At 35.2% G+C, this 72,089-nt stretch overlaps 2 protein-coding genes across 2 annotated transcripts; one reads left to right on the top strand and one right to left on the bottom strand.

The window, feature by feature from the left end:
* Positions 1-29,646: 29,646 nt before the first annotated feature.
* Positions 29,647-32,503, top strand: LOC133830268 (kinetochore protein SPC25 homolog). Its single transcript, XM_062260202.1, has 8 exons — positions 29,647-29,921; positions 30,087-30,152; positions 30,388-30,534; positions 30,728-30,826; positions 30,924-31,013; positions 31,118-31,240; positions 31,454-31,680; positions 32,089-32,503. The coding sequence occupies exons 1-8, from the start codon at positions 29,768-29,770 to the stop codon at positions 32,098-32,100; spliced, it is 918 nt and encodes a 305-aa protein (XP_062116186.1). The 5' UTR covers positions 29,647-29,767; the 3' UTR covers positions 32,101-32,503.
* A 699-nt stretch (positions 32,504-33,202) lies between these two features.
* Positions 33,203-36,935, bottom strand: LOC133830267 (short-chain dehydrogenase TIC 32 B, chloroplastic). The gene is made up of 8 exons (XM_062260201.1): positions 36,725-36,935; positions 35,498-35,729; positions 35,323-35,402; positions 34,223-34,376; positions 34,070-34,148; positions 33,891-33,978; positions 33,726-33,772; positions 33,203-33,618 (listed from the first exon to the last, which is right to left on the bottom strand). Exons 1-8 carry the CDS (start codon positions 36,846-36,848, stop codon positions 33,436-33,438), a joined length of 987 nt encoding a protein of 328 aa, XP_062116185.1. The 5' UTR covers positions 36,849-36,935; the 3' UTR covers positions 33,203-33,435.
* Between the last annotated feature and the right edge of the window lie 35,154 nt (positions 36,936-72,089).

Raw genomic sequence — 72,089 nt, 5'->3', positions numbered from 1 at the left:
CACTCTAATGAGAGTTTCGATCTCATCCTTCAACTGTCGACAGTCATCAGTGTTATGACCGATATCATTATGAAATCGGCAGAACTTCGAAGGATCTCTCTTTGTTCTTTGGTTTTTCAACAGTTCTGGCTTCTTCCATGGAAGGCGAGTAGAATTCGCCAGGAAGATGTGCTCCCTAGTATCCGTGAGGTCAGTATAAGTGGCATAAACAGGCTTGAATTTCTCCCTAGACTTATTTTTCTTTGTTCCACTCTGGTCGCCCTCACCATTTCCCTTCCTTTTGTTACTCCCCCCTTGGTTATTCTGGGTAACAGTTTGAGACGTAGTTGCAACGTCCGTTATCGCTCCAACAGGTTGGACAGGGATCTAGTTGGTTCTTGTGACGGAAGCTCACGCCTCTTCCAGGTTAATCCATCTTTGAGCTCATGCCAAGAACTCATCCACGCTATTAACTCCTTTTCTCTATAACTCTTGCCACAGTTCTCCCCCAACAAGGATTCCCGTCCTCATTGCCATTAGCTTGGAGTTGTCATTGGCATCCCTAGCTCGTGTAGCGACATTGGAAAATCTACTTAGATATGCCTTCAACGCTACTTAGATATGCCTTCAACATTTCGCCAGGTTGCTGCTTTACATTGGCTAATGAATCAGCCTTAACCAGAGCTATCTGGGAAGCCCAAAATGCTTTTTTGAAGTTAGAAGAAAACTTTTTCCACGAACTTATAGAATGCCTCTTGTATTGCTTAAACCACTGCCTGGCTGGCCCGATCAGAGTTGAAGGGAATAAAATGCACCTTAGATCGAGTCCGACATTGTGGGCCATCATCATGGTGTTAAACATCCTGAGGTGGTCTGACGGATCTCCATCTCCATCAAACTTTGACAAGTGTGGCATTCTGAAGCCTAACGGATATGTGGCCGCTACAATATTTGGAGTGAAAGGCTTAAGCTCATCCTATGATTCGCAATCGTCTTTATCTTTTCCAGATAAAAGCCTCTTCATTTGCTCTTCCATTAGAGCTAGCCTCTCGAGGGTTTTGTCTCTGGTCCCTAGGTTATCTGGGGGCTGTTCAACAGCTCCCATCCTATCGTACACGTTTGATGGGTTATTGTCCCTCTAAGCTAGAGCTTGGTTTGGTGGGGCATTCCCATTATCACGTACTATGGAAGGACCTCCCTCTAGCCGAGTATAACTAACATCTTCATTTTGAGCTGGATTTCTTCTCTGCGAATTCAGACGATCATGCAAATCGGGTTGTGAATCGTACCGAGGGCTTTGTGCCGAACTCAGCTGATTTCTCAGATCGCCCTCGGACCTACCACTTCAATGACTTTCGATCCAGTAACTCCTGTTTGTGAAGCTTACAGCTCGTGGTTGGGGTCGAGGATCTGGGTTTTCAACACAGTCCGTGGGACGTAGGTATTGGCAGATGGAGGAGGATTTCTCCTGCTGTCTCCATAAGCTGGAATGTCTCGTGTAGGATGAGGTGGCGTTGGATGTCTTATAGGTGACGGGGGATGTCTTATTGGCGAGGCAATCCTTGTCCCATCAAGACGAACTATATTAGCCCGCCTTTGTTCTGCCCCATTATTTCTAGCTCTCTGCGCCTGACGATCTGATCGTGACGAAGGGCTTGCTGGAAAATTTTGTCTCTATGAGCCTGTCCCAGCGCCTCCTCGTGGGTTGCCATGGGCATTCCTAGGTGCTTGTGAAGGAGGCACCGAACTTGGGGTTATGATTCTAACCAATCAACTGATATGCATCCCTATGAGGGCCACTAGGATAAGCATTCTGGCGATCTCGCCTTGTAGGCACAGACCTTGGGGTGGCAGTTCTGATTGAAAGACTTGGTTTGGATCGATTATGCCTGTGGGACTTGTGAGACCCACTTTGCCTTTTTCCGACATTAAAGTCGGTTGCGAGAGGGGGTAACCGAGCCAAAACCTCTTCAATTTGCCTGTTTTCCTTAGCGAGATGGCTTCTTAATTTCATATTTTCCATCTCAACTGCAGTTAAGTAGTCTGGGTTTGGATTCGGTGGCAATGACGTCGAACTCCCAGTGTCACCATGACCCGTCGGTTGTTTTCCCAAACGTTGCTGGACTTCAGGGCCATGCTCGTTCGAAACAGCGGTATGATGGGCCTTCTGCCCACCAAGCTGTTCTATCTCATTGTCGTGCATTGAGCGAGTGAGAACCACGATGAAATTCAACTGGGATTTTGATGAAGCACTAATTTCCCTCTCAACGAAAGCACCAAACTGTTGACGTGGTTTTTCGCCAACAGTGTATTAAGAAATAATAAGGTAGATTAGTGCTTAGTAATAAACTGTAATGAAAAATGAAATGAATTCACAAGAACAAAAATCTTTTACATGGTTCAGTGGTTAAAATCGACCTAGTCCACGAGTCTATATTATTGTTATTTCTCTCTCTATTTTGGCAGAGTTTCAGTATTACAGAATGATGGTCCCCTTCCCTCTCCTACATTCCCAGTATTTATAAGGGAATTCCATAGACAGGTTTTGGTAACCGCGTGAGTCAATCACGCATTTACATATTTATTACATTTAATACATATATTTCTCATTTATAACGGGATATGATTTGATCATATAGTAAATGTTCTCCTAATATCTGGGACATTAAATATGACAGCCTGTTCATAAATAAATGCATAAAAGGACCCGAGTATCTAGGGATCCGCGGGTGTGCAATATATTCGAACTACCACGAGCTGAATATCTCCTCCAAGCTCATACTTCAGCTGCCGTTTGAATATTATGAGCTCGCGCTTCACAACCTTCGTGTCTGTAGCTCAGGTTAAACCCAAGACGCCTAATACCACACATGTCCACATGAAACTGGAGTTGTTTACGTGGATAATAAGCTTAATGTATCCGAACTGAGTGAATGAACTCGAGCTAAATTAGGGTACAACAAATATATAATACTATTTCAAGCTTAATGTATATATAACTTTATTATTACATTTTATTAAAAAAAAATGATTTGTTATATATATATATATATATATATGAAAGAATGACTTATTTCAAATATAATTAAAATATTGTAAAAATAAATACGGGGTCATAATGTAATTAATATAAGAATAATATTTTTTTTAATAACATAAAAATGATATAATAATGTAAAGGATGGAATGGAATAGATTTTTCACCCAATTTTGAGTGTAAAAACAATTCCATCAAAATGTGTAATGACAATTCAATTAGAAAACCATTTCCTATTTGAATTTACCAACCAAACATTGGAATGGAATAAAAAGGCATTTCATTCCATTTCATTATTTTCCCTCAAACCAAACACTACCTGTGACTTAGAGAATGTCTTTTATAAGCCTCAGTAGAAGCATGTTACACACGACTCCATGTGGCCCATCAATAGTTTTCTTCCCCTCTTATGGGGGAAGAGGGATGCACATTTTCCCCATGGAGACAGGGCCCTGCGGGGATTCGTCCCTAATGAGGCGGGGAATCCCCGTTTAAATGGGGAACGGGGCAGGGACAGGGATAATTTTTAATCTCTAAATGTTAAATGGGGCGGGGTTGGGGATGGCACTCCCCGCTTCGACGGGGCCCTGTCTAAAGTTTTATATATTTATTTACGTGTTATTTAGTATAGTAATAACTTTTTTTAATATTTTAAATTTTAATTTAATTTTTTTTTAAATAAATGAGTTTTCGTGAGGATTCCCCACCCCGCCCCCAACGGGGAATAACACAAGGATGGGGTGGGACAGAGATTAAAAATATAAATGGAGACGGGGACGAGGACGAGGGGGACACTCCCCGCCAATTCCCTACCCCATGTGCATCACTAGGGAAGACATCTATCTTCGTGGTAGGCTTGACTAACCATTCTAAGTCTATTGAATGATTGACTTGGTCTTGGATGCGGCCCGAATCCTTGATGACTTACTGTCAGGTTGTGAGCCTTGCTAGTATGCCCGTCTAAGAGATTTTTACACAACTCATTATAGTAATATTTTATATTACTATATTAATACTGATAATACTAATTTCATTTTTATATACAAATCTTAATAATTTTTAGTTTTAATTAATAAGATCCTTTTTCATTTTATATATTTTTTTAATAGCATTTATTTTAAACCGTAAATAATGGGATATGTAATCGTAACTTCACATTCTACTATCTTTTTCACAATGTATTCATTTAAAAAAATCAAATAATATCTTCAAAAAAAATAAATCAATAACAATCATAAAATAATATTAAAAAATAATATGTATATATATGAAGATACATCATACAAAATAAAATAATTTGCCTAGGTATATGCGTGTTATGGAGCAGTATGATTTGATAATTAAAAAAATATAATATTAATTATTTTTATAAAAAAATCTTAACTTTCTTAGTTGTAGCGTTTAACATTTGCCACATAATAAGTTGAAAAATAAGTAATAAGCATAACAATAAAGTTTATAAATATCTGATTATTTAATACAAACACTAAACCAAAAATAAACAACCAATCTATAAAAAGGAAAAAAAATAAACATTATAAAAATATCACAAATTATGTAAAAAATAAACATTTATTTTACAAAAAGAAATCAAGTAAAGGACTTTGAGAAACTAAGGGTCTGATTACTATCAGGTTAGGAATCAATTTTATGTTTCCAAATATTAAAAGTATGTAGGACCCACAATAATTATGTGATTGGTTAGTCATTTTTTAAAACAAAATCTAAATCTGATTTTAAAATATTGCCTATACATTTGAAAACGATAAAACATCGTTTTATGTTTTATCTGTATATGTTTTCTCTATTTTCTAATTTTTTTAGTAAGACTTGACTCTACTGTTCGAGTATATATATATATTTATATATATATATAAATATATGAGTAATATTAACTATTGAATTAAAATCAAAGGTTCATATTTATAGTTGTTAATTAATATTTCTAAAAATAAATTTTGATTTTTTCAAATTTTTGGAAGGTTTACCTAATGAAAAACGTGTATTTATTATAAAAATATAATATTGTAAACTTTTCATTTTTCAAATGCATGTCAATTTCTAAATATAGTTAGTATCTCTCATCAGTTGGAAACAACATTAATTATTACAAAAAATAACTAAATTCGAAATTAATATAGAAAAAAAATATTTACATATTAGTGACTTGTTATACCAAGTCACTGTGTTGTCACATCATCATAATTGTTAGTACTCTTCTATGGGTAGTAACCATTGAGAAATCTTCTATATATATATGCACTTAAGCAATAAAGCACTTATATACTGAAGCAATTTTATGAATATAATTAATGCACTATTATTAAATTTTACTTAATTAAATCTATTGAAAAATTTAAAACCATACAACCTATGTATATAGAATATATAAAATTAAAATAATATTCAGATTCACTTGAACCAATCACAGATTCAATTTTTTAAAACTCAAAAACAGTTTACAGACATTGAACCAATCACATTTTCAGAAACATGTTTTTAGTCACTAAATTCATATTTTCATTTCAGAATCTCACTTTTAAAAAATATAGTTTTCTAATCGCGAACCAATCAGACCCTAAACAATTTGAAGAATATAAAAAAGAAACATAATAAAAATATCACATTTAAGGTAAAAGATAAATATTTATTTTTAAAAAATAAATATTAAGGACTCTGAGAAGCTAAACAATTTGGAGAATAAAAAAATAAACATTATAAAAATATCACATATCAAGTGAAAAATAAGCATTTACTTAACAAATTAAATCAAGTTAAGGAATTTAAGAAACTAAATAACTTGGATAATAGAAAAAAAAAAAACATATTCAATCCACATCCTAAAAGTACTGAAAACAACAATTAAAAATTTAAGATGCATATAAAATAAACATTATCACTCACGAAACCATTAGGAGTTACCAAAAAAATAAAACAAGTTTAGTGAGTTAGAGCATGACTTCCAATCACAAAAGCACGACATAGTCAGTTAGTGTTCTAGACAATAGTGCTATTATTAAACACCGTTGTCATTTTTTTTTCTCATGTTATAGTAAAATAAACAAAAATATTTAAGTTAGACAGGTATGTTATAATTCTACATTGTTTGAATAATTTTATGTTTATATTTTTAATATAATTGTTTTTTTTTTCTTTATAATAGTTTGTCTAATTAAACAATTTTATTTATACAATTTATTTTATTTTTTGTTTAATTGGTCATATAAGTTCATATAATTATTTTTAACAATGCTCCAAAACACATAATCAGTTTTCCATGTAAACGTTTATCAAAACAAACAATTTTATTTAGTTTTTTAACAACGTACATTAAAAATATATTCTTATGTGTTAGCCAGACCAATAATTATTCAAAAGATTTCAGTTTTAAACTTAGTGAATTTTCTTCCAAAAGCACATAATTATATGTTTTGCATATCAACTTGATAAATCAAACATAGATGTATATTCATGCCAAAATGAGGATATAAGCAATGAGAAAAACTTACCTTAACGGAAAAAATTGTGTATCAATAACTGCTTTAATACTAGATATACATCAATTTGGAAAGATGCATTTTTTAAATGATAAATATATTTATTTTCATCACTAATAAACCTATTATTTTTTTATTTTATTCACCACATATGCCACCAATATCAAATTATATGTAGATGGTGATTCAATTTTTTTTAAATGCCGACTATTTTGTTGTGTATTTTCATTTAATATGAGATAATATTTTGTATATTATATAATTGCTATTTTATCTATTAATTTAATTCCTATAACATTGAATATGGTAAGTTATATATATATATATATATGTTTAATAGTAGATTATATTATATGTTTAATATGATATTATTATAATAAGTGAGTTTAAGTTTAATTAAATTTAACTTATTTTATAAAACATATGATTTTATTATTTTTAAATAACTATCATTGAAAAATATCTAAAAAATATGTTATTTTAATTTGTTTAATTATTTATTATTTTTAAATAATTATCATGGTAAAATATCTCAAAAATATCATATTTTAATTTGTTTAATTATTTATTATTTTTAAATAATTATCATTGTAAAATATCTCAAAAATATCTTATTTTAATTTTTTTAATTATTTATTTTATTTTATTTAAGTTTAAGTGATGTTTACAAACTACCGTTAAATATAGGAATATTTTAATATTCCATTAAAGTTAACATTAAAAAAAATAAAAAACCGTTAAAACAAAAAAATTATGTTATCTATACACTTTTTATATAGAATATATATAAAACAAATAAAAAAAAGTAGCTGAATTCGTGGGATTATGTTTTTATAATTTCATTTATTAAAATGATATCTATTGTATATAATTGTGTAAAATAGTATATGTGATATTATTTTAGTAAATTTTTTTTTTTGTTGTATGTAAGTAAAAATTGCCCTGTCTAACTTGACATTATCATTTTGGGCCTAGACGGGCTTGGACTTGTGGACATACTAGTGAGCTCAGTTAGATAAACCAATTTGACTTTCTTTGAGAAATCATGGCCATAACGTATGTGATTCGATATTGGGCATAAGCCCAATTTTGGCCTCTACAATAGGGATAACTTGAAAAATACACAGTTTTAAGATTAGTTAACTAAAAATAGCTACTAATAATATTTAGTTGAATATTGCCCACTTTTTTTAAGCACATTTCTCATATTACCCTTAAAACACTACTAGAAGCCCAATGTAAAAATCTCAATTTTTGCCTCTGTCGTGTCATTTACTTCCCTTTTTAAATAATATTACATTGTTAGTTCCACTAGACCACTGAATAATGGGTAGAGTCATTAATAGTTTGGCTATTAATCTCAGAGTTTTAAAAAATAAGTAAAAATTAAAGAGATTAACTTAAATTGGGTACTAGGTGTAATTTTCACTCTACAATAATAATGACAGCAACTAGACAATTTGCAGGCAAAATCTTCCAATAGGCCATGTTGTCCAACTTATTGGTTTATTTGGGATTAAATAAATAGTGAAATTATTAATCGTGTAGAACAACGCATAACATATTTATTGCATATCTCATTAGCTATTTATTCAAATAATTAAATAAGAGTTAATGTTCGAAAAAAAGGGATTTTTTTGTATATTCGAAATTCAAATGTATTTATGGCTCTCAATAAATAGAAGGACAGAAGGTCATTACATTTTTTTAGTGCACAAAGAGAGAATTCTATTAATTGTATCTTAAGTTCTCCTAAGTTGAAAACTTAATTGATTCTAGTTCATTTGATTCTTCCGATTTTAAAATTAGGGTTAGGTTTCTCTTCATTTGAGGATGAGTTTGATGAAGATGAAAATACAACTATACAAGGGCATACTAAAAGATTATATTTTATAAAGTCTCATATAAAAGATTAAAACTTCTATATTTAAAAAAAAATCTTAATCTTTTCTAATAAAAAATAAATCTCATAATTTCAAGTGGAAATTAAATTTTTTTTCGAATTTTATTAACAATTTTACAAAAATATGGCTTTTTTTTTTTAAAAAAAATATTACTTCATGGCTATTTTTTTTAAAGAATTCTGAATTTCATTAGTTTATTTTCCTTTTTTTTTTGTACAAATACTTGTTTATGCCATAATTTTACTCTTAATCAAGTTTTGTCAAATTGGAAGGGTATTTTTGTACTTTGTGTAATTCTGTTTTTAGTAATTACCAAACTAATTAAACTATGTAAATTAATTAAAGTGCGGAATGGTAATTAAATGTTTAAACAAATGTCCGTTCTGTCGGGATAGAATCCAAACTTGTCAGGACAGATTCTGAACACAATAAAAAGACAGTGCAAAAACAATTAAAGAACACAACAAATTTTTACAAGGTTCAGAAACCATTTCGGATAACCTACTCATTGGGGCCATGCCCAGAGAATAAAATAAATTAATAAAGAATCACAAGTACAAAATATTGACTTATACAAAACAAGACTCCATCTTGAGATTTGCCACAACTTTGTTGTACTTCTCTTCACCAATCTGATTTTGATTGAAACGCTCAACCACTTGAACCCCCTTCAATGGCCAGCGAGTGCTTGCATTCTCCCGACGCAAGGCTTGTAAAAATCATCTCCCGAAGATTATAAAAGTTATGTTCAAATTACAAAGTGTATTCACTCATGAACGTGGTATAAACTCACCATAAATATTAAACACTCATTTTTTCACAAGATCATGTGAATACTATAATCTTGAATACAAAGAAGGAACTCTCACAAATATTATAATGCACTCACAAATTGTGCATCTAAGAGTTCACTTTTTCTCAATGCTTTTAGAGACCTATTTATAGAGTCCATTTCATGCTCATAAAGGTTGAGAAAGAATCTCCTATTAAAGGCAACAATATTTGAAGATATTCTTGATTGATGAAGAATTGTCTTTTTTAGAAGATGTTGATCCGACAGATACGATCTTGGTGGGGACAGCTAATACTTGTGTCATATCAAAATTCTCAAGATGGAAATAATGATTAATTATATCAAAGATTGAGTTTCCAAAATTTTAATATCTTGAGCTGCACGAAAATTTAATGTCAAATATTCCAGAAACAATTTTGAGTAAGTACAGAATATTTGCTTTAAATAAACAAGATACATCTTCCCTTTAAAATCATATTTTGATAAAATCAAACTAAATAAGGAATCTAAATATTCCGAAAATCACAAGAATGGGAAAGTGATAATTCGAAAATCACAAGAAAGGGAAAGTGATATTCCGAAAATTACAAGAAAGGGAAAGTAAAAATGATCTTTTAATTAAAAAGATATTTTTATAAAATATGCCAATTTTAGGATTTACAATCTCCCCCTTTGGAAATTTTATAGACAAGGCATATCTATTTCTTAAAAGTTCCCTGCATGAAACAAGTGAGTGCTTAATTCACAAGAGTCACAAAATGACTCCCCCTGCCAAAAATAACCAAAGCACAAGACAAAAAATGTTAACAAAAACCAATGAGAAACTGTAGGTCAACCAACATAATCAAAGTACCAAAAATAGAAAAAAAAAAATAGAGTTACTCTCTCTCCCCCTCATTGTCTTAGAAAATGTCAAAGAAAACGAAACCAAAAAAAGAAAGACACATCTAGTGTTCTTTTACATTTATCAAGAGCAAATAAAAATAGATCGAAAGGAACGGTAACTGTCATGGAGCAGGAGTGGTAAATGCATTGATAATGGCCAACGAAGCAAGAATTTGGCGCTGAGTATCCTCCATGTGAGTGAACCGCTTGGAGAGACTTATAATTCCTGTCTGGAAAGAAGCGAGAGCAGTTGAGACAGCAGGAGTGTCAGGCGTGACATTTCCAGACCCAGATTGAGCCAGATTAATGCCTTTGACCTTTTCGAGCTGTGGACAGAGCATGGTCATCTTTAACAATGTAGGTAGGACCAACCAAAGTAGAAGTCAAGGTCTCGTGGGACTTCTTCAAAGGACGCTGAAAGTCCAAAAGTTTGTAAATGACTTGCGGAAACATCAAGTGTTGAACCTTGCATTTGGCACCACTCAAGGACATGATTTGATAAAAAATAACAACAGTAAGACCGATGGTGACACCAGTCCCAATTTTGAACAATAGAAAAGTCATATCTTGAGTGATGGAAGAGGAATGAGTGGTAGGCATCCAGTTAAACATTGCGAATTTGAAGAGAGCACCATAATAGTGAGTAAGATCCGAGACTCGTAGAGAGGCGCTTGGTTCCCACACCATAGCTTGACCAACCAATTAAAACAAGACTTGATCCTTTGCAAACTCAATAGAATCATCAATCTCGACAAGAACGAGATTAAGGGCCTTAGCAATTTCAGTAAGACTAAACCTATACCAATGACCCCTAACATACACTTTATGAAACATAAAAGAAGTCCGATCTACCAACTTATCATTCAAATTTGCATAAAATTCCTTAACAACCCGAGGCACAAATCCATCAAAGCCAGACAATGATCATAACCAACCCCTTTCCTCTAAAGTAAGTAAGACCCCAAAAATACGATGAGGAGCAAAAAGGAAATTACGCTCACTAATAAAGTGAGGATGCTCATAAAATTGCATATTTTGCTCATTATTATTAAAATAGAAAGTAAGAGAATGAGCTTTGAAAGAACCTGAGGTACGGACAGGGGCACCTTTTGTTGGGTTTTATGCCCTTATAAAACCATGTCGGACATGTAGCACGATTTCATATTATCAATAAAAGTAGTGAAAATCATTTAGTTTGAAAACTGTGTTGCTTGCTTGTTTTATTACATGATTATTGAAATAATACAAACATTTATAAAATCCCGAACATATGGATAGTTACAATTATAGTGATTAGGTCACAGTGGATTATAGTTGTAATTATATGTTCAAAAGAACGAGTCCTAAGATTAGACCAGTGCATTGGATTTTCACTGATTAGGCAATCTACGATATGATCTACTTACACATTCAGGGTGTGATGTCTTGTCCAAGGCATCGACCAAGTAGATAAGATCGGATGTATTTAGTTACATCGGACTAGAACTGATATTGATTATTGATTGATAAATAAGTATCGTTGTAATCGAATCTAATCAATGTCACAACGTTGACCATAGGTTAAGTCGATCTTAATTTTGAGTGATAATATTCTGCTAATTATATTATTTAAATCTTTTGACTTGTTCGTTACTAGCTTACCCTACGGTCTAGCCCATACTTACATCTTGGAGATTTATTAGTGTAATTGAGTGGGAGTATTATTCATAGATATGAAATCTATAACTTCTGTATGAGAAGTGAAAAGATGATTTCCTTAATTGCTTTGTTCAAAAGGTTAAATGATTGAGATCTCATTTCTGTGATTAAGTTCACGAAAATATCATTTATAAGGAACTTAGTGGGAGTTAAGGATAAAATACTGATGAGGGATAAAACGGTAATTTGCACCCAGCTCGTTAGTAAGTCATCGATAGAGGATTGACTAATTGTAATGGTTATAACAATGGATACCGTATTTATGGTTTTGAAAATACGTTCTATGAATTCAAGAGTTCAATTCCGAGTCTATAGTGGAGTCACGAGGAATTAATAAGGTGGTGAAATTATTCGTAAATAAATTCACGGTAACTTGTTGGAGCTTGATTTCATGGATCCATGGTCCCCGCATCACCTTTCAGTAAATCATCTAGAATGTCTCAATTAATTGATTTAATTATCAATTAGGATTTTTAAAGTTGACTAGGTCAATTTTGGAAAATTTATAGAGATATGAGATTTAGAGAATAAAAGAGAATCTTTGGGTAAATTTATTAATATTGATAAATTGGTATCAATATAAATAAATAATATTAAATCAAGTTTCAAATTATAATTAGTTAATTTGAATAAGGATTTAATTAATTAATTAAAAAAAAAAAGGTTTTGAATTTAGGCCCAGTTGGGATTTAAATTCAAAACAAAGAGATTGGGCCCAAGTCCATTTATGGCAGCCCAAGGCTTTTATTTTTGTTTATTATTTTTAATTAATTTAAATTTAAATAAATCTCATTAAGTTGCCTATATAAGGAATATGATATCTAGGGTTTTCATAAGGAAGTGAGTTTCAGTTGATTGGTTAGTGAAAACCTAGACAGTCTAACCTTTCTTGGCCACTCTCTCTTCTTCTTCTCTTCAAGATCTATATCTCATGTGTTGAGAACCAGCCCACACTAGTTCTAGGTTGATCAAAGGCTTGGTGAGGAAGACTGTGTTGCTATTCTTGTTCAATCTCTTGATAATACTCTGCTATAGAAAGGAATCAAGGGTTAGAGAGATTGAAGGATGGAGTTGTTCCAGTTCCGCTGCGTAATGTAAGTTTTTACTTTACTCTGTATTTGTATCAATTTCATAGGAGCATGTTCTAGGAATTTGCATGTTTGTTTGATAATATGTAAATTGCATGAAAATAAATAAAGATCATGCAATGAGTTTTTCCAACACCTTTTTGTTTAGTGAGTTTGGTAGACAATTCGAGAAATGCCAATGGTGTTGTGCCCTTTGGGCCAGATGCAACAAGAGTGGTTTCTGATGGGTCTTCTTCAGATTCAGTCTCCTCCTCCAAATCTTCAAGAGGAACTTTAGGAATTGGCTCGGTCAAGGAAGGGTCCAACTCGGGCAGTGAGTCTTCCGTTTCAAGAGAAACATCCTCTGACGAGGTGCAAGAAGGTGGGTTGATTTTTGCCTTCAATTTGAATCTGGATAAAGGAGATGAATCAAAGATGGAGCTAGTACTTTTCGTTGGAGCCACTTTGGCCTTCTTGGTTCTCTTTGTTCTAGCGGCTTTGGATTTGCGTTTGCCCTTTGCCTTGGGGGTCAACACATCAGGGGATAACGAAGATTCAGAGTCATGTTCAGATGGATCGGACACAACATCAGTGGAGACTGATTGGGAATGACTTGTATTCAAGGCATGATTGGATTTTACTTGACCTCCAGATGAGGCGAGTGGAACCGCCGAGGCTAGGTTTTGCTGAGCATCAAGGTTGGGAAAAGTAACGCCTTTACTCGTATCCCCAATCAAAGTAGCTCCTTCAGGACCCGGAAGAGCAAGAACCTTCTTTCTTGCTGTGGTCTTAGGTCAACGGCCTGTAGGAGGTGAGACAGCAGGGATAGATGCTGGAGCAGTTGGAGTGGCAATGGGAACTGACACAGGAACTGTCTCCTTTTGAGACTTCACAGATTTGGAGGATGAACCACGACCTCGGGTCTTCATGGCTGCTAAGAATGAAACAAGTGAAACACACAAAGAACAAAACCCTAAACTCTTTGGTTATAAGTGAGAGAAAAAAACAAGAAAACACTGAGAATGAAACAACCAAAGTGAATCTGAATATATAGAGTATTCGGTGCACAAATGAGGCAAGCTCGAATATGGGTAACCAAAAATGGGTAACCGGATTTAATGTGATAAATGCCAAAATATCTCATTTTTAAAACAAATTCTTTCACACCTCAAAATTGGAAACTTTTTGCATGATTTTGAATATATTGAGATAAAACAAATAAATTGCATCAATTAATTTTTCAAACCTTTTTTTTTAAGTACACGATCCAAAACAAATTTTATTTTATCATTATTTTTTTTAAATTGCCGAAAATAAAATGTAAATTTCCATACCATATGTGTCCATGTAAATGCTTTGTCATGTTCAAGAGAAACAAGATAACCATATTTTTTACAAATTAGATAAATGAGTTATAATTCAAATACTAAGTGACCATAATTCGAAAAAATATACCAATCACAAAACATATTTTAATCAATTCATTATATGTATAAGTCTTACAACAATTTTATACAGTTTAGTCAGCAGGCATAAGTGTGTGCATGTGTAATCAATTTCGCGTTTCTTTTTGGCCTTTTAAAGCTAGGGTCATTGCCCATATGTGGCAATTGTAGCCTTTTTTCTTCTTCAAATTGTAACCATAATGGAGGCTATAACTTTTATACTGATGGTAGCCCTTTACACTGGTAGAGTATCCTCCAATATAATTGCTAATTACCTGGTACCAACTTACTCAGTGTCGGCTTTCACACATCAGTATAGGTAGCTCTTTTCCAAAATGGAGCTTGAAAAAGAAACTGGATTGAGGAATGCTCATACAAAAACAAACATAATGATTTGATCAAATATAAATTGAATGGTCTATAATTTTTCAAATATGATTTTTATTCCTCACAAAGTATAAGAATTATAATGTTCATTTTCTAAAATTTTAAAAAAATATGCTCATCAAACTTCTTCCAATCAGGACAAGAGATTTACACAAACATGTATGCAAGGCATGACAATCAATTTATTGGCAATTTCAAATAAAACAAACCCTTCGTGAGGGAATCAAATCTAACCGTGTCTAAAGCTTTAGTAAAAATATCTGCAATTTGTTTGTTAGTCTCAACATATTCTAAAATCAATGTTTTGTTTTCAATAAGTTCCCTAATAAAATGATGACGAATGTCAATATGTTTGGTGCGAGAGTGCTGAACAGGATTTTTGGAGATATTAATAGCACTTGTATTATCACAAAAAATGGTTAAGGTTTATTTATCAAACTCATAGGCTGCCAACATTTGTTTCATCCACAAAAGTTGAGTACAACAGCTTCCAGCAGCAATGTAACGACCCAAAATTACTAATAAGGCTTAAGGACCTTGATTAGTGTGCCGGGAGGGCATAATTAGAGGTTATGTGAATCAATAGTGTGAGAATGCATGTTTATGAGTATTGGGTGAGCATGCGGGCCCTGTTCGACTGGTAAGGGCTTAATCGTAATTTTGGCCCGTTAGGGCATAAACGTAATTGTGTGTGATAAACTGTTGAGACCACATTATTATGTGGATAGGTAGATATATATATGTGAAATATGTGAGAACCACATTATTATGTGGATAAATATGCAGCTGGTGACTTGGGGCGATCCTAGGGAGCTAGATAGCAGGAAAGTCACAACGGGGCTTAATGCTTGACTTTGGGCAAGTCAGGGGTACTTTAGGTATCGTGTAGTGATTTGGAATATCGGGTGATGAAAATAAATATATGGAGATATATTTGAGGTTAGAATGTTTAGGCGGGAGTACTGGGGAATTTTACTATTTTGCCCTCGGGGACGTTTCCGATACCCCAAGCTTTGGGATTAGTCTAACAACCTAAGGATATACTTGGAAAGACTTAGACAATACTAGATAGAAAATGTAAATCGACCTTTCAGCCTTTTCCCCCTTCTCTCTCTTTCCTCTCCCTCTTAAGGAAGAAAAACTCTGATTTTGTAAAGGGAAACCAGCTAATTTCTGGGAATTGAAGGGGATAAGCTAGAGGATTAGCTCAAGAACTAATCAAGGACTGAATTAGAGCCAAGGTAAGCATTGATTTTTGTTCTGTGGTTAGGAACTTTAAGAAAAATGGCTGAGTTTTGAATATTTGTGGTTTTGGCATTTAGGGTGGAATTTGAGGTTGGAACTTTGAAGCTAGGTCAGGGAAACTTGTGGACAGGTGATACTGCAGCTTAGGTAAGTTTCAATTTAAAGTTTAATGGTTGAATTCTAGAAATACCATGGCTGGCTTTGAGTTTGTGGGTTTGAAATCTCATAAATTGGAATTGGGATTTTGGTGAGTGTTAGGCTGGATTTCTGGTTGGATTGCGTTGTTTAAATTATTCTAATGATGTTGTTATTAATTGGTTTTGAGTTGGGGGCTTTGGGATGACTTAAGATGAGGTTTAGAGATTGAAAATGGTGGATTTTTCTGGGTTCGAAGGGTTGGGCCGTAGCATGGTTCTTGGTGAGTCGCGGCCCTTCGAGGTTATGGCATGTTGAGGAAGGAGGGCGGGCCGCGGCATGGTCCAAGAAATGTCACGGCCCTTACCTGTTTTTGTGCCCATGGAGGGTTCTGTCAGGGGTCATGCCGCGGCATGGATGGCCCATGCCGCGGCGCTTAAGGGATTTTGGGATTTTGAGAATTTAGGCTTGGGAATTTAACCTAGGGTGCTCAGGGTTGAGTCTTTTACCATATTTGGTGAAGTTCAATGTTCTGAGGACTAGAACTTGGTTTATAAGCTCATTTAAGATTGTTAATGGTATCCTTTATCTTGGCTGTGACTAGGTGCTAAGCTAGGGCTTGGGGATCGGATCGCGCTCAAGGAGCATCGCTTATAACTAGCTCGTTTGAAAGCCAAAGGTAAGAAAGCTGCACCTGATTATGTGGCTAGGTTGGGACTAAGTGTTCCCTATGTTTGTATGCATTGTTATGTGAATGTGATTAACCATGTGGACACGATGGGACTAAGAGCTCCCTACACTTGAATATTATGTCATGAGATGGTATTATTATGCCATGGGACATGCGATAACCGGCCTAAGAGTGTCGTAATCAATATTTGCGCACAGGGCGCGGCTCGGCCACTGGTAGCTGAGGCAGCTTATCTATCACTGAGCTCGGTTAAGCTGGAGTCAGTGAGTATTACACTGGGGGCGGCCCAAGAGAGCCGAAGACAGTGTATTAAATAGAGGGTGCGACTAAGGGCGCTGACCCTGAATATCATTTGATGATGTGATGAACTGTTGATTATGATCGTGAATATTGTGCTATGAACGTGATTCGTTGGCTGTTTGGATGACAAACTGTTAATCTGTTGTGTGATATCACTGATTGGATAAATGTTATGAAATGTTGAATTCCTGATTGTGCATTGTGAAATATTTGATAAATGATGTTGATCTTGCTATGTTATCATGCTTTCTTGCTGGGCCTCGGCTCACGGGTGCTACGTGGTGCAGGTAAAGGCAAGGGTAGGCTGAATCAACCATGAGTTGGAGAGCTCTGGGGGTGAGGTGTACATTGTCAGCTGCTCAGCCGCCACGGTCGAGGAATTGTACAGGGACGGAAACCTAAAATGTATATTTTGCCATTAGAGTGGCTTGAATTACTTGTAACTCTTGGAATTTGTTGTAACTAAGACGTCTAAAACCTGTTTTGAGTTTCCATGTATTAAACTGTCATTTTTAATGAAAATAGCCCGTTTGTGACCAAAATCTTTTATTCCTAATCTGTTGATGACATTGAATTCACACTTTGTTTAAATGACTTGATTAGCAAGTCTTGCACTACTTTAAACACACAGTGTAACGGTCTTGGTTATACAGGGCGTTACAAGCAATGTACTCAACTTCGACTATTGACAAGGAGATGGAGTTTTGTTTTTTACTATGCCAGGAGACCAAATTGTTTCCTAAGTAAAAACAACCACCACTTGTACTTTTGCGATCATCAGGGTTTCCTACCCAATCTGCATTACTATAACACACAATGTTAGAATTTGTTTCTTTGGAGTACCAAATGCCTAAATCAAGAGTATTATTGATGAAACGAATAATTCTGTTTACAGCAGTCACATGAGACTCCATGTGGTTCCCTTGGAAACGTGCACACACTCCAACACTATAACTGATATTAGGGCGACTAGCAGTTAAGTATAGGAGACTCCCAATCATACTCCTGTAAAGAGTTGGATCAACTTTCTTCCCATTCTCATCTTTAGATAGTTTGATGGTAGTTCCCATGGGAGTTTTAGCAGGTTTAGATATATCGAGTCCAAATCTCTTTACTAAATTTCTGGCGTACTTGCTTTGTGAAATGAAAATTCCCTCGTCTGACTACTTCACTTGGAGTCCTAAGAAAAAATTGAGTTATCCTACCATGCTCATCTCAAATTCTTCCTGCATTTGTTTCACAAATTCATGCACTAGAGAATTATTAGTAAAACCAAACATTATATCATCAACATATATTTGTGCTATCATAATATTTGTATCAACATTTTTTATAAAAAGTGTTTTGTCTACTTCCCCTCTCTTGTATCCCTTTGAGACCAAAAAATGAGTTAGTCTCTCATACCAAGCCCGTGGGGCTTGTTTCAACCCACACAAAGCTTTTTGCAATTTAAAAATATGATTAGAACAGTAAGGATCCTCAAACCCTTTGGGTTGTTCCACATAAGCTTCTTCATTCAAAAATTCATTTAAAAAAGCGAATTTGACATCCAATTGGAACAATTTAAAACCAAGAACACATGAAATAGCTAGTAATAGTCTTATGAATTCAAGTCTTGCAATAGGGGCAAATGTCTCATCAAAATCAATTCCTTCAACTTGAGTGTACCCTTGTGCAACTAGTCTAGCTTTATTTCTTATTATGGTCCCAAATTCATCAACTTTATTTTTAAATATCCACTTTGTACCTATAACATTAGTATGACTCGGTCTAGGGACAAGGATCCATACCTCATTCCTTGTGAATTGATCTAGCTCTTCTTGCATAGCATTGATCCATGATTCATCATTTAAGGGTTCCTTCACATTTTTTGGTAATGTAGAAGTAAAACAAACAAATTGAACCAAGTTTACATACCTCTTTCGAGTGACCATACTCTCTTCAAGATTTCCCAAAATGAGATCAGAAGGGTGATTCTTTTTTACTCTGGTTGATGGTTCTTTTTTAACAGAGTCAGAAGAAATAACTGGATTTTCCTTCTCTGTTCATCCAGTTGTTGTGTCGACTGAATCAGCGTCTGATACATCATCAGTGGCTGTTGTCGCCTCTGAAGGTTGTGCTGTGAGATCTGCCATTTCTTTATGATGTCGAACATCAATGAACCTGTCAATTTCCTTCTCATGGGAGTACTCAGAAAAATCTTTTAGATCATCTACAACCACATTAACAGATTCCATAATAGTTTGGGTTCTCATGTTATAGACACGATAAGCCCTACTATTGGTGGAATATCCAAGAAAAACTCCCACATCGCTTTTGGCATCAAATTTGCCAAGATTCTCACGATCTCTAAGAATATAACACATACACCCAAATACATGAAAATAATTGACATTGAGTTTTCTACCTTTCCAGATTTCATATGGAGTTTTATTTGTACCTGGACGTAGAAAAACACGATTAATTGTGTAACAAGCAGTGTTAATTGCTTCAGCCCACAATTTCTTTGTGAGTTTTTTGCTATTTAGCATAACTCTGGCCATTTCCTACAAATCATGATTTTTCCGTTCCATTACCCCATTTTGTTCTGGGGTTTTGGGAGCAGAAAATTCATGCAAAATTCTAAAAGATTTACAAAATTCATCATAAACAGAATTTTCAAACTCCTTACCATGATCACTTCGTATTCTTATAATCTTTCCAATGTTACCAATTTTTTCAACTCTTAGTCTTGTACATAGAGTTTGAAAAACTTCAAATGTATCTGATTTTTCTTTTAAGAAATCTACCCAAGTAAATCTAGAAAAATCATCCACACATACAAAGATCTATCTCTTACCATTAATACTTTCAACCTATATAGGACCCATGAGATCCATATGCAATAATTCTAACACATTTGAAGTATCAATATCAGATAGTGCTTTATGGGAAATTTTCATCTGTTTTCCCAATTGACATGATTCACACTTACCAAGTGATTCTTTACCCAGCTTGGGTATACCACGAATGAGACTTGCATTAGCAATCTTTTTCAAGTTTTTAAAATTTATATGTCCAAGTTTTTCATGCCACAAGTCAGTATTATTAAAACTTGATGATGAAGCATGACATGTGAATTTTTGTGTGAGTGTGTAACAATTATCCAACGAACGAGAACCTTTAAGAACAATGTCACCACTTTGATTTACAACATTACACTCATCATGCGAAAAATTAACAAGAAAACCTTTGTCACAAATTTGGTTTATGCTAATTAAGTTGGCTTTCAGCCCATCAACAAGAAGCACATTTTTTAGTTTTGGTAACCCTTCAATGTTTAGAGTACATTTACCTAAAATATTTCCTGCCATTCCATCCCCGAATGTTACTACTCCACACTTTAAGGATTTGAAGTTGGTGAGTATGTTGGCATTACCTGTCATATGTCTTGAACAACCGCTGTCAAAGTACCATGAACTAGATGCATGCATTTTATGACAGGTAAAGGTAGCCAAACAAACAGAGTTATCTTTCTTGACCCATATTGTTTTTTATTTTGAATTTATTTTGGTCAAGAATTGATTCATGCTACCAAAGTGTTTAACACAATTCTTTTTAAACAAATTTAACAGAGAAAAACACTTAGGTCTTATGTGTCCTTTCATCCAACAAAAATGAAAAAATGGTACAAATTGTTCAATGTTTCTTTTTGGAGAAATTTTCTTTAGTTGTAGATCTGTTGGAACAGATGACAACTTCGTGGTCTCTGAAGAGTTACTTGTTCCTGCAAAACGGTTAGTTGGCACAACAGTCAGATAGTTCATGGATTTTACAAAAACCGTTTTTCTTAAGGATTCAGATCCATTAGATCCTAATCCACTGTAATCACCAGCCTTTTTTCCTGCAGAGAGAATATCATCCAAAATTCCAGATCTAGGATTAAGCATTTTGATACATTTTTGCAAAAAATTAATTTCTTTACTCAAAGAATTAATTTCATCATTTTTTGAAGCAATAATCATCTCAAGTTCTTCAATTTTTTCAACAATTTTTTTATTATTACTAGCCATTAGTCGATTCTCAGAGCAAACTTTCAGTCATTAATCATACACTATTTTATAAGACTCTTTCAATGACTCCTCATCTAAGTCAGAATCATCAGAGTCAATGTCAGAATTCTCATTATTCTAAACAAAATTATTAAGGCATAACACATCCTTGTAATCAACTGAAGAAAAAACCATACCTTTGTGAACAGAGATTAAGGCAACACTGTTTTCTTCCTCATCACTCTGTTCAGAGTCTTGATCACTCCACGTGACTATCATGACTTTCTTTTTCTTTAAGGTATTTGCACACTCAGATTGAATGTGTCCAAACCCTTCATGATAACTCTACAAAATAGAGTTATTTTATCACGTTTTATGTGCTAATTGTTGCTTAATTCTTGAGTTTTTAATTGATTTATTAAGTTTTAAAGTAATTTTGAATTTATTGGGTTTATTTTGATTTTATATATTTTTGTTTATTTTTATAGTTATATTATTGTAAAATATTATAGTTTAATTATTTAAAATTAATATTGTTAAGTTAGGAGTAAAAAGATGCAATTTTGAGTTTAAATGTTTAAGTATTAAATTTTAATTAATATTTTCATGGAAGTTATATGATATATTTTATTAGAGAAAATAATTAATTTTAATTTAGTTTATGATTATTTTGTAGGAAACAATGTACATTTTTCTACTTTGAAAAGAAGAGAAAAGAAAAGAATTAAAGTTGAAAAAAGAGGTGGGAAATTAGCATTTCTGAAACTCCATCAGCCAAGGCCCAAGTAGCAAGCCCAAGGCCCACTTGCCAACCATTTTCCTTCAGCTCATTGCTCCCTCACAAGCCTTCCCTTGCACCAACCAAAGTCCACATGCTCCTCCACGCTCCAACTCTTTCAACCAAGTCCAAGCAACCTTCAGCAAATCACCTTCGGCCAGCAGTCTGCCATACGCCTGGAGCCACCCTCCTGAAGCCAGCACTCACCCAGCCGTCTAACCCAGCCCACCTTTGCCCAGCTGCTTTAATTTGCCTTGAGCCCATAAATTACACATTGTCTCCCTTGTCCCTTTGTCTCAAAAATGCCACATTATTACCCAATTTTCTACACATTTTATCCTAAAACATCATTATTACATCCTATAATTTACTCATATTTTCCATATTATAATTAATTAAATCAATTTAATTAATTTAAATTGATTATTTTAATACCTCATTTTGGCTATAAATATTGAGTTTTGAAGACCATCTAGGGTGTCCATCTTGGAGGGGAGGTTACCATACCAAAAATTCTACACATTTCAAAACATCTCTATTCTCTTCATCTTCTTCTTCTTTTTTGGTTATTTTTCTATGTATTTTTAGAGGAAATTTTGGGGGTTTCTCCTCCAAATTTTCTTATTTATGTTTGTAATTTTTAGTTTGTATTTGCTATTTTAGTTATGAGTTTCTAATCTTTTTAAGATTATTAAGGTGATGATGAAACAATTTGTAACTAGATAGTATTTATTTTGTATGTTGATTTCCCATTTTGTGCAACAAAGTTTATGGAATTTTCTTCTTCAAATATCTTCTTTTATCTTAAATATCATGTATTTTGGATTATTAGCTCATATTTACACTTTGTTCTTCATTAGTGCAAAAACATAATATTCTTTGTGTAAAATGTGTCATTAAATTGTACACATCCATGCTTAGAACAAAAATATTATGTTTTGCCTTATAAATAATGTTCATTGATTTATTTGTTATTTCATTAGATTGATTTACACTAAATGCTTTGAAATTATAATTTGAAAAGTTAAGAAAAATCTTATATTTTTAGAAGTAATTTGTGCTTAAAATTATAAATCTATTTGGAAAATGATAGTTTGATTTATTTTAACTATCACTAAAACTTGGGAATCAATGTACTTATAAATATTATTGAACTTATATTTTGTGGATTATAATCCTTAATAATCTTATTTTACCATCTTGTTTACAATTATTAATTTATGTTTATATATTGTCTTTAATTTCTCTATTATTATCTTTTATTTTATTTTTATTATTAAAAAATCTCATCAATCTTTGGAACTAGGTTAGAATTTATTAATTTTGGTTTAAAATAGTTTTCTTTTCGATTTTAGACAACTCCTTTGGGTTCGACCTCGTGCTTACACGAACACTATTCTATAAATACGATTCGTGCGCTTGCGAGTATAAATATTTAAAACATACCCGTTTTGGGTCCATCACTTCACATTCCCTACACTGAATACCCTTTTATTAGTCTCAAAGGGTTTAGAAAAATTACCTTTTGGGTTTTTGGATATGGCCTTTTTGTTTCCCAATTTCTTTATGTACTTCTGAAATTTTTTTGTTAACAAAGTCATCTCATCATCCGATCTTTCCTTATTTTCTCTAGAAGATTTCAAGGCAATAGATTTCTCCTTGATTTCTTATGTTTTACCTTTTTGTCTAAATTGTTGGTTTAGTTCAAAAGTTCAGTGAACCCATCAATTCTTCTACTTTTATTTTGTCCAAATCTTTTGCTTCTTCAATTGTAGTTAGCTTAGTTTGAAACCTGCCAGGGAGAACTTTAACAATTTTTCGAACCAAAACATTCTCTCCAAGTTTCTCACTAAGAGAAAAATATTCGTTAGCAATATCTGACAATTTCTCATAAAATTCAGTGAGGGTTTCATTTTCATTCATTTTCAAATTTTGTTGTGAGCATAACAAGCCTAGAACGCTTGACATCAGCGGTTCCTTCAAATTGAGTTTGAAGGATTTGCCAAGCATCTTTGCCCAAAACACATGAAGAAATCAATTTAATGTAACCTTCACCAACACCATTAAAAATAGCATGTAATGCTTTATTATTGTAACTGGACAGTTTATCTTCAGCATCAGTCCAATCAAGTTCAGATTTTACCTTAGTTACATCATTGCTTTCTGCTGGAGGAGTCCAACCACTCAAAACAATTCTCCAAGCCTTTTCATCTTGAGATTTGATGAAGGCTCTCATTCTAACTTTCCAATATGGATAGTTCAAATCATTAAGTAAAGGGGGGCAAGTTGTGGAGCCTCATTTTGTGAAAAAAGACAACAAACAGAATAAACCAAGATCTACTTAGAAATGAGTGACCTGCTCTGATACCAATTGTAATTCCATTTTTAGTAATTACGAAATTAATTAAACCATGTGAATTAATTAAAGTGCGGAATGGTAATTAAATGTTTAAACATATGTCCGTTCTGTCGAGACAGAATCCAAACTTGTCACGACAGAGTCTGAACACAATAAAAAGGCAGTGCAAAAACAATTAAAGAACACAACGAATTTTTACAAGGTTCAAAAACCCTTTCGGATAACCTACTCCTTAGGGCCACGGCCAGAGAATAAAATCAATTAATAAAGAATCACAAGTACAAAATATTGACTTATACAAAACAAGACTCACTCTTGAGATTTGCCGCAACTTTGTTGTACTTCTCTTTACCAATCTGATTTTGATTGAAACGCTCAACCACTTGAACCCCCTTCAATGGCCAGCGAATACTTGCATCCTCCCGACGCAAGGCTTGTAAAAATCCTCTCCCGAAGATTATAAAAGTTGTGTTCAAATTACAAAGTGTATTCACTCATGAACGTGGTATAAACTCACCACAAATACTAAACACTCATTTTTTTCACAAGATCATGTGAATGCTATAATCTTGAATACAAAGAAGGAACTCTCACAAATATTACAATACACTCACAAATTATGCATCTAAGAGTTCACTTTTTCTCAATGCCTTTGATGACCTATTTATAGAGTATATTTCGTGCTCATAAAGGCTAAGAAAGAATCTGTTGGATTAGCTTATACATGATCTTTATTTATTTTCATGTATATCTAATATTAAATAAATTAATACGAGATAGCCTAAAACATGTTTCTAAAATTGAATTCAAAGAGAAACAAAGAATAGAATACTTACAGTATACGCATCGGAATTAAAGAGTCATTCCTTCAGTTTCTCTAACTCTTGTATCCTCTTTGTCGCAGAGTATTATCAAGAAACTGAACCGATCTTCTATTTTCTTCACAATCTTCCAATGTATCCTTAGAACCACCTAGACTAGTGTGGGCAATTCTCAACACATGAGATAGATATAGAGAGAAGAAGAGAAAATAACAAAGAGGCTTAGAAAATGACTTATGTTTAGAGAGAATCTAAAACTATCAGAAAATCTAACTTGTGACTTATCAAACTTATTTTTTGACTTCTCTCTAAGCACTCATTTTATAGACTCAATTAGGCCATTTAATTTAATTAAAAAATTAATAAAATAACAGCCATTTTGAAGCCCTAGGTCGAAATTATCATGGGCTATAGGCCCGTGAAATTTCCCATTTGATTATAAGCCCATTGGACTTAAAATCAAGGCCTGTATTATTTTCTATTGATTTAATTAATTAAATAATTATTTAAATCCTTTATCAAATTAATTATTTATAATTTGAACCTTGATTTAAATTTATTTATTAATTTAGATACCAATTTATCTTAATTAATAAATCTGCCATAATTTCTCTTTTCTTCTCAAAATTACACAACTCTGTGAAACTATCCAAAATTGACCTGGTCAACTTTGATAATTCTAATTGATAATTAAATCAATTAATTGAGACTATCTAGATGATTTTATCCAAGGTACAATGGGGACCATGGGCCTATGAAATTAAGCTCCAATAAGTTATCATAAATCTAACAAATAAATTTACTAACTTATTAATTCCTCGTGACTCCACTATAGACTCGAAATTGCACTCTTGAATTCATCTATAACAAATATAGATACACTATTAATTATCCATTGTTACAACCATAATTGTCACTCAATCCTCTATAGACGGTCTACAATGAGATAGGACTAAAATACCGTTTTACCCCTCATTGTATTTTATCCTTAAAACACTTAGTTCCTTGTAAATGATATTTCAGTAAACTAATTTAATTACTGAAATGAGATCTCTATCATTTAACACCTGAACCAAACTAAAAGGAAACCATCGTTTCACTTCTTCATCAGAAGCTATAGATGTTCATATCTATGCTTAACACTCCCACTCAATTATACTACCGAGTTCCCAAGATGTAAGTATGGGCTAGTCCGTAGGGTAAGCTGGTAACGAACAAGTCAAAGAACTCAAATAATACAATCAGTTAGAATACAAACCACTCAGAATTGAGATTGAATTGACCTATGGTCAACTATATGATATGACTAGAATAGATAATAACGGTATGTTTACTTATCTTATCAACTGTCAATATCTGTCAAGTCCGATGTAACAAATATATCCGATCTTATCTACTTTGCTAATGTTCTGGAAAGAACATAACACTATAATGTGTAAGTAAATCATATCGTAGATTGGCAAGTTAGTGTGAATCCTATGCACTGACTAATCTTAGGACTAACTTATTTTGAACATATAATCATATTTATATTCCACTGTGATTACGTCACTATAACTAAGATTAGCTATATGCTCGGGATTTAATAGAAGTTTATATTAAACAAATAATCATGAAAATAAAACATGTGAGCAAAGTGATTGACCAAGTCAAAAAATGATTTATATTCTTTTATTGATAATAAAATGAGATTACAAAAAATTTGGGTTTTAATTAGGGCATAAAAACCCCAACAGAATCTCCTATTAAAGGCAACAATATTTGAATATATTCTTGATTGATGAAGAATTGCTTTTTTTAGAAGATGCTGATCCGACAGATACGATCTTGGTGGGGGCAGCTAATACCTGTGTCAGATCAAAATTCTCAAGATGGAAATAATGATTAATTATATCAAAGATTTAGTTTCCAGAATTTTAATATCTTGAGTTGCACGAAAATTTAAAGTCAACTATTCTAGAAACAATTTTGAGTAAGTACATAATATTTGCTTTAAATAAACAAGATACATTTTCCCTTTATAATCATATTGTGATAAAATCAAGCTAAATAAGGAATCTAAATATTCCGAAAATCACAAGAATGAGAAAGTGATAATCCGAAAATCACAAGAAAGGGAAAGTGATATTCCGAAAATTACAAAAAAGGGAAAGTAAAAATGATCTTTTAATTAAAAAGATATTTCTATAAAATATGTCAATTTTATGATTTACACTTTAATTATTATTTTTAGCTTAATTGATTTTGTTTATATTAATAATATATTATATAATACCTTTATATTAAGTTTTACTATGGTTGTTTTCCAAAGTCTTTTTTGTAATATGAATGGTTTGTATTATTTATTGTATCAATTTTTTTCCTTTTCTTGTTAGACTTTTATTACACATTTATTTTCCAAGTAACCGGTTACTTAATTGATTACCTTTCACATTTCCACTTTGATTTTTTTTTAAGATATAGGTTGAATAACATGCTATCATGATTTTTTTTTAAAAAAAAAAAGACATGCTGTCATGAGAGAAAACCTGTTACCATAAGAAGGACAACTAACTACCTAAAAAATATAAAATTATACAAATAGTATAACGTGGTGGTAACCAGTTACTTATCTCAAATTTAAAAAAAAACATCAAATTTGAATAAAAAAAATTGATATGATCTTAAAATAATCGTTAAAACTAAAAAAATATTGAAGAAAAATAAAAACACTTCATCAAAAAATGAAGAAGAAGAATCTATATTTTTAGCAATATAGGTAAATGGTTACCTCAACAAACCCAGAAATGTACATATATATCAAAACGTAAAGGTAACTAATTACCTATTGCAAATATGAAGAAAAAAACAAATCTAAAAATATTAAATGAGGAAACCATATCTGATCTGCAATACAAGAGGAGAATAAACTATATTTGCAATAATATGAATAATCATTACTTGTAAAAAAAACTTAAAATTTAGGCATGTTAGTGGTTACCTTCCAGATCTGATAAAAAAAAGTTTAGTTATAGGAAAAAAACAAAATATGAAGAATACAACAACAAAAGAAAAAAGGAGAAGGAGGAGTTGTGGATGAACATTGTTAGCATCGTCGATTGGAGCTTTAGAAGGCTGCCGAATTTTGGTTGCTCTTCATCTAAACTTCATAGCTGATGGGAGAAATTCGCCCTTGGTTTTTGTCAAGTGGTTTTTTGTGGGAGGGATTGGAAGAGTAATTCCCAATGTACCCCTGTTTCGCTGCCATATTTTGCTTTAAAATTTAGCTCCCTATTTAGTTTGTTAGCATATTTGTTTTCCCCTAAATTCTTAGTTTTTCCCATAAATTTTGGGAAAAGTTAATTCTCCATATTTTTGCAAATGGTATGTATAAATTTCATAAATCTGAAAAAATTCCTAATTTTAATTAAATGATATATTTTCCCATACGAGTAATGATATGTGTACTAAAATTATGCACCAAAATATTACACCAACTGACGTGACAATTTCTTTTAGCTAATCGCATTCATTTTAGACGTGACTTACTCTTTTAAAAAGCAGTGTCACATCAGTTAGTGTAATATTTTGGTGCATGTATCATTATTGTTTCCCATACTAGTGTAAACATCTCTTGGAAGAATAATGTCAATCCATCTATGAGTTCATCACAAAGCTTGATCCAAATTGGGGCAAGACTACTACACCAGAAGACCCAGTCTTGTACTTTTTACCCAAATAAATAGGGGGTTTGGTACAAAATAACTCTTAATGGTGTGTGAAAGTAAGTAAATATCCATATTTTTAATTTTGTAGTAACATAACCTAACCACCTTTTTAATATTACATATTATCATATATGCCATTTAGTAAATTGTTATTTCATTCTAAATATTTTAATATTATGGTATATGTATATTAGTTTTTATTTTAAAGTTATTTTGTTTTTTTTTGTTTTTTATGGGTCGTGATATACCATACCACAAAATAGATATACTGAGTTGAAAAATAATTTAAAATATAACTTTAAAATAAAAACTAATTAAACAAAACTAATATATATATACCACTATATTAAAGTTATACACTCCTAAATAAATAAAAAATTATAGAAAATGACAATTTAGGTAATCAACAATGTAAATGGATAATTTCTCCACAAATAAAAACAATGAGAACATTAACTTCTTGATGCTATTGTTTTGGATCATTTACTATAATTTCTGAATAAATGTGCCCAACCCAAAAGCCCAACTTAATGTTGTCCAAAATAAATGAATAAAATAAAATCATTTGGTATCTTGTATTTATCAAAATATATATTTTATACCTTATGCTTTCAATAATACTCATTTAGTATATTTAATTTAAAATTGTACTGGTAACCTGACTCAATTTTGAATAATAAAATTTTACTAATATAATCAAACTATCTTTAATTATATGTAATTAATTAATTAATTAAATTTAAATTTTAAAACTCATATAATTATGGATAATTTTATCATATTGATAAAATTTAAGGAGTAACAAATATGTAATATTTCAAATTAAACATAACTTAGCAAGTACGTATTTATACAAAACAAAGCTTAACAAATGAGTATACATAGGAACCATAAATGGCGGGCTAAGAATCAAATTGTATTCAAACGAAAACGTCTCTTTAGCCATATACACTCTCTCACCTCCGCAGCAGACTCAGTTATCTCTCTTCAGAAATCCATAGCAAAGCTATGGAACCCATTTGGGCGAGGATGGAGTCGCTGCGTATGGCCTGCGACAGAGACAAACTGGCTAAGCAGCAGAAGATCGATGCCTGGGCGGACTCGTTTCGAGAATCCCGAACGTTGATCCACACCAAAGGACAAGAAACCATCAAATGTCAAGGTACATTAGTGTTTTTTGAGCGATCCCTGAGGGTTTTCTTACTCATTTTTGCACTAATACTATCTCAATTTAGGGTTTTTGAGACTGAAGATGGGCATGGAGTTAGGGTTTCTTGAAGGGTCGATTTCGGATTTGTTTGATTTAATTTCCTGTTAAATTTCACAGGTAAACTTGCGGAGGTTAAAGCTAAGTTGAGGGAGGCAGAAGATGATTTGGTGAAAGCACTATCAGGTACATGTAATTTTGCTCATAAGCATTTGAGTTCGAAAGTTAGTTTTTTTCGGGGATTATTGTGGAAAAATAATGCTGGGTTTGTTTAATAAATTCAAATTTTAGTGTTTAAGTAAAAGAGATTCCTACTTCGATTTTTTTTTGCTTTGCTATTAAGATAACATTTCAATCTTGTCCGTGTTTCGTTTTTCATTTCTAATTGGTGTCTATGTGAACTTTAATTGTTATTCTTTAGTGAAGAACCGTAAAGAAGCCAAGCGCATTGCCATTATGGAATTTCTTGCTGCTAAAAAAACTAGTGTAGAAGAACTTAAAAGACATGTTCAAGATCAGAGGGCAAAGAGAGATGAATATGCTGAAATTATTTCTCATCAATCTTCAGGTATTCCCTTTAATTATGTCAAATCTGTCCCTGAACTTATACATCTCCTTTGCTAAATGTTGTGGTTTGTACCTAATTATTGAGCGAACAGTTGAACCTGCCCCTCAATTGTGTAAAATTATATTTTTTAGTACTCAACACTTGTTTTTTTTTTCTCTCTCTCTTTGCTTGTTGATGTGATTGTTTTTTGCAGTATCTGAAGAAACAGGTAGCCAAAATGATAAAGATGAAATACAAGAAGCCCTCTCTTGGTACAATAGGGTTCTTGGTTTCCATGTTGAAGGCGGGCATGGTAATTGAGATTTTGAGGCTTATTGATTCTGCAACAAAAGTGCCTTTTTTTCCTTTACGAAGAAATGACTTATGTGTGACTCGTTTTTATTTGGTAGGTGTGAGATTCGTATTCAAAAACATTAGTTTGAAAAATCCAAATGAGGAATATTCATTCACCATTCGCCATGCAGACAATATTTACTACTGTAAGTGAGATATTGTCATTTGTTAGCCATGTTATAATGTATAATGCGAACTAATTTCCTGCATTTTGGCCCTATCCCCTCTGGTTCTTTGTTTGCATTTCCAGTGTTAGATTGCAATCCACAATTGAATGACATCAAGGAGTTGGTTCATGAATTGAACAGAACAAATGGATTATTTGCTTTTGTCAGAATTATGAGGCAGAAGTTTCAAGAAGTTGCTGCCCAAGGTAAAATCCTGTATGTTTATAAGGCAACAATTTAAGGAATATGTGCTCTGTCCTCATAGATGATATAGTAGTTATTTCAATTAAATTAAGAAATAACTTACTGTGTCATCTGATCGTTGTGCTTTTTTTTTATATGGATTTTTCCAGTCTGAATAAGTTATTGTGTCCATATAGCTGCTAACATCTTTTTAATTCTTTTGTATGATTTACTAGGATATTCACCCCAGATAACAAGTCTTTCTCAAGAGTCTTCTATAGTTTCTGCCTCTGCACCAGCTTCATCAACTTCAACTGACAGAAGTGAATCTTTGTCTAAGAAAAATGAGCACCAACTTCAACATGGAGAAGTTGATAGACGGAGCAAGAAACAGAACAGAGGAAAGGGCAATAACAATGTACTTGTATCACCTGGATCTGCTCGCCGCTCTCCTCGATTTTTGGTATAATTCGACTAACATGCACTGTGTTCTTGCATGTTTACAGTAATGATAATTTATTGGATTATATGCCTAGTATCTTACCTGCTACTGTTAATGTGGTTAAAGTTGATATGTTCCATGTATTTTACTTTCAATATGTAGAATAGTTATATATGAAACAATTATAAAGATAATCTTTGTTTAGGAATATTCGCTAGCAAAAATTTCTGCCGTTGGCCTAAAAATGCTTTTGTATTCTTACACCCCACCTTCTTTTTCGCATCTTTTTCCTTGTTTGTTTAAGATTCCTTATAAAGCTGCTCTTTTAGGTTTCTCAGTCATGAAAGTTGTATACATCCGTAGTGTCATTACATCATTTTACATGGAAAAGTCTTGATGATGTGATTGTAAGTTTGCAACATTTTGCAGGGCAAGAAATGATGATGGGGAAGAGGCTGCTGTCCCCACTCAGTAAATGCAAGCGTGTTCACAACATTCTGATCTGCTTGTCATAAGTTATGACTCGTGTGCTTTACAGCTGATACTTGTAGGCAGGAAGCTTTAACAAAAACCATCACATGCAAATGCTACATAGTGCACTTTTCACTTCTCTAATTTTTGTGTGCATGGAATTAAATTAATACCTAATGGAATGTAAGGGTGACAATCCCCAGAGTTCTAATTTTCTAAACCTCTGTATTCCTTTCTTATTGGCGTTTTTGTAGCTGAGCCATTTCTAAGCTTTATTTTCAAGGTTGATTAGTGAGTTCAATGTGCAAGGAATAACTTTGTGTGGATTTCAGCAATGTATAAATAACATGTAACCATGGTAATGTTCTCTCTCTCTCTCTCTCTCTATATATATATATATTTATATAAGCTGCAGTGATTATTTAAAAGGACATGCCAGCTAGTGATGTAGTAAAAGGAGGTCTCGAGTACCAAGTCAGGTAGTTGCAAATGTCAATGAGAAGTAACACGACTTTATTGAAGCCGTGTATGAAGCAAGACTATGATACAAGCTTGGATTGAGAAGGATTAACAAATTGTATTATAGTTTTTTAATTTGGTTATTCGAAAATTCAAATATTAATTAGCCATAATCGGGTAACTAGAATTTTCCAATTTAAGGGGATAATTAGAGCCTCATCTTCTCTAGGAAGGCAATATGTATGGGGATTGGACCTTTTAGAATAATGATAGGCACATACATATTTTATATACTCAAAATGTACATAATGATGTGTCATGCATCTTAAATCATTTAAATTTTATTAGAGTGAGGCTCAATATTTTTATGTGTGGTTTAAAATTCAGGTCGCATTATTGTGTACATTTGAAGGGTGTAAAATGAGTGTGTGGTACACACTCTTCATTTCTTTGTTGTTAACAAAATTTCCCATTATTATTGCTGTTAGAATTAGAAGTTATTGGCAGTTCCTCATATTGGTTTTACATTATTAGTGAACCAAATTGTGTTTCTTTTCACTACAAAGGTAGTTTCCTCACATAAGATCCAAGACCAAGTGACCATAAACAACAATTGTAAAGAAAAAGATTTTATTAACAAAGTATCATCGAAGAGAAGAAAAATTACAGACTCGAGAAGAGAATGAAATGGGGAATGTTTTAGGAGTCTAGGGGTAAATATTTAGAGTCCTTTTTTTTGTTATTATTATTTTCATCATGTACTTTTAAAATCATCTATTAAAGGCTTGTGTGAGCCATTCATGGCATGAACAATAAGCTTTATATACATGGCTCTAAATTATGTCTTTAGGGTTTTAAATGACATAATCGTCTATGTATTAAAGCTCGAGTTTGCTTCCACAACTTGCGAGCTTCGGATTCATCATTGGCTAGAGGTGAGCAGCTACTCTCGTTGCAATCTACAAAGTACTTCCCATTTACACCTTCTGTTTGAGGGCTCAAAGCAACATAGCACGTGGTTGATGCACCCTGCCGCACCATATATTACCCCTTTAAACCTCTACTCAAAACTACTTCAATATACAAGAGTTCTTTTTTCTTTTTCTTTTTGTGCAGTAACTGTGTCTAAGACATACCTGAGATACTGATTTTAACAGCTTTGAAGCCATGAAAAACACAGAATCTGCATAAAAAAAGGTTCCAAGAAGTTAAGAGAAATGACTAAATGGACCACACAAACATGGACATTGATGATGATTATGATCAAAGTTTACTGCTTGAATTTGGAATTAAACACTAACCTGTGATAAAGCTCTTGTGAGCTCTTATAATCCCAGTCTTCACTATTCCGGGGTGTACTGCATTGATGGTTACTCTTGCATTTCTTGTCTGTAAAATTTACAAGAAACACTATAATGAGATCATGCAAAAATTTTACTTCAAACATAAAGTATTGCCATATGTAAAAACTTTATATTACCTTAAGCTGTCTTGCTATTTCCTTGGCATGCAATATGGTAGCTAACTTTGACTGAGAATATGCACGAGTGCCATTGTAACTGCACAAGTTAATATTTTTCTTAGGCATGGTAGTGTTTGGTTGAGAAGAAAATAATTGGTGACTAGTTTGTACCTTTTTGGAGTAAGCAAGTCATTGAAGCGAAAAGTATCTCTCTTAACCCAGCTGTGGATCACAGATGAGACATTTATTATTCTTCCTTGGACACCTGTTTGAGCTGCTGTTTCCACCATCTTTTCTAGTAGCATTTCTGTCAATAGATAGTGTCCTACAACAAATATAAATGTTTAATTAGAAATCTTGACACCTATATATTTATCTAAATACTTGATATCAATTAACCAAAAGTTGATCAAATCATCATTCTTAATGGGCCAAAATGGACTAATAAAGGGTCTAGACTAATTAGTACCAAAGCATATTAGGTCCTAGACCATCTTATCTGACCCCACCAAAAGCCTAATAATGTTATAGAAGAACCAGGACCAGTTTCAAACTCCAGTTGGGCCTGGGCCTGGTCCTGGGCTTGGGCTTGTTCGGAACTTCAGCCCACAACTTAGCCCAAAGCTAAGACGCGTTCTATAGTCTTAACCTTTTCACCAACCCACCACCACCATCATCATCATATTCGAATCCGCGTTGAGGCAACTACTAACCAAGGTGTATAGTCAGTCACATGTGAGCAGAATTGAGCCAAAACAAAAGAAAATCCTACTGAGTTACTTCTCTATGGATTTTAGTCCTAAAGTTATATGATGACCAAAAATATCATATATCTTACTCTCATCATTCTGATTGGACTCTTTTTTACAAATTTTTTTAACTTGAAACTTAAGTGATGTTATATATGGACCACATGAATAGTAAGAGAAGAAATTTTTTCTACCTTTTTTTTTTGCTGTCATTAACTTAAATGGTTTTCCTTTTACTAATAATATATAATTAAATATGAGGAGGAGATAAGGCGCACTAGATGTCATGATATAAATATGTTAAAAGTGTATAGTAATAGTAGTAAAGGTTTAGAATATCAAGACTTTGATCTTAGATTTTCCTAAACAAAAATTTTGTGAGGAAAAAAAGTAGAAAAAAAGATAAAGTAAATTTTGTAAGATACTTTTAAATGAATCCAAACAAAAGAAAATAAAATTCTTAGGAAATTTTTTTTCAAACATATATAGGCTAAAGAAGAAAAAAAGAAAAAGAATATATACCCAAGTAGTTTGTAGCAAATGTCATCTCAATTTTATCTTCAGAGTATTCCAGTGTTTGAGAGAAAATCCCAGCATTATTTCTGCACAAAAATATTGGAATAATTTTAATTAGTAAAAGAAACCCAATATTTAAATCTAATGATAACAATGGTACTATTAGTAATGATAAACTCACATGAGAATATTGAGTGGTAATCCTAGAGCAAGAAAGTCAGAGCAAAATCTCTTAACAGAAGCAAAAGAGCTAAGATCAATCTCCAAAACAATAACCTCAGCCTTTGGATTGTCTCTTTGAATTCCCTCTTTCACTTCAGCTGCCCTAATCAAATCCCTGGCTGGAATCACTACTCTTACTCCTCTCTTTGCTAAAACTCTAGCTGTCTCAGCTCCAATACCAGATGTCCCTCCTTTATAATTAAACAACATGCAGTGATTATTAATTAGTACAATTTAATTAACTTAAGCTTAAGTTTTTGTTCAGAAGGGTATTATTGATCATCAATTTTATTGTCTTTATTGAAATAATTTAGATAGATAGCAATTAATGTGATCTACTCTGGACCAATAAAAGAATGTATATCAGTGATGTATATTATGATATATCAAAAGAGACAAAACAATATCTTCCTACTGCCAAAAAGCGCCACTAAATATATATAATATATATACTTAAATTCTGTATATATGGACAGAATATCACAATAATAAGTGCAGGGTAGACTTTGAAGAAAAACAAAATAACAATACTATTTATTAATTGTCCCCAGAAATGCCTTTATGAATTAAAATATTCTATGAGAAAGACCTAGAACAAACTTGGTGGAAAATAAAGAGTAGAAACATGTGTTTAGGTTTTATAGCAGGAGTATAATATCCTGATTCCTGAGCATCTTTGTATTTTCATCATCATCCCCGGAATAATAACTAAAAACCAAATCTTTTTTTCTTTTTTCTGTTTTCCTTTTTCACATTGAATTTTCTTAACTAGTGAGCTATAATTCCCAGGAAAATTCACCATTTTTCTCTTGTGTGTGTGTGTGTGTGTGTGTGTGTGTGAGAGAGAGAGAGAGAGAGACAGAAAACAGTGAAGCCAAAAACAAGTAATCTGTCTGAAAAGCTATCATTTTATGTTATATTCTCATCCAGAATCTAACAATCCTCAACAGAGCCAGAAAAGAATAATAAACATAGAAACTCATTATCAGAAAACCCTTGAGAACAAAACAAAAAGGGTAAAGAGAATCTTCTCATATATCAGAGTCTCAGACCTCTTTCACCAAGAAAACTGAAGAAAAAATAATCAACATGGAATTGTTATCATCATGTGATATACGTACTATAACAACAATAATAATATACTTTGTTATGTGGTTAAGAGAAGAATAATTATAAATGCACTAACCAGTGATTATGGCAGTTAGATGAGAAGAATAAGAACAATTTGCAGTGACTTGCTCCGCAGTTGATTTGGAGCCATAGCCACTTGGGCCTGCAATTCCTGCCAAGTATCTAAGTGTTTCTTTCATGGCCAACTTAGCTATAGATCGATTCCTAGACACCAAAAAGAGATGAGACCATTTCTTTATAAGATAGAATATTGTATATATATAATAAAAATTTATAGTACACACATACAACAACAAAATTACCATACACATATATAAATGCATAAAGTTACTCCTTTAAGGTAATAAGGTACATATGGACCACCTTAACTAGGTGGTCTAAACCAATAGGACAGACACAGTCGTCACCCTTTGACAAAATTGTGACAAATGATTGGTGGAGACCACATAACATTTAGTGGTCCATGGTGTAGCTGATCTTAACCTTAGCGTAAACTTATTACTCTGTAAAAAAATAAGAAGAAGAAGAAGAAGAAGAAGAAGAAGAAAATAAAAAAAATTGCATCTTTATCATCATTATTAGTGTCTGTCCTTAATGGGGGTGGCCTCCATGTATTTTGTGGTGGTCTGTTTAGGATGTCATTTCTCTAGACGTGATTTTTGTTATTTTCAAGTGCAGTTTTTCACTCATTATATGATATTTAAACTAAAAAGTAACAAATATATATAAGATGATCATGATTTATAATCACAAAAGAGTATTAGCGAAGTAGATCAAAAGAAAGAAAAAAAATTAACCCTTACACGTAACTATGTTTAGAGTTGATTGATTAATGTTTCAGAACTTTCTTTATACCTTTCCCCCTAGTTGGATTTGATTACTTGTATAACTCTTCTATCAGCTGATGACTTTATTATATTTACATATAAATATATATATTTATATGCATATATTCCTATAGAAATTAATTATTAATGCTTCTAAAACCAAAGACAAAAGATTGTTTGTTTCTTAAGATTAGGTGCTTGATTGCTATTTAAAGCATATATATCAAGATTTTGTTGTCCGCAATAATGTTGTTTATTTTTTCACAAACTCAGTCTCTGTGTGTGAAACAAAATTTGACATATCAGCTTTCATCACTTTACCCTAGTTATCTTGTTTCTATCTTTGTTTTTTAATTTTTTGTTGGGGGGTTGGAGCTAGAAAATTGGTTTCACATACCTAAATTGCATATATAGCCATCAAAACTTATTATATAATATCTGTAATATATATATATATTATTCATATTTCATTAACATGATATGCATGCTTCATTCCTTCATTGTTTAATATATATATATATATATATTTATACGGTCAGTCATGGACCATGTGTTGTTATCTTTACATGCATATATAATAAACATGTTCATTAAATTTAGATTATTATCAATTAGTTAGTACTACCATCCAAAAAGGGGTTGAGATTTCCATTTGGTCTTAGATTCGCATTTTAGAATCCATGATTTTCAGGAACGAAAGGTACTAATCCTTTCAATATTTATTTTATTGATCAACATTAATTTATTCACAAAAATGGATCCATATAATATATATTTATATGAAATATATATTTGAATTAATTTACACTATACACATTTACCTTTTGTTTTAATTATTACAAATAATATATATGTCCCACGTCTTTGGTAATATGTAGTAACTATATGCTCTTAAAGCATGCACATGCATATGCACTTTTAAGGAGTCATGACCACATAGCAAAATTAAATGAGAGTCTGAAAAATATGACTCCTAACACGTGCACATCTAGAATAAGGTATCATTATTCTATATAATTATACCTCCAAAATCTCAAAGAGAAAAAGGGAAAGAAAAATAAAAAATAAAGTTTGAATTTTTTGTCACGGCAACAGAATCAAATACACAATAAGAGACATATATATATACATGTACTATATATATGTTTGTATTAACAGACAAAATTGCTTTTGCTGCGTGCGACCGTTGCCACTGGGCTTTGCTTTTGTGTCTATTTAGAAGACTTTATTTTTCTTTTCTCATTCTTTATTATTTATTTATTTTTTAAAAAAATTGAATTATTTTTTCTTCATATTTGCGTAGGGGTTTTGAGTCTTTGAGAGAAATGATGGTATGGGTTTTTGAGGGGTTAAAAGAAAGCATTGAGGTTGACTCTTCAGCAATGGAGTTGTGAACTGGCTATGGCATAAGGGACCCATTATGTTTCCCAACTTGACTACATATTCTCATCACCATGCATGCCACAAAACCCATCAACCACACTTTGCTTCTCTCTCTCTCTCTCCATATAGCTTGACATGTGAAGTTGTTTTAGGGCTTACTGTGCTTCATTCATGTCATGGACTACTGATCATGGCATGAAGAAGAAGAAGAAGAAGAAGAAGAAGAAGAAGAAGAAGAAGAAGAAGAAGAAGAAGAAAAAAGAAACAAGAAAAGGTGTGAAAGCTAGCTAGCCAGCTAGTGAGATTGATTTGGAGACCAGCCATTTTGTAGTGACAAACATGTACATGCTTGTGGGTTACAAAAGCTAATTAAGGTGGGAACAAAAGATAGCTTCCTATAAAACCAAATAATTAGCAAACTAGATAAGAATTGAATAATAATAAAGATTAATTGTATGTGTATATCGATTGTATTTAGACACAAAATGAATTATTATTGCTCGCTTATATATATATTTATATAAAAGTGTAATACTATCACACTATTATTTATGCTTACGGTTTGGAATATTATACTTATTTAGTATAGAGTAATGATATGTACACTAAAATTATACACCCAAATACTAACGTGGCAGTTCCTTTTAGTCAATTATATTTATTTCAGACAAGACTCACTATTTTAAAAAATAATGTCATATCAATTGATGCAATATTTTGGTGCATATATCTTTATTGATATATTTGGTTTAATTCAATAACAACAACATGTATATCACTTGTTGTCCAAAATTAAAAAAAATTGCTATAACTAAATTGGTGCGTATATATGTAGGAATTGATATTAAAATACCTTAATGTACAATATATATTTCATAATAATACTCAAAATTTAATATATGCATACCTTTAAAAAATGAAGAAAAAAAGCAGAGAGAAATATATATGGGAATTTAAATAAATTTTACAGTTCTTTTGAAAATAATGGTAGAGATGGATGGATACTCGATTTTTATTATACTAAATATTTGTGTATAAATTTTAACTCACATTTTGATCTAAATGCCATTTATTTGGTTCTACATATATATTATTATTATTCTCCAAAGTACAATGTGTTCGGAAGAATTCAAACACATTTGAGCACCTACTTATTAAATTTTTTGAAAAATGAAAATTATTTATCTTGGAGACAAAAGGTCATGACGTTCTTAATTAAGTAATTATTTTTTTTTTCTAATTTTTTCAATTTGGTGCTGATCAGATAATGGGATATTTTTAAAATTTATAACTTAGGAAATGATATTAACCAAAATCAAATTCATCTGGAGAAAATGGTTGAAGACTATTTATTAGAAGATGTTTTTAAATAATTAGATGCAAGAGAGAAATCAATTATCCACTACATTACTTACTCCAAAAAAAAAAAAAAGATTATCCACTACATTACTTAATATTTTGAAAATTTAGATATATATTGCCACTGGCATATATACCATTCAATTAATATAATTATTCGCCACACATATAATAGTCTTTTAATTAGTGTAGTAATCATATAATAATCCAAGAATTAATGCAATTGGATGGTTTATGGGTCCATATAATTGTCTGTTTTTATTTCAAATGGGTCGCCTAATATTACGGTACCACTTTGATTTTAGCGTTTTTTTTTTAACGTTGGAAAGAAAGAACATACTAAAGTGAAAAAATAGTCAAATTTTGGATTTTAAGAAAGGCATCATCAACTTTCAAAACCCACCATTGGGGTCATGTCGTCTTTATAACTTGACAATATTTGGGAGAAACTTTAGTCTCGTAAATATAATCTTTATTAATATATCTTTACATCTAACAACTACAACAAATAATATATGTCATTAGAACCATTGTTTTAGAAATTAAGCAAAAACAATTACAGCTACCTACCTCACCAAGGAAATTAAAGTTAGGTTTGACACTATTGATCTATTATAAATTTAAACTCACAACTTTTAAAATATATACAATGATGAAGTCAATTGGGGCTAATAAAAATACATTATTCATTTTTTTTACTAAAAACTTAGATTTTTAAAGAAATTAAATGGGAATAAAGTCCATTTAAGTCTGGTAAGCTCAAAGAGTAAATACAAATTTCACAAAAGGTTACCGAAATAAAAGTTATCATTTTCAATAAAGCAAAGTTTTAGTTGCAAATTGAGTTGATTATGAGTAAAAACAATAATTTTTGTTTAACTATATTAGACTCAATGACAAGTGAAAGACAATAGAAGCTCTCATTTTTCCTTTGCAAGCAAGTTATTTAAATCTCCTGGAAGACCTTAGGGCCCTAGTGATTCAAAGATGTTTCCCTCTACCAAAAATAAATTTCTTACCTGAATTGATGTGTTCAACGAATCTAAAGTATTAAAAGAAAATTTAACATTACCGACAACCCTATTTATTACATTCCCTCATATCAATCATATCAACCGACTTTTTTTTCTCCTCCATGAAATAAAAATAAAAGAGCCATATAAGTATAATATATGTTATCCTCTTTCACTTCATGGTATGATTTTCATGAGTGCTAGGCACACGTGCGATCAACCAATCCTAGATTGACACGTGGCGCAATAAAAGTGTGGTACACACGCATGAGCCAATCACGGGTGAGATTGTTACACAAATTGAGGCTAAGTGTCTCCCTTTATTTCTACCTCTAATTTTGATTATAATTAACTATAAATTATTAATGTCATGATGATGATTAACTTCATAAGCTTATATAATAAAGAGAATTGGTAACGGGCGCTGGTCCTAAAACCTGAGAGATAAGGTTCACTTTTAATGGTTTAATCCTATATATTTGAATTTAATAAATGTTATAGAATAACAATAATTAATTTAAAAATATTAATTTATGTGGTGTCAGACACCTTAAGATATTAAATAATAGTGTCTTATGATAACTACATGTATATATATACATATAATTTATACATAGTAAATTGGTCAATGTTTGCTAACCCTCGTTAGGTAAGATTTGGAGAAAAGGTTGTTTGTCATTATCTTGATGGTGTATCATCTCTAATTAAAATAGGAACATTACATTAAATCTTAATAATTAAATTCCTAACAAAACAATTATTAATAATAATTATAATAATGCAACCATCTATTGAAATTATGTTCATGTAGCACGAGCATTGGGTGATAACTTATTAATATAAAAGAGTATGTAATAAATATGGTATATATCACTATTGAAACTCTCTGTTTTTCTTTATACTTATTTTAATTAATTAATTAATCATAAAATATATATTATTTTAGATAAATTAACCTAAATATATTCCTTAAAAATAATATATTCAAAATATTTAATATATTACGTACACAAAAAAAATTATTTAATATATTACTTACATATTAATTATTTTATTAATTTTTTTTTTTAAAAATTACATACTTTAATTTTTAAAACCATGAAAATAAAATATTTTGATTTTAATTATAGTGATCTATTTTTTTTAACTTTTAATTATTTACGTTTATATTTTGTTATTATTTTGACTTTAAAAAATAAAATTAAAAATTGTGATTAAGTATGTTAAACCTAAATTTTGAGAATGGAAATTTTTATCTTGAAAGTCAGGCTCGTAATGTGCAAGCTCGAAATAAGCATATTCGTCATATAATCAACATTACTGAGAAAGTCAAGGACAGTCTTGTTGAATATTAAAATGATGACGTCGGAATTGGTGAGCTCGGAGCTGCGTGGTCTCAAAGGTGTTCTGAGGTTACAAGTTGAGCTCGAAGTTACAATGACAGGGGTTCAACACTTGTATAAATCTCCTAGTTCAACTTTTGCCATCAAACAAGATGGCTCGAGCCCAAGCATTGTGAGCTCGGGAAGGGATGATCTTGACAAAGTCTCTTGTTAAGACCGAGGTAAACCTAGGTAGCGAGCTCATGGTGGTCGGCCGATCTCGGAGGCATTTGATTATTCGAGGTCAATAGCCCAGTGTGAACATAGTTACTGTTTAAAAATCCCTATATATAAGGGATTGGTTGTAATCTGTTGTAAAATCCCGAATATCATGTGATTTATACGCGTATTGTATAATTATATACATTTAATTATATTTAATTTGTGATTTGAATAATAACTCCCCGAAATGTGAGGGGAGATATTCTGTAAACCAATCTATAAATAGATTGGTTCTATTCATTTGTAGAGGATGGAGAAATTGGTATTGGGGAATACTCAGTTAAATTGCTTCCAATAAGCTTTGAGAGAATTCCATAGTTGAATAACATCGACTCATGGACTAGGCATATTTTAACTGTTGAACCACGTAAAAATCATGTCCTTTATTGTTTGTCTCTTCAGGTATTTTGTTTAATTGCTCTTCATTTCTAAGTTGACGACAAACGGCGTCAACTGTTTGGTGCTTTCGTTGAGAGCCATTAAACAAGATGTGAGCTTTAATCAGAAAACCTTCTGAATCATCAATGGTCGTTACAAACAACCCCAGTACTGGTGGGCGACCATTGCCCCAGATACCTGAGGAGCAGACTCTTCGTATCGAGGAACATCCCCGACGACCTGGAAAGCAGCCCATGGTGGACCTTGAGGAGAGAAGTGATTCATCCAATTCTCAAGGACCACCTGCTCCCAGGCTTGATGAGGATCTGTACTACAACCCCGAGAGATATGTTCCTATCGTGGAACTTGAAAATCGCCAACTGCGCAAACAGTTGGCAAAGGCGACAAAACGCAATGAAGAATTAGCCAGACAGGCTGTTGACGCCCAGACACCTCCCCGTATGCCTGGAGGACGTCCTCGTGGGAGCACGACCACCAGGAGGGCGGAACAAGCACCGAAACCGAATTAGTCGAGTCCCCGGAGAAGCACCCAGGCTGAGGCCACTGTTAACCCGACTGCAGAATTATCAACAGGAACGGGTAATAACCGAGCTCCCTTAGTGGCTCGGAACCCGAATCCTGATGCAGCAAGAAACAACCCGGAGCCTGTTTGGGCAAACTCTGGGCCATCCAGGCCCGACAACGGGAGATAGCCACCGTCACCCATAAGGCATCCACCATCACCAATAAGTCACCCCTCGCCAGTCTGAGAGGTCCCACGACCTGCACCACGGAGGCCTTCTCGCAGTGGCAGTCGAGATGGAAACCGACATGCTAGGTCGGGACAGGGGAGCGAGAGGGAGGTTACCCGAGATCACAGAGGTCCTCAACCCTCGGGAAGCCAAATGTCAAGGTCACAAATTGTACGAACAAGGAGACCAGCAGGGGACCCACCTTGAAATCATCGAGCCACGCATCCAGAGAGGGCTACAAGTTACGCAAGCGGAAGCTCGGACTACACTCGGTCCGTAAGCATTTATAATACTGAGCCAAGGCATACGGGGAATCGAGGGAATCACCCTGATCTGCGGGATCATCTAAATTATAACCGAGGGCAAGATAATCCCCCGAACCCTGATCTACGAGACCATATGAATGGTCGTAAGCAGTGAGCGTATAACCCTGTACAAAGACAGGGAGCTGGAGTTGTTATTAACAATAACCAGTCCCCTCAAGTCCAGGCTCAACCCCCAGTGGATCTGGTCCAAGAAAGGATTGATCAGTTAGAAAGAGCATTCAGGCTCCTGCAAGACGAGCGGTACAGGGATAAGACTAAAGCATCCGACGAGGAGCTCGAGCCTTTTGCCCCGCATATTTCTAACACTCTGTTTCCCCAAGGATTTAGAATACCCCATGTAGCACCATTTGATGGAAACTCAGACTCGTATAGTCATTTGAGTACTTTTAACACCATCATGCGAGCCAACAATGTTGGCTATGAGCTTAGATGTATGCTGTTTCCAACCACACTTACAGGACCAACAAAAAACTAGTTTGAGAAGTTTCGAAGACATTCGATCATGTCTTAGGATCAGTTAGCTAGAGAATTTAAGAAGCAATTAAAAGCTATGGTTGGCATCAGGCCCGAAGCCTCAGCCTTAACCAATGTCTGACAACAACAAGACGGGTCTCTAAAGAGTTACCTTACGAGGTTTAACCTAGAAGTGGCCTGAGCTCAAAATGTCGATGATAGTGGCCATTTGATGGCCGTTAGAGTTGGTATTTTTTCCAGGAATTCCCCTTTGGGAAGATTTACAAAGGAAATCTATTAGGTCACTAACCGAGTTCAATCGGAGGGCCTAGAGGTTTGTCAATGTAGAAGAGGCGAGGTCAGCGTTAAACCTAACCTCTCAGCCCATAACTACAACGACAAATGCGAACTCTGCCTCGACCTCAGCAGCCCCATCAACTTCAAAACCCTCCGGGGATAACCCTTCTAAAAGGAAAAAGAACAAAGGGAATAACCCTGAGGCTGATGGAGGAAAAAGAAGAAAAGGGATAAATATTTCTCCGTATACAAAGTGTATACCGAGCTCAATGAGACTCGGGAGAATATTTACCTGACTAATGAGAACTAGGTTCTGTTTAGACAACCTGACCCTATGCAGAATTAGAAGGCGAAAAGGGACTCAAACAAATACTGTACATTCCATAGAGACATCAGACATACGATCGATGAATGTCAACAATTGAAGGATGAGATCGAAGGTTTGATCTTGAGGGGATATTTCGGCCAGTACATCAAAAACCAAAATCCCAATCAAGCCTCAACAAGTCAGAGGGCAGCAGCTGCACAACCTGCCCAACACAATAACTCCGAGCCCGGGAGGACGAGAGACCCCCTCTGATTGATGGAGAGGATGTAGTAACCATCTCAGGGAGACCACATATTGTAGGCTCGGGCAGGAACGCCCAGAAAAGATACGTAAACAAGCTCAAAACTGGAGACGGTTCTCCTTACGAACCCAAACCACGAGCTCCAAAACAATAGAAGGTTTTGAATCAGTCCATAACATTTACCGAAGAAGACGCATCACAAGTCCAATTTCCTCATAATGACCCCCTGGACATTACTCTCCAGCTCGCGAACAAGAGGGTACGTCGAGTCCTGATTGACAACGGGAGCTTGGTGAATATCATTTATAAAACCACTCTAGAAAAAATGGGACTCGTGCTTCACGATTTGAAAGCATGTGAAACAACGTTGTACAATTTTTCAGGAGAAGGGATTGCCTGTACGGGATCCATTGAAATCCCCGTAACCTTGGGAGACTATCCAGTCTCAGTAACCAAGATGATGGAGTTTGTAGTGGTGGACCTCCCATCGGCCTACAACGTACTACTCGGGAGACCCGCCTTGATTGGGATGGAGGCAGTGCCGTCTGTAAGGCACTTGGCCATCATGTTCCCGACTTCTAGTGGCATCGGGACGCTGAAGGGAGACCAGCTCACAGGAAGGGAGTGCTACAACATTTCCATACGAGGAAAAAGTCTGACAAGTGCGCAAGCACTGGTAGTTATTCAAGAAATAAATGAAGCTATTTTCGAGATTGATGAGGAAATCGATCCCAGAGTATATGAGAGGGCCGATCTCGAACCTTTGGAAGAGCTCGAGGAAGTTGAGCTCGATGCAGTAGATGTCACGAAGGTGGTGAAGGTGGGTAAGAATCTTTCTGAGAAGGCAAGATAGCAATTAATTTGCTTCTTAAAAGAAAAACAGGATGTGTTCGCATGGTCACACTCGGACATGGTAGGAATCAGTTCGAATGTCATGAGCCATGCACTCAATATTGACAAGAGCTTCCCCCCGAAGCAGCAAAAACGAAAACTCCTGGATGATGATAGAAAAAAGGCTTTCAAGGAGGAGGTCGATAGGTTATAAGCAAATTGATTCATACGAGATGCTTTTTATCCTGATTGGATCACCAATCTGGTGTTGGTCCCAAAGCCCAACGGCAAATGGAGAACCTGTATCGACTACTCGGATCTTAACAAGGCATGCCCTAAAGACTGTTTCCCCTTACCTTGGATAGATCAGCTCGTAGATGCCACTACAGGTCATGGCATAATGTCATTCATGGACGCTTATTCTGGATATAACCAGATCGCCATGCATGCACCAGATCAGGAATACACAAGCTTCGTGACTAACAAAGAGTTATACTGCTACAATGTCATGCCTTTCGGGCTCAAAAACACTGGAGCCACGTACCAAAGGTTGGTGAACAGGATGCTCGCCAAGCAGATATGAAATAACATGGAAGTTTATGTTGACGATATGTTAGTCAAATCAAAACATAACGATAACCATGTGGATGATCTCGCAGAGTGCTTTACTGTACTTCGAAAGTACAATATGAAACTTAACCCACAAAAGTGCTTGTTCGGAGTGTCTTTGGGAAAGTTCCTTGGATTTATAGTAAATGCACGGGGGATAGAGGTTAATCCTGACAAGATTAAGGCATTGATAGATATGCCCTCACCTCAGAAGCACATTGATAGATATGCCCTCACCTTGGAAGCACAAGAATGTCTAAAGCTTAACCGGATGGAGGTGGTATTAAGTAGGTTTATCTCGAAATCTACAGACCGATATCTTCCATTTTTCAACCTTTTGAGAGGGGGGGGGGAATTCGAGTGGACGGAAGAGTGTGAGCTCGCATTCTAGAACCTTAAGAAGCACTTTGCCGAGCCACCAATTTTGTCGAAATCTATCACGGGAAAATTTCTGTATCTATACCTCACTACAACCGAGCATGCCATTAGTGCAATGCTGGTACATAGGAGAAAAAGGTACAAAAGCCTGTATACTATGTCAGCAAAAGGTTATTGAGGGTAGAATCGAGATACCCAATAATGGAAAAATTGGCTCTGAGTCTGATACATTCATCTCGAAAGCTTTGACCCTATTTCCAAGCACACCCTATTCATGTGCTAACTAACCAGCCGCTACGACAAGTTTTGTCCAAACCAGAGGCTTCCGGAAGATTGTTAAAGTGGGCTGTCAAACTTGGGCAATTCGAGATCACATACCACCCATGAACGAACATCAAGGGGCAAGCCCTGGTGTTTACCCAAAAAAGATTCACTTGATGACGTGGCAAGATTAGTATGAATGTGAGATGCGCATGAATATTTAAGTGGTTATGTTCTGGTCGACCATCAACCAGAGGAGAATTTGTACTGCAGAGGGCACGTTTCATAGGCGACAAGAGCTGGTTGCAGTATATCAGATATTTTCTAAAGATATTTGATCTTGCATTTATGTAATAATTGTAATTTCCATTATTATTTAGATATGTTTGTATTAAATATAATCAAGGCCCATCGACCCATAAGTAGATCCTTGAGCCTATAAATAAGACTCAAAGGGATCATGAGAGAGATCTTTTTAGAGACTCAGAGAGAGAAAATTATGGTTTTTAGACAATACTTTGTATCTATTGTTGAGCTTATGAAACTTGGTAAACCCTTGTTTACTGATCGTTGGTTCTCATTACATTAATAAGAAAACTAAGTGGATGTAGGTCATTACCATCACTCGAGGCTGAACCACTATATATCCTTGTGTCATTTATCTTCTTGACTTGAATTCATCTAATTTCTATCATTTTATTTGACTCCATGTCATTGACCAAATCAAGAGTCAACATTTTGGTGCTTTCGTTGAGAGCCGAACAAGACTTCCAAGAAGATCGAATGGCAAAAACAACTAGGAAAACTGGGCAAACCTCTGGGAATGTGCCAAATCAACCTCCTCCACAAGGTGTAGCTGAGGATGAGCCATAGGTGGAATTGGAAGAGGAGGAGATGGATGATGAAACTTTGAGGACGAATTTGATTGTGTTGCAAGAAGAATTAGCTAATTTGAGAGCTAATCAAGAGAATGTGGTTGAAACAATGGTATTGCAGTAGAGGGAGATTGATCAGAAACGCCAACAACTGAAGGAGCGGCAAGCTGACATGGACTGTCGACAAAGGGATGCCATTGCAGCCTTGGAGGCAGCCATTCAATTGGCATGGGGACAGCCTGCACCTGCCTCCCAATCGGATCAGCCATCTAGTACTCACCCATAACAAAATCCACATTCAGAGCATCCCCAACATCACCACAATCAGCCACAACCAATAAATCCTCAGAGGCCAGAGCAACTTCCTGTTGCTCAATAGGAGAGGCCGTTCCAGGAACCTGAACAACAACCACCCTCTCGCGCTGATCGAGATAACACCCAGCAGTAAAGCCAGAATGGGGCTGGACAACATACTAGAAGCCTTAAACGCTAGACGGCTGAGGAACAAAACCCTCCGTGAAGAGGACAACGTCCTTTGGGGAGCAGAAGGCAGGTGGAGTCAGGCTTTGCGGTTAGGGGTCCCCCACGGCATAATGATGCCAGGGGACCTACCGACCAACGCAGGCCTCCACCTATCTATCGGGACATTCAACAAGGAGAGAGGGAAATAGTGCGAACATCAGGTCGCACCATCATAGGTCACAATTTAGAGATGGCCATGATTATAATGAGGCAGACTTTGGCAGGAGGAATGCTGGTCGACGACAAGAGTAGATGGGTGAAGGATAGAACCCTCCACCAATGGAGAACCGACCAATAAGCCAGAATGTTGGGGGGCAACCTAAATAACCCAATGTCTTTGACCAACTAGGTGTGAACGGGCAAAGGCGTAGAGAGGAAGATCTGAGGGATGCTCTCAATGATCGAAGGGGAAGGCACGACGAGTACTTCCCTCTAGCACAGGTTACTCCAGCAATACCAGATGCTGTATAGGCCCAGCTGGATGCCTCAAATCAGGCCGTCCAGCAATTAGTTGGGAATAAGACATCCCATATAGAATTTGATCGGAGAAAGGCACGCCGTTCGTGCATAGAATTGCTGTGGCAGAAACTCCAAGGAAATTTAAAATGCCGAATTTTCCTAACTTTACAAGATTGGAAGATCCTGTATCTCACATTAATAAGTTCACGATACAGATGGGCATCCAAAAGGTGTCAGATGATGCTCGATGTAGAATTTTTCCCACCACTTTATCTGAAACTGCTCAAGAGTTGTATTTCAAATTCCCTCTGGCCAGTATAGTTTCTTGGGAGATGTTCGTAAAGGAGTTTTATGGACAATTCTATGATGGTCGAATACATCCGACCGAGGCCAATCAGTTGGTCAAAATTCGTTAGAAGGAAGGGGAATCCCTGAAGGGGTACATACAAAAATTCATGCGAGGAGCTGCTCGGGCCAAGATAGTTGGGGACGAGGGAAAACTGATGGCTCTCACCACTGGAGTACGAAGACATTCACCCCTCTGGAGTACGACGACATTCACCCCTCTGGAGTAGTTTACAAAAGAATGGAGTCAAGAGCAATTAGGAATTTATGGATCGAGCAGACAAGTATATTAAGCTCGAGGAGGCTATCGCCAATGAAGGAAAGTCTCCTACAGACAACCAGGGCCAGAAAGAGGACCCTACCAAAGCTGCCAATGGATCTGGGAAAACCAATGTCAACGACAAAAATAATGGAAAAAATGGGGGAAAAAGGGCGAGCAACGAGCCAACCACATCTGATGGAAAGCGCCCAAAGTAGTTTAGGTACGAACCATGGTTCACCAATTTCACAACTCTGGTCAATAGCCAAGCGGAAGTATACCAGGCCAGTCACACTACTGTTCCCTTTAGATGGTCAGCTCCTATTAGGAAAGATATATCCAAAAGGGATACTACCAAGTTCTATCATTTTCATAACGACTATGACCATGACACCAACGAGTGTAACTAGCTCAAGGACGAGATTGAGTTCCTTATCCGGCAAGGAAATCTGAGGAGATATGTGCGAGCAGCTGGAGGTTCTCAACAAGAGGCTCACAGAGGCAACGAGCAGGCACCCGCACGCTAATGCTCGCCTCCTTTACAGCCATCTTCGGTTGCTGGTACATTGTTGATTATCTGTGGGGGACCACACATAGCAGGTGGCAGTGGAAAGGCAAGAGAAAGATATGCCAGAACCCTAAGTCACGATCAAGATCTTGAAATGATGAACGTCGAGGAGCAAACTCCCAAAAAAGCTCGAACAGAGGAAGAATCAATAACTTTCTCCGAGCTAGATGCTCAGCATGTTCGATTTCCCCACTCAGATCCGCTAGTCGTGGATGTTCAAATTGCCAACATGATGGTAAAACGAGTGTTGGTGGATACAGGAAGCTCGGTCAACATTTTGTATAAATCTTCACTAGAAAGAATGCAATTATCAATGCAAGATTTGGAGCCATGCAACCAAACCATTTATGGTTTTTCTGGCGAGGGGCTTGCACTAGTAGGGTCAATTAGACTCCCAGTCACAGTAAGGGCCGCACCTGCGAATAGGACATTACTCACTACTTTTATAGTAGTTGATTGTCCATCTGTGTATAATGTTGTGATTGGAAGGCCCATTCTTGTCGATCTGCAGGCTGTGACCTCAATATGGAATTTGGCCATGAAGTTTCCAACCAACGCAGGAATTGGATGCGTGTTGGGAAACCAGCGAGAAGCACAAGAGTGTTATATTTCCTCAATCACAAAGGCAAAAAGAGGCGGATTGGGAGAAAGAGACAGAACAAGGTTGCTGGTAATAAGTGAAACACAAGCCCAATCAGGTGAACAAGTCACCAAATAGGGTGTTGCCAAAAGTGAGGATTTAGATTTAGATCCTCGCTTTGGGGATTTTGAAGAGGACGTTGGACTTGTGGAAGACCTCGAGGAGATCCAATTAGAAGAGATAGATCAGAACAAGGTTGTGGAAGTCGGTAAAAACTTAGAGACAACAATGAAACACAAACTGGTGGAATTTTTGAAGAAGCACCACGAGGTCTTTGCCTGGTTGCATAAAGATATGGTCAGGATAAACCCAATGGTGATCAGCCACGTCTTGAATATAGACAAAAGCTTTCCACCTGTACAACAAAAGAGAAGACTGCTCGACAAAGATAGATCTAAGGCCCTAAAAGAAGAAGTCGAGAAGTTGAAGGAAAATGGGTTCATCAGGGAAGGGTTTTATCCATCTTGGGTCTCTAATCCCGTACTAGTTCCCAAGCCGAATGGCAAGTGGAGGACGTGCGTGGATTTCACAGACCTTAATAAAGCCTGCTCGAAGGATTGTTTCCCACTTCCAAGAATTGACTAGCTGGTCGATGCTACATCAGGGCACAGAATTTTATCATTCATGGATGCATACTATGGATATAATCAAATCAGTATGCACCCACCTGATGAAGATCACACTAGCTTTCGAACAGTCACGGGGCTTTACTGCTATAAAGTAATGCCCTTCGATTTGAAAAATGCCGGTGCCACTTACCAACGACTAGTCAACCATATGTTCAAAGAGCTGATCGACGTTAACCTAGAAGTATATGTCGACGACATGTTGTTCAAGTCAAAAAAATCCAATGAACACATCAAGGACCTGCAAGAGTGCTTCAACATCTTAAACAAATATCAGATGAAGCTGAACCCTCTTAAGTGTTCCTTCGGCATTGGCTTAGGGAAATTTTTGGGATTCATAGTAAACTCACGAGGAATCAGAGCTAATCTCGAAAAAATTCAGGCATTGATCAAGATGCAGTCTCCTGCCAAGATAAAAGATGTTCAAAGCCTAACCGAAAGAATTGCCGCCCTTAGTAGATTCATATCCAAGTCAACAAACAAGTGTGTTCCATTTTTTAATCTACTCAGGGGCAACAAGAAGTTTGAATGGACAGAAGAGTGCGAGCAGGCCTTTCAAGCGCTAAAATCCCACATGTCGCAACCATAAATCTTGTCCAAACCGGTCGAAAGAGAAACTTTGTTCATCTACTTGGAAATCATAGTGTATGCTGCTAGTGTTTTTTTAATCAGAGAAGAAGACAACATTAAAAAAGCAGTATACTATGTAAGCAAAAGGCTAATGGGGGCATTATTATGGTATCCACCCATATAAAAGTTGGCCTATTGCTTCATTCTGGCCTCCAGGAAGCTGCGACCCTAATTTCAAGCTCACCCCATCGTGGTACTTACCGACCAGCCATTACGGCAAGTCTTACAAAAACCAGAAGTCGCTGGTCAGTTATTAAAATGGGTAGTTGAACTAGTGCAGTTTGAAATTTCCTATTCTCCACGAGCAGCTGTGAAAGGACAAGCATTAGCAGATTTCATCGTAGAATTCACCGGAATCCCAATTAGCAAATCGATGGAAGAAACTGAAAGTCAAAATCTAGCTCCTCCCTGGAATTTGTTCGTAGAGGACTCTTTGAACGAGCACAATGCAGGAGCAGGTTTGATTTTGATCACACCCGAAGGACATTAGTTCCACTGTGCAATTAGATTCAACTTTACAGCGTCCAACAATGAAGCCGAGTACAAAGCTCTGCTCACAGGATTAAGACTAGCTAAGGACATGGACATAAAATCACTGGAAATATATAGCGATTCCCAGTAGTCGTTAATCAAATTATGGGAGAGTATCAAGCTAGGGGTCTCAGGATAGTTGCTTATTTGAACAAAGCAAAGGACTTATTGGCACAATTTGAAAAGTGTACTCTCCAACAAGTGCCTCGTGATCAGAATTCAAATGCTAATGCCTTGGCCAAGTTAGCAAGTACGAAAGATGCCGACACCTTGAGCATAGTACCAACTGAACTTTTGTCGGTACCGAGCATTCAAATGGAAGAATCATCACTAGTGATTCAAGCGACAAACACGTGGATGACGCCCATCATCGAATATCTCAAACAAGGATTGCTGCCAGCGGAAAAAAATAAATAGAGGACGCTTCAAAGACAATCGACTTGATTTATTCTGGTCGATGGAATTTTGTATAGAAGAGGATACTCAATTCCTTTGTTACAGTGTGTTTCTAAGGAGAAAGCCAAGGAACTGATGCAAGAGGTCCACGAAGGTTTCCCTGGAGATCACGTGGGGGGCAGAGTTTGTCAAGAAAGATTCTAAGGTAAGGGTATTTATGGCCTACCATGAATGATGACTCTATGGACTTCGTTAAAAAATGTGACAAGTGCCAAAGGTTTTCCAAGATACCGCGAGCAGCCACAAATGAGCTCAGACAGATGCAAAGCTCGTGGCCATTCGCAGTATGGGGAATTGATTTGATCAGGTCTTTACCTGTAGGAAAAGGGAAAGTCAAGTATGCAGTAGTTGCTGTTGACTACTTTGCAAAGTGGGCCGAAGCTGCGCCACTCACAACAATAATGACTAAGAAAGTATTGGAATTTGTTGTCAAAAACATTATATGTCGGCATGGGTTGCCCAGGAAAATTGTCTCAGATAATGGCACACAGTTTGACAATGATCTTTTCACTGATTTCTGCGAAAGGCATGGAATTATAAAGAGTTTTTCATCGGTGACTCATCCACAGGAAAATGGACAAGTTGAAGTCGTTAACAAAACTCTAAAGGACACACTGAAGAAAAGTCTCAAAAATGCAAAAGGGGTGGGCCAGAACAATTACCAGAAGTACTCTGGTCGTATAAAACATCCCACAGAACAGCAACATGCCATACTCCATTTTCCTTGGCTTATGGGTATGAGGCCATGTTGCCTGTCGAGCTAAATCCACCATCACATAGAAGGCTAACATACGACCAGAGCACTAACGATCAATTATTGATGGAGTCTTTGGACTTAGTCAATGAAAGGCGCGAGCAAGCTCAATTTCGGGTAGTAGCTTACCAGCAAAAGGTCCCTCAATATTTTAAATCTAAGGTACGTGAAAGGAAGTTTAACGTGGGGGATTTGGTACTTAGGAGAGTTTTTCTCAACATTAGTGATCAGGCTGCTGGAGTACTCGGACCAAACTGGGAAGGGCCGTATCAGATTGAAGAGATCCTTCAACCATGCACATATAAACTTGCTCACTTAAATGGAGATCTCATTCCTCACTATTGGAATGGAGAACACCTGTGCAAGTATTATCAATAAATAATTCTTTTTAAAGAATTGGTTTGTATTAATTTTACTTTTTACAAGTTTATGAACAAGGGATAGTTAGTTAAATGATTGGTCGCTTATAAGTGTGAGATCAATTCTTGATCACTCGTACATACACGATTTTGTCCATTTTATTACGAGAAATAAAATGAATTATGCACAACCAATTATTCTTGCCAATTATTGTATTTATTACAAGTATTTGCTTATTACTTGTGTTGTTTTGCTATATCATCATTAATTGTTTATAAGTACGCGAGCAGTAATGTTCGAACAGGACTTGGTCATGGAAAGTGATCGAGCACCTTAAGCTCCTCGATCACTTGGGGGACATATAAGATACTAAGTGAGCAAAGCATATCAACAAGCATATGTAAACACACGAGCAAAATAAGGGAAAGCATACCACGACACTTATATTTTTCAAAATTTTTAGTTAAATTTTGAAAAATCTAGACAAAGCGTTATGCTAAGTTCGATCATACAAATAGATGTTATAATAGTAATAAAAATATTATAATATCATAATGAAATTTCTTTACATCGCGAGCAGTTGCTGCTCGGATGTGATTAAAATTAAAAGAAAAGCTACATTACGCAGGAAAAGTGTCTCAACATTACAAACCATTGTTTGTATGTTTTAGTTAAAATTTTAAAAAAAATTATAAATCATTGTGCAGCTGAAGGAGGATCTGGCTAAGATTCCTGGTCAACTGTTGTCCCTGCATCTTCTTCGGCTCTGTCGACGCCTGTCGCCAAGGAAATTTTAGGAGATTCCTGAGCTTTCTTCTCCTCTTCCAGGCGAGTAGCGCACTTCCCCAGTTCGACTTGCCTCATCTGCTCGGGAAGGTAGTCAAAATTCGCCCCTGGGTTGTTCTTCTAGAACAGATAGAAGAAATTGAAAGTTGCTTCTTTGAACCTCTCCAGGTTTTGAGAATTGGTCTCCTCGAGCAGCTTGGCCTGCTCCTCTAGCTTGGTAGCCTCCTTTATGTTGGCCACTAGGTCCTCTTGGAGTTTGGTTGCTTCTTTGAAGTTGTTCGTCGAAGCCTCCTTAAAATTTTCTTTGGGAGCAACAACTTTGGCCAGTTCTTCTCAGCTCATCTTCAACTCCTCGATTAGACTGTCGACTTTGTCTTCACCTGCCTTAACCTTCTCCTCGCACACCTTGGTCTCCTCAACATTTTTGGCCTCGATCTCCTCAGCACGACGCCAACTATGGCTCATGGTCAGGATACCCTGCGAACAAAAAAAGAAAAAGAGTTAAATGTTTAGAGGCAATTAGAGAAAATGTTGCTCGATATAAAACTAAACACTTACACTAAGGACTTCAGAAAGCCCGCGACTCATGACCTGGCTGTGCTTCAGTGGAGGAAGATGGGCAAAGGCTTCCTAGCTGCGGCGGTGCCTGGACAGTCTTTGCAACTTCTCATGGGTAGCGTTAAAGGCGTTGTTCAGCAAATCAGCGGCCAAGGATCTCCCTGCCAGTTCGGAGGAAGGGCCACTGCGAGGAGGAGGCGGAGGAGTTGTATTTCTAGAAGGAGTTGGAGCCAGAGGGTCTTCTGATCGAGCCTTTTTCTTGGAAGGCTCCCTACTGTTCTCCCACGGATGCCTTCTGCTCGGTCTTTTCTTGCTCGACGGAGCTTCGACCGAGGCGTACATGTCAAAAGCATCTTCAGATGGCATGAATACAAAATAAAAACAAACGAACAAACCAAATAGTTTAGGGGCATAATGAAATAATGCAAAGAGAAATTCTAAGTAGTATACCCGAGCTATTATTACTGGTCGATATATTATCTATAGAACTACAGCTACACTCACTATCTGCCTCGAAGAAGTCCGAATTAAAATTATTGGTCGTAAATTTAAAGTTGCCATCCCTATTGAATAAGTGATAGGGGATAGGCAAGTTATCTAAGAGTGAGAGGTCTATACCATTCTCATAAGAGGATTCAGATATAGAGCCGGTATATTCCGGTAGTTTTTGTTTTCCCCTCCCATGGTGGGTAGGGGTAGCAGTGGCCAGAGGGTTGCTAGATGGTTCTCGGATGGTCACTCCTGTTGCTCGTCGCCTTGGGGGTTGCGACACATCTTGCTGCTGCTTGGGGATTTCCTATCCGGTGCCCTCTCTTGTGGCACTCCCCGTGGTGGATTCCCTCAATTCCTGATGAGGTTCCAAAAGGCCTACCAGCCTTAAATTGCTTTCAGTAACCAACTCCTTTATGCTTTTTTCTATGTTCGTCATCCTGGCCAGGGATGCGGCCCTCATCTCCATCTCTGGAGTGGGGTCTGGTTGGTACCATGGACCTAGACGCAACACCAAATTACTAAGGACAAGGAATAGAAAAAATTACGACCAGAGATTGAAAAATTTACCTCCTCGAGTGAAGGCCAGGTTGTCAGCGACCAGGTCTGTCGTAAGGAAGTACTCCTGGAAGTGTTTTCCTACGTTGGAGTTTTAGGTAACATCACTCAGGAATATGCGAGCAGATTCCTGGTGGCAGAAGTGGAAAAACCTTGTGTTGTTTTGGTTGGGGTTGGATTTGAGATTGAACAGATAATTGATCTCGTGTGGTGTAGGCACATGCCATTTTTTATGGTTGTAAAGGATATAGAGTGCTGATAGTACTCTATACCCATTGTGTGTTATTTGGAAGGGGGCGACCTCGAAATAATTGGCCACCCCTTGGAAAAAACGTGCAATGACAAGATTGCCCCTGCCTCGATGTGATACCTCGACCTGGAGCTGAAGGTGCCTCCAGGCACGTTTTCCCTTTGGTCGGGTGTGGGTTTATGTAAAGTAATTCCAGGATGCCCGTACTTCTCTGAATACTTGGCCACCATCCTGGTCGATATGACACTAGGCGGGGAAACATACCATTCTGCTCTAGAGCCACCACCTGGGAGGGATTTTGGCTGAATGTCTGGTGGTGAGAAATTTAGAGGTTGAGGGTCATTTGATGGACCCTCAGTATTGGTTGCTGGTTGGTTAGAAGGAGAATTGGTGGTTTTCTTTTTCTGATGAGCTGTGTATTTGACACAACCCATGTGAGGCTGACTGTCTGAAGGACTGGTTGTGGGATTTTGATGTGAAAATAAAGGCTCAGGGAAGGGAAAGGAAGGTTGTTCTTGATCCTTGACAGCAACGCGAGAAGATCATCGTTGGTCTCTCACCTCCCCAAGGATCGTGCATGAATATCTGAGAAGAGCAAAGGGGAAGTGAGAATTTACGACCAATAGATAGAAGAAAGAGAATAACCAGGATAACGTTGCTCGTGTATAAAAGTTAAGATTTTATACGACCAGCAACATCCTGATATAAACACTACGAACATGCGAGTAGTTTGAAAAAATAGATCAAAAAGTGAATATAAAAAAAAATTTCGAGAAAACTTTTTGACTTCGAAAACAGGTGGCAAAAACCCAGTTTTTCTAAAAACAATAAAATCGAATTTTCACTTCAATTTTGGGCCATAAATCAGTACTCCTATGTCCCACATTAATTTCTAAACCTCACCTAGTATTTTATACTACCTAAAATCTCTATTCTAGCATGTTTCTATACATCTTTGTCTAAACCCGATTACCTAAAAATATTTTTCTCAAGAACAATGGAGGCACAATCAGAAAAACTTAAGAAATCTATTCAAGATTACATAAAAGAAAAAGGTGGGTTCAGAGCTTACTTGGAGTATGATTTGTAAAAGAAAACACGTAGATTCTTGGTCGAAGTTGATCAATGGTGTCTCGGATCACATAGGTTTTCTGGGATTTTTCTTGGAAATTTTTTCCGAGTTCTTAAGGAGAGAAAGCTTCGGTAAAAGTGAAAGTTGGAAAGGTAATATATTTATACTGATTGTGGTGCTATTGAAAAGTAATGATGAGAGTGGAATTTTGATGTATGGGGAATTGCAATAGCCGTCAGAATATTTTTGGGAAACTATAAAGGTTATGATTGTTTGCTTTCTTGAAAAGGTGCTGACAGATGTGATAGGTCAGATGAATAGTTGGTCGAACAAGTTTATTAAATGTTGGTCACAGTAAAATAAACTTGGGGGGAAAATGTTTACCCAAAAAAGATTCACTTGATGACGTGGCAAGATTAGTACGCACGTGACCATTGAAGTGGTTACGTTCTGGTCGATCATCGATCAGAGGAGAATTCGTACTGCAGAGGGCATGTTTCATAGGTGACCAAAGCTGGTCGCAGTATATCAGATATTTGATCTTGCATTTATGTTATAATTGTAATTTCCATTATTATTCAGATATGTTTGTATTAAATATAATCAAGATCCATCGACCCATAAGTAGATCATTGAGCCTATAAATAAGACTCAAAGGGCTCATGAGAGAGATCTTTTTAGAGACTCAGAGAGAGAAAATTATGGGTTTTAGACAATACTTTGCATTTATTGTTGAGCTTGTGAAACTTGGTAAACCCTTGTTTACTGATCGTAGGTTCTCATTACATTAATAAGAACACTAAGTGGATGTAGGTCATTACCATCACTTGGGGTCGAACCACTATAAATCATTGTGTCATTTATCTTCTTGACTTGAATTCATCTAATTTCTATTGTTTTATTTGACTCTGTGTCGTTGACCAAATCAAGGGTCAACACCTGGTGGATTTCATTGTTGAATGTACTGGAATCTCAAATGGACTGAAGTTGAACCCTTGGCCACTATCACCTTGAAAAAAGTCTTAGACTTTGTTGTAAAAAATATCATCTGCCAATATGGGATGCCTAGAAAGATAGTGTCAGAAAATGGAATCTAGTTCGACAGTGACCTATTTACTCATTTCTGTGAAAAATAATAAAAATCTTCTCCTCCGTCACCCATCCCCAGTCAAATGGCCAGGTCGAAGCAGTCAACAAGACCCTAAAGAGCTCCATTAAGAAAAGGTTAGAAGAGGCAAAAGGAAGGTGGCCCGAGGAATTACCTCAAGTTTTGTGGGCTTATCGAACCACAAATCGGACTTCAACGGTGCATACTCCTTTCTCTCTAGCTTATGGGTACGAAGCCATGTTACCTATTGAAGTCGAAATTCCTACAATACGGAGCCATGCATACGACCAGGCCTCGAACCAATCCCAACTCAAAGAAAGTCTAGACCTCATTGAAGAGAGACGAGATGAAGCTCAATTGAAAAATGATGTATACCAGCAACGAGCTACTGGGTACTTCAATAAAAGGGTTCGAGATAGAATATTTAGATTGGGAGACCTGGTACTAAGACGAGTATTCTTAGCTACACGAGACCCGTCTGCCAGGGTACTCAGACCTAACTGGGAAGGACCTTACAAAATCGAGTCTATCATCTGACCTGAGGTGTATAACTGGCTAGATTAAATGGAGAGTTGGTTTCGTGATCTTGGAATAGTGAACATCTACGACCTTATTATCAATAAGGTGTGGTGTTTTCATTGTAACCAAGCATGCTTATTTTTTCTGCTTTTTGTCAATAAAATGTCAAGTTTTGTTCGAAAGATGTTTTCTTTTTTCAATGTTATATTTTTTTGCAAACTCTCTTAATTCAACCTATGGTCACACTCATGGGATATTAAGGGGGCATCAGTGGTATACAATCATACCATAAGTTTGAAAAAAATAAATAACATAGAATAAAAATGTCTGGATCATTAACCCAACATAAAATTTTACGTGTATGTGCGAGCTAAAGCTATCTGGACCTAACCAAACACGCGAACTAAAAGTGTATGGAGTAATAACCAAACGCGAGATAAATTAGTTTGAAACAAACCAGCTAAAACTAGTTGACAAGTAAGAGAGTTGGAGCAAAAAATAAACCAACTACAAATTAAGTCGATTCCGAGGCTGGAAAATTTTGCAAAAATTAGTTTCGACCTCACAACCTCGAGGAACTACTCGAGGATGAGAAAAAGTGACTAGAAAAGCAAGATATAACTAAACTACTAAAATTACATTCCAATTAAGTACTTTCGAGTACATGGTGAAAGTAAGGTTCAACCTTGACATTAACGAAGTCGAACATGGATATTTCAGATAAACTATGCATGGATGCATTGAAATTCAAGCATAAATCCAATAGATGTATTTGTACAGATAAACAAATATAAAAGCAAGTCTTTAATATAACATGCCCAAAATATTTTGACCTCGAAATGTAAAGCATATATTAGGACAAGAAGCTAAAAAACAAAATCAAATGCATAAAAAGATTTTCTAGCGCGAAACTATTTGCATAAAGGTTAAATGTTAATACTTAGTAAAAAATAGCTCTAAATCGAGTTGTAAATTGTCTTCACCCTAAGGGCACATATAAAATTAATAAAATATTACAAAAATAATGGGACGTAGTCTATGACTTCGCCTTCACGGAGCAGGCACTTTCCCCTCGGTAGCTCCGGACGCTTCCGCCGTCTCTTTGGCCTCAACCCTGGCATCTTCTTCATCAAGGTGAGTCTTCCATGTCTCAATAAACTCGGCCTTGAGGGTGTCCAAGAAACTGGTGTCAAGCTCGGGATTGTTGACCCAGATGCGATCCATCGCCATGTCAACGACATGATCCTTCTTCTTCTTGAACTTCTCGAGAAGGCAGACCTTCTTAGCTTCGATTATCTCAAAGGTTTCCTTCTTGTCCTCCTCCAATTTTGCATTGAATTCTTGAAGTTCCTTGATTCTAGAGTCCTTCTCTTTGATCTAAGATTTCTTGGCCTCGACTTCTTTCAAAGTCACCGCCATTGTTGACTCGAGGTCGGACACCTTTTGGGTAGATTCCAAGGCAGCCTCTAGCTTCTATTCGAGTTCGGACACCTTCAGTGTCGCAACTTTGAGCTCATCAGCGAGCTTTAACTGGAGGTTCTTGGACTCTTGAGCGTAGGCTCGGCTCGCAGAAACTTTGTTGTTCAAATTGAAATTATGCTTAAACGAATAAAGCGAAAGCCTGTATACAAAAACAAATATGAGTTAGTAAATATACAGGGCAAGTCTGTATAAGCAACATTACAGAGCAAAATGACTTACTGAGGCAAAGAGCTCGCTGCCTTTGTCGAAGATGGTGTTCGTGTCGTGGCAGGAAGTGAGAAACTGCCATTGGGGAGCACCGAGGTTTCTAAGACTTTGGCCGACTCGGGATAAGACTTCCGAGCCCAAACTGACTCCATGCGATCTCACGGCTTGATCAGTGACATATTTGGGGATGTGGGTTGAGATCGACGGAAGACGTTCCTGGGTGGGAACTTGTTTCTTTGAGGCCAGAGTAGATTGTTGGGGGGACTTGGACCAGAGGAGGCAAGGGGCCTGCGAGCGCCACTGACTCAACTTCAGTGGTGACCCTGATATCGATTGTAGGGTCGGTAGCATGGCTCGGGCCTTGAATGTTCGAGGCTGGAGGAGTCACCTCAATTTTCTTTAAGGTTTTGGAGGGACGCCCCCCTCTTTGAGACGCCCTTGGGCGCTTGCTTCCCTTGGCTCCCGTAGGACGGATTAGCACATTGTCCAGGTCGGATTCCATGTCGTCTGCAAAACACAAGTTACAATTTAGTAATCGAGCCTAAGCTACTAAAAGAAGCAAAAATAAGGAGAAAAGAAACCTAACTGGTACTCTCTATCGAGCTTGAGCTCGGCGACCAAGAAATCCCCCTATCTTTCGAGGATGCTGGGGGAGTCTCTTCTTTATAAGTAGGGGTTACCCTCGAGAGGTCCCTATATACGTTGGTCCCGTATTGAACGGTGACCCCGTCACATACCTCGTTAATACTATACATGGTTTGGAATTTACCTAACCAGCTATCGAACCTATGCACCCTATGATCTACCCAAGACCAAACATAAAAGTTATCCCTAGGATCCAAGAAAGGGATTAAGGTAAGGGACCAAATTTTGGAGCTAAGCACTATTTTACCTCCATTACCCATGCTCGGCGAGGCTTCATCTTGTACTTCATTTCCCGAGGCAGGCCGGTCATGTCGGCAGACTGCAGGGGGACGAGACCGTGAGCTCGAAGACCTTCTTCTGGGAGGGAGCTTGTCAGTGGGAAGTAGCACATGGTCCCAACTATAGTATTTGTGGTAGGCCGAGTCGTCGGTCGATTGGCCTTCCTCCAAGACGCCGCAGGCTCGAAGTCGATCTTCATGGAGATGATACGACAGAGATCACCGTCCATAAGGAAGTTGGAGCAGGGCTACCTTATGCTCCACCATCGAGTCAGTGGGGGTAGGATGGTGGTAGTTGGTTGTAGAAATAGTTTAGCATCAGTATTTCGAGCCTTGCGATTTAGTAAACAGAAAAGGGGATAAGTTTGAGGGAACTTACAAATGCGTTTGAAGGAGTAAAACTTGGAAGGAGCGAGGCCATCGATCCATAAGAATGCGAGCTTGAAGTTCGGAGGATGGTTTGGCATGTCCTCAAAAAGCTTCTTTTCCTTTGGATAGCTTGAGAGGTAGTAGAAGCCATCTCCTCCCCGAGCTCGAGAGGGGTTTCCCTTGAGGCAAAAGAGATATAAAATATCTTGAGGTGAGGGTTCTTCCCACCTCAGCTCGTGATATAATGATTTAAGGGCAGAGAGAACCCTGTAGGAATTGGCCTGGAGTTGAAAGGGAGCGAGTCCAACGAAGTTCAGAAAATCCTTGAAGTAGGATTTTAGGGGGACTTGAGCTCCTGCCTTCATATGCTTGCGACTCCATGCAGCGAGCTTGACTTTATTGTTGGGATTACCATCTCTCGGGGCGAAGCAGCTCCGCTCGCTCGAGGTCGCAGGCCGACACATTAGAGCGCCTGAAAGCTTCAAGCCATATAGGCTAGCTGATCAGATATCTGGCAACGTGGTTGTAACTGAGCTCTAGTAATGCTCGGCCTCAAAGAATTCCTCCCTTGAGGTAGGAATTAAGACAGCTTGTGAGGAGGAAGGGTGGTTTGAAGGATCTCCCATTAGCAAGAACCAAAAGGAGACTAGGTTCGAAAGCGACGGTGACTCTGAGATTTGGATCGAGGGGGACGGGTTTGATCTCGGGTTCCGGGTCTGGGTAGATTGCGACCCAAAGTATTTTCCTCTTTTTCTCCTTGACCTCGTCAATCTATCGTCAGAAGCGATCTCAGATGTCTTCTTGTTCGCACCTTTCTTGGTGCTCACGTATCAGGCACTGGTTCCGAGTGAAGGGTGATTCTGGACTAGGAGTTGACAGAGACTAGGGGATTGCGAGCTCTGAGCCCCACTGATTCCAAGAATTCTGCGACATCTAGCAAGAAAGAAAAGGGTGAGGGCCAGACATGAAAAAAATCACAGAAAATATAGCTTTGGTGATTCGAGCTCGAAAGTCTGAGATCACGAATATACCTCAATCAAGACCGAAGTCTCGAAAGGGTAGGGTGAGTTCGAAGGTGGGCCCCGAACCATTGAAAAGTTTGGGCTTCGAGCGTGTACTCACACGAGAGAGTGGGGAAGTGGATATCAGTTTTAAGGATCTCCGATTTTCAGGGATAAAGCTGACATTTAAAACCCTAAATCAAAAACCTCTATTACTTAGGCTACACGGAACTCTCCCTGATCAGGAAAAACCCCATTTTTGCATTTTTACGCTAAGGAATTTGGGTCTAAAACCATGATTTTGATTGCATTACAATACTTCAGGTCATGGGTTTGCCTAATATAGATCTAATATAATTATAAAACTAGTAAATATACTCACGGTGCAGAAGAAGCACGTAAAAAAATACATATATAAAAGGAAAACAGGCGAATGAAAATCAAAAGCACGGGTGAAGAGTGTAAACTTACACAATGTTGTTCGTGGGTATGATGAAATTGTCGACTGAATGAGCAGTTGCAAGAAAGCTTTCACGGAGTCGAAAGTACTGGAGTTATCTTGTCTTTTTGGTTTAGAAAACGTGCACATAAAAGCTTTGGGTTTTTCTCTTTTCTCTGGTTCGTGTTTTTTCTCTGGAAAATGAAATGAAAGTGAAGATGATGAAAGAGAAGATAGAGCTTGTCTATATATGATAACTCTACAAATTAGAGTTATTTTACCACTTTTTATATGCTAATTGTTGCTTAGTTCTTGAGTTTTTAACTGATTTATTAAGTTTTTAAGTAATTTTGAATTTATTGAATTTATTTTGATTTTTTATATTTTTGTGTGTTTTTATAGTTATTTTGTTGTAAAATATTGTAGTTAATTATTTAAATTATTGTGTCTAGTTAGAAGTAAAAAAATGTGTTGTTTTAGTGAAACTAAATGTTAAATATAAATTAAGTTATAATTAATATTTTCAAAGAATTAAATTAATTTATTTTATAGTTGAAAATATTTTATTATGATTTATTTTTATATTTATTTTGTAGGGAATTTATTGCATGTTTGTGTAAGAAATGTGGTAGTTTTGAAAGAAAAGAAAGGCAAAAATGGTGATTTTAAAGCATGGCCCAAGTCTCAGCCCAGCTGGGCCCGTTTCTCTTCCAACACGCCTGGCCCAGCAAGCCCCAGGCCCAATGAAGCTCCTCAGCCCAACCAGCACCCCACACCCAGCTCACGTTTAACTCCCCTGCAATTTCTCCAACTGCCTCCTGCGCCTGATGCTCCCTCACAAGACTTCCAGCATCAGCAAACCCATGCCCAGCATCTGCCAGCCACCAAAAGCCACAAAGCAATTTTTTCTTAAGCCCATAAAAATGCCACAATGTACTCCTACCCACTATGTTAAAAAATTCCACCTTTTGCCCCACGTTCTACATATTTTACCCCAAAACATCATCATTACACCCTAAAATTTATCCATATTTTCCATATTATTATTAACTTAATTAATTTAAATTGATTATTTTAATACTCATTTTTTGGCTATAAATAAGAGATTTGAGTGCTTGATTTTGGAGGAGGTTACCATACCACACACTTACCACATTTCAAAACCTCTCTATCCTCTTCATCTTCTTCTTCTTTTTGGTTATTTTCTATGTATTTTTAGAGGAACAATTTGGGGGTTCATCCTCCAAATTTTCTTATTTATGTTTGTAATTTTTTGTTTGTATTTTCTACTCTAGTTATGAATTTTTAATCTTTTTAAGATTATTAAGCTGATGATGAAACAATTTGTAACTAGATAGTATTTATTTTGTATGTTGATATCCCATTTTGTGCAACAAAGTTTATGGAATTTTTTTCTTCAAATAACTTCTTTCATCTTAAACATCATGTATTTTGGATTGTTAGCACATATTTACACTTTGTTCTTCATTAGTGCAAAAACATAATATTCTTTGTGTAAGATGTGTCATTAAATTGTACACATCCATGCTTAGAACAAAAATATTATGTTTTGCCTTATAAATAATGTTCATTGATTTATTTGTTATTTCATTAGATTGATTTCCACTTAATGCTTTGAAATTATAATTTTGAAAAGTGAAGAAAAATCTTATCTTTTTAGAAGTAATTTGTGCTTAAAATTATAAATCTATTTGGAAAATGATAGTTTGATTTATTTTAACTATCACTAAAACTTGGGAATCAATGTACTTATAAATATTATTGAACTTATATTTTGTGGATTCTAATCCTTAATAATCTTATTTTACCATCTTGATTTCTAATATTAATTTATTTTTATTTATTGTCTTCAATTTCTTTATTATTGTCTCTTATTTGATTTTCTTGTCACAAATTCTCATCAATCTTTGGAGCTAGGTTAGAATTTATTAATTTTGGTGTAAAATAGTTTTCTTTTCGATTTTAGACAACTCCTTTGGGTTCGATCTCGTGCTTACACGAACACTATATTCCATATACGATTCGTGCGCTTGCGAGTATAAATTTTTAAAACATACCCGTTTTGGGTCCATCAATATATATGACCCCGTGGGATATCAAGGGTCGAATAATCTGGGCCTTTGGTTTGATTTTGAGTTTGATTCAACGGATGGGGAATAAATATGACATTGGTGGCAAAAAGGAAATATGAAAAAATGTGGGCAGATGAAAAGAGTACTCAAGTACTCTGACTGCGCAATCCGTGGCTGACGCGTGTCCACACTCGAGTGTGGTAGGTGGCTTGGTTTTCGGAGGTAGCAATTCAAAAGTTTCCTTCTCGTAGGATTCGAACTGATACTTTTGAGAGGGCAAAATATTACACCAAAATTTCGAGAATGGGAATTTTCATCTCAAAAGTCAGGCTCGTAAGGTGTAAGCTCGAAATAAGCATATTCGTCATATAATCAGCATTACTGAGAAAGTCAAGGAAAATCTCGTTGAGTATTAAAACGACGACGTCGGAATTGGTGAGCTCGGAGTTGCGTGGTCTTGAAGGTGTTTCGATGTTACAAGTTGAGCTCAAAGTTACAATGACAGGGGTTCAACACTTGTATAAATCTCCTGGTTCAACTTTTTCCACCAGACAAGACGGCTCGAGCCCAGGCGTTGTGAGCTCGGGAAGGGATGATCTCGACAAAGTCTCTTGTTAAGACCAAGGTAAATCTAGGTAGCGAGCTCATGATGGTCGGCCAATCTTGGAGACATTCGATTATTCGAGGTCAATAGCCCAGTGTGAACATAGTTACTATTTAAAAATCCCTATATATAAGGGATTGGTTGTAATCTGTTGTAAAATCCCAAATATCATGGGATTTATATGTGTATTGTATAATTATATTTAATTTTTTATTTGAATAATAACTCCCCGAAATGTGAATGAAGATATTCTGTAAACCAATCTATAAATAGATTGGTTTTATTCATTTGTAGAGGACGGAGAAATTGGTATTGGGGAATACTCTGTTAAATTGCTTCCAAGAAGCTTTGAGAGAATTCCATAGTTGAATAACATCGACTCGTGGATTAGGCAAATTTTAACTACTGGACCACGTAAAAATCGTGTCTTTTATTGTTTGTCTCTTCTGGTATTTTGTTTAATTACTCTTCATTTCTAAGTTGACGAAAAACGGCGTCAACAAAGTATTTTAATTTTAAAAAGTAAGAGTGTCAAAGATATTATAATTTTTTAAATAATAAATTATAAATGTGAAAAATAAAATAAAAGTAAAATCATTTACTGATGGACAATTTTGTACTTAATAATTTTAAAAAGTGTGTAGAGAAAGAGAAAAAAAAAGGGTGTAGAAAGAAGCACTATACATTATACACTTGAGTTTTAGCTAAATCTATAACTCCATAATTTGAAAAACTTTACAATAAACTTTGTGATTGTCAAAATGAACCAAATGTAAGTGTTATCCTAAATCAAACTTTTAACCTTTTTTTTTTATAAAAACAAAAAATGCTTGTTATTCGAATTATAAATAAATGAAATTATGTATTTTAAATTTAATTTTTTATTTAAAATATATTGTATACTTATTTTGTTTCATTTTATTTTTAATTACTTTAATATTGAATTGAATTAAATAAGAGCATTTAAGAATTTCATTAAAATCTCATTAATGAGTTGACTAAAATAAAATCAAAGGTTATAGTTTTGTCAATCAAAGGGTTTTTGTTGTGAATATTTTTTTTTTAAAATACAATGTTATATTTGGTATTTAGCATAAATTCAAGGATATAAAATTACATAAATGTTAGAATATTATTAATTAATTAAAATTACCAAATATTATAGTTCTAATTGATTCTAATTAAATTTAATATTGAGACTAATTGACAAATATTCTTAATATGATCAACATTAATTAAGTTACTCAATGTCATATATTGAGTTACCCAATCTTTCCTATCCTATTGATTGTCAAATATTTTGACATCAATTGTGGTAGAGACCTTGATGTTAGATATGTATATATATATTATACTCAATGGAAATGATAAAACCAAAGATACAACTCTATGCAAAATGTTACAATAGATAAGATGATAGATAAATAAGTGTTACAACTCTTATTACAAAAATACAAGTAGAAATAGAAGAAGATAAGATAAAAACAATAGAAGAAAAAGAAATAACAAGAACAATAAGCAAAATTCTCTCACTTATACAACCAAAGTGAAGAGCATTGGAGATCACCAACTTGAACAAGGTTTACAACCTTTGTCCAAAAGCTTATTTCCCCTATCTCAAGCACTAAGGAATTATCACAATATTGGAAATAACTCTCCGGAATAATAAAGTATTTTGGTGTATTTCTAGCCAAGTGCTCTAGTGGATAGAAATAGAGTTGTCTTACAAGTGAGCATTAGACTCCTATTTATAAAGTTTGAGATACCCTTTGAATTTCAAATTCCACCAAACTCATGGTTGTTACCAATGTTTAACTAGATGTTTATGAAATTATAATGGAGATTTGAGAGTTACTTAGGATGTTAGAACCGATCAAATTGGAAAAAACTGAAAAGAGAAATTGGTTGTCAGCACCACTGGCCGCGACTAGGAATATCAGTGACCGCGACCACAAGCAATTTTCAACAACAAATTTTTTAGTTTTTCCAACGTCCAAAACCTTTTCCCACATGATTTTGTAACCTCCATACACCTTATGGGAGTTAAAAATATGTCTCCAACAACCATATTTCATAATGGCTATGTGAAATCCAAACTCATATGTGTAACACACAATCTACACATTATTGGGTAATATTTGAGAGTTACAAATTTGTAATTGGTTTTGTAACTCCAAAATATGTCACAATTGAGCACACACGTGTCCAATTTTGTAACTCTCAATTATATGTTACAAGGTGTGACAAATCACATTTGTGTGACGAATCACATTTTGTCACATTATTTAACCTAATATTACATTATATGAAATAATGTAACATTCCCCCACTAGATTAAATAATCACTTTTTGTAACACTTATTTAATTAATCAAATATTATATTAAAATATAATATTTCCCCACTTGATTAAATAATCACTCTATATAGAAATCTTGTCATTTGTGCATAAAGTAAAATGTCTTTCGACTTTAATTTTACCTTAGTGTAATTATCACAAAGTTTGTTGAAATTTTGGTTGCCGAAGCATTGAACCACTATCCCTTGATAACAAACCAGTGACAACACACACACCTTTGCTATATTCACTTGAGACATCAATGTCGCTTTTGCACCGATAATGGCCATGTGCACATTACATTCATAGACTTTTATTGACATTGACTCCCAATTCTCGTGAGGGGCGGCACCACCCCTAGGTATATATAGGTAGAACTCTTAAAATATTTTGTTACCCTAAAATACTTTTCTTTTCAAGACTGAGTTCTATTAAAAAATCTTTCGGTTTTAACCATCATTTGGTAACACTCTAGTACTCATATATCAGATGGGACAAAATTTGAGTACTACTACTATTCACTTGATTGACTTGTTATTACCTATTAAACTTAATACTAGTTTGGTTACTAGTATTAAGATAGGTTACCATCAATCGCGAATCTCTTTAGGGAGTCCAAGTCCTATCCCTTGAGATGTAGAAATGATTCCATTTGAGTCATTTTTTTTCTCATATATGCATACTTAAACACTCTCATTATTTTATTCAAACTTTGTTGCTAGCTATAGTTTGATTAAAATATTTACACCATTAAAATAGTGATTTTGACCATAGTCAACACCACCACTATTTTATAGTTCAATATCCAAGATAAACATTTTCTTGAATATTAATTCTAGAAACCTCTTTGTTTCTAAAATTTTCCTTTATGTTTTAAATTGATTCCTTCTTGAATCAAAATATTACAAACAATAACTTTAGACACCAAGCATGTCTAGATTTATCCATTCTATACGCATATATCCAAAGTGATTTAGAATGTGGAATTCCAAATCACCTATTTGATAGGATGACCAAATTAATTATTTATTATCAACAAAAAAATTGATTAACTTTGGAGCATCACCCCCACATTTCTCACATGGTGATAATAAAATATCACTTTAAAATAGAAATCTCTTCATTTCTATCAAATCATTTATCCTCCAAGATAAATCTAGACTTATAATTGACAATGTTCATCATGAGTCATTTAAGCCGCATGATAAACTCTCAATAGATCAAGATAAAAAATCTCAATGTTTATCTTCATTTATTTACTTGCTAAAGCAAGACACATTTCTTTGAAAGTAACTTTCACTTGGTTGCTTTCTTTTATGTATTTTACAAAATAAAATATGTGAACACAAATGTCATGTGAAAATTTCTCAAACAAATAATCACTAATTTTCACTTTTAGTTGTCTAAATAATCTCAAAATCACTTAAACAACTTTTGTGTATTTTCTAAGAGTCTATTTGAGATTCTTTTGAAAACACAACTTTGATATCCATTGATTTTCTCATCAAAATCAATTTGAAGATGTCAAATTTTTTTAAACACTGCAAATCAAAGAAAATAAACCCTCATTGATTTATTTAAACACTTTGATTTCTTATGCTTTAGTTTAAAATTATCTCCTCATTGAGATTAATTTAAACATTTCACCATCTTTAACCAAAATGAATAAAGTTCTCTTTAATCTATTCACTATTGGTGTAAAGATTCAAAATTGCTTCTCCAATTTTGAAATGTCCCCTCATTAAGACATTGAATATTTAAGAATTATTGTCACTACATAATTCTCAAAATATTTTACTTTTTGACCACACTTTAGACTCCAAGCCTATTGGACAATATGATATCTCAAGTTTTGGATCCACCTTGATCTATTTTTCTTGCAATAGCAAGACACAACCATTAAAAGATGTAACCTCCTTAGGTTCATCTTTTCTTATCTCCTAAAATGAGATACTCTTCTTTTAAATGAGAAAATTTTAAATTCTCAAATAATTCTTTTATTCACAAATCACATATTAACAATAATATAGGGTAAAACCTATTAACATCTCACAAATATTTGCATGAATATATTTCAATATAATTTCACATAGTTGTCAACATATATGACTTATATCATACTAACATTGACTCTTTATTAATATGTAAACATAAATTACAAATATCATACACATATGATTTCACATTTCTATTGATTCACTAAATCAATATATTTATGCATGTCATATAAACTCATAAAATTATCATTCTAATAATTTCTCATTATCACAAAATAAGACAATTATATAACACGCTAGCATATTACCCAATAATCTATTAGATTATTTACACAATATGTTAATTAATTACATATAACAAAACTCAAGATGTTAAATTATCTTCTAATCTAACCACTATATTTGCAAAAGCAAAGGATATTAGAAAATAATTGTTGACGGTGAGAACTCGTCAACGATATAAGGTCAGAAAACTCAAGTTATATTGCGAAAGATAGCTAGGAATAAGATGGAAAGAACTTGAAAGAGCAGAAAATATAGAGCTACAATGGAGCAAAGATCAT

The sequence above is a fragment of the Humulus lupulus genome, chromosome 4 (assembly GCF_963169125.1).
Source record: "Humulus lupulus chromosome 4, drHumLupu1.1, whole genome shotgun sequence".
Lineage (NCBI taxonomy): Eukaryota > Viridiplantae > Streptophyta > Magnoliopsida > Rosales > Cannabaceae > Humulus > Humulus lupulus.
This window is presented reverse-complemented; position numbering and strand designations above follow the sequence as displayed.

What these genes read in the sequence shown, in the direction of transcription:
- LOC133830267 (XM_062260201.1), bottom strand. Translation starts at nt 36,848, where the DNA reads ATGAAAGAAACACTTAGATACTTGGCAGGAATTGCAGGCCCAAGTGGC. An exon ending in ATTTGCTACAAACTACTTGG is followed by an intron (nt 34,377 to 35,322) that starts GTATATATTCTT and finishes TATTTGTTGTAG; the next exon opens with GACACTATCTATTGACAGAA. An exon ending in TGTTAAAATCAGTATCTCAG is followed by an intron (nt 33,619 to 33,725) that starts GTATGTCTTAGA and finishes ATGGTGCGGCAG; the next exon opens with GGTGCATCAACCACGTGCTA.
- LOC133830268 (XM_062260202.1), top strand. Translation starts at nt 29,768, where the DNA reads ATGGAACCCATTTGGGCGAGGATGGAGTCGCTGCGTATGGCCTGCGAC. An exon ending in CCATGTTGAAGGCGGGCATG is followed by an intron (nt 30,827 to 30,923) that starts GTAATTGAGATT and finishes TTTATTTGGTAG; the next exon opens with GTGTGAGATTCGTATTCAAA. An exon ending in TGCAGACAATATTTACTACT is followed by an intron (nt 31,014 to 31,117) that starts GTAAGTGAGATA and finishes TTGCATTTCCAG; the next exon opens with TGTTAGATTGCAATCCACAA.